Source organism: Eulemur rufifrons, chromosome 15 (genome assembly GCF_041146395.1).
Source record: "Eulemur rufifrons isolate Redbay chromosome 15, OSU_ERuf_1, whole genome shotgun sequence".
Taxonomy (NCBI): domain Eukaryota; kingdom Metazoa; phylum Chordata; class Mammalia; order Primates; family Lemuridae; genus Eulemur; species Eulemur rufifrons.
In genome coordinates this window covers 1,054,668-1,124,946 of record NC_090997.1, presented here as the reverse complement: position 1 = coordinate 1,124,946, position 70,279 = coordinate 1,054,668, and the positions used below count along the sequence as shown (strand labels likewise).

General features: G+C 48.9%; 3 protein-coding genes and 1 long non-coding RNA gene across 6 annotated transcripts; 2 read left to right on the top strand and 2 right to left on the bottom strand.

Moving 5' to 3' along the window:
* The first annotated feature begins 30,385 nt into the window (after window positions 1-30,385).
* Window positions 30,386-35,650, top strand: RNF39 (ring finger protein 39). 2 transcript variants are annotated; one of them, XM_069488185.1, is made up of 5 exons: window positions 30,552-30,929; window positions 32,607-32,629; window positions 32,849-32,940; window positions 34,359-34,648; window positions 34,847-35,039. In XM_069488185.1, exons 1-5 carry the CDS (start codon window positions 30,567-30,569, stop codon window positions 34,934-34,936), a joined length of 858 nt encoding a protein of 285 aa, XP_069344286.1. In that variant the 5' UTR covers window positions 30,552-30,566; the 3' UTR covers window positions 34,937-35,039. The 2 variants fall into 2 exon arrangements, with proteins under 2 accessions (XP_069344285.1, XP_069344286.1); XM_069488184.1 differs by having other exon boundaries at window positions 30,386-30,929; window positions 34,359-35,650.
* Window positions 35,651-35,769: 119 nt separating this feature from the next.
* PPP1R11 (protein phosphatase 1 regulatory inhibitor subunit 11) lies at window positions 35,770-38,933 on the bottom strand. The gene is given in 4 exon segments (XM_069488186.1): window positions 35,770-36,881; window positions 36,884-37,015; window positions 37,456-37,564; window positions 38,679-38,933. Coding segments are annotated over 4 exon segments (342 nt in total). The 5' UTR covers window positions 38,748-38,933; the 3' UTR covers window positions 35,770-36,849.
* Window positions 38,934-41,346: 2,413 nt separating this feature from the next.
* Window positions 41,347-45,363, bottom strand: POLR1H (RNA polymerase I subunit H). 2 transcript variants are annotated; one of them, XM_069488260.1, is made up of 5 exons: window positions 45,235-45,363; window positions 44,965-45,120; window positions 44,616-44,716; window positions 44,300-44,409; window positions 41,347-41,823 (listed from the first exon to the last, which is right to left on the bottom strand). In XM_069488260.1, exons 2-5 carry the CDS (start codon window positions 45,107-45,109, stop codon window positions 41,799-41,801), a joined length of 381 nt encoding a protein of 126 aa, XP_069344361.1. In that variant the 5' UTR covers window positions 45,110-45,120; window positions 45,235-45,363; the 3' UTR covers window positions 41,347-41,798. The 2 variants fall into 2 exon arrangements, with proteins under 2 accessions (XP_069344361.1, XP_069344362.1); XM_069488261.1 differs by lacking the exon at window positions 45,235-45,363 and adding an exon at window positions 45,199-45,219.
* A 1,346-nt stretch (window positions 45,364-46,709) lies between these two features.
* LOC138395660 (uncharacterized) lies at window positions 46,710-50,056 on the top strand. The gene is made up of 3 exons (XR_011235545.1): window positions 46,710-46,896; window positions 48,789-48,864; window positions 49,263-50,056. It is a non-coding gene; the product is annotated as an uncharacterized lncRNA (long non-coding RNA).
* The last annotated feature ends 20,223 nt before the right edge of the window (window positions 50,057-70,279 follow it).

The window sequence follows — 70,279 nt, the reverse complement described above, 5'->3', positions numbered from 1 at the left end:
TCTTGGATATGGGAAATCACAGACCACGGGAAACCGGGAAGGAGAGGGTCTCATCTTTGGGTATTGAAATGCTCCCACCCCCCCCCCCCAGTGGGGTGCTCCTCTCCACACCCGCAAACAACGACGCGCTGTGAAATTTAGCAATTCACTTCGCGGAGGAGGGCGTGGCCTGGGACTCCTCTGGGGCCCACAAAGGCCAAGACCGGGAAGAGAAAGCCTCTTTCCGGCCGTGAGGAGGCGGAGGGACCGTAGGGGGAGGCTCGGAGGAAGGGGGCTAGACGACTTGACCTGGGGCTGCCCCCTCTTTCTCCTCCTCCTCATCACACAGCCCCTGTGACCCTGGACGCAGCCTCTGCCCACCCAGTCCTCATCCTTTCCCAGGATCTAAAGGCAGTGACGCTGGTCCTCGCCGATCTCTGGGCGGCTTGGGCGAGGGGGTGGACCCGGGCGCGTCTGTCCGTACCGGGGCGTCCTGGGCTCGCCCGGCTTCTCTCCCGCCGCCCGCCCGGGAGGCGGAGCTCGGAGGCCCGGGGCGGGGCCTGCACGGTGGGCGTGGCCTCGAGGCCTGCGCGCCGGGGGCGGGGCCTGCTGGTCGCCGATCCCCGCCTGCTTCCCAGCGCTGCGAGTCGCGGGCTCTGAGTGCCCCGCGCTGGCCCCAAGCGTTCTCTGGAGGGTCTCCCGGTCCGTCCGCAGACGGCGGCGTCTGCGTGGATTGCGAGTGCGGGGAGGTGGTCGTCTACGGCGCCACCACGAGAAACCACACCTGCACCTTCTACGCTTCCTCCTTCCCGGGCAGATCTTCCGCTTTTTCTGGCTCCTGTCTTCCGCACCCGGATCACCCTGAGCCCCTGGAGCGGTTCTCGCCTTCCTCTCCGCCGCCTCCTCGCTACCCCTCGCTTCGGGATCGTGCAGCTGGCAGGGTTGAAGCTGGGCTTCCAATCGCCCTTTGGGAAGGTAACACCTTTCATTCAGGCTTCCTGACCCAGGCCTGATGTCTCTGACCGCGCTTTAAATGCTCCTTCTTTCTCTCAGTTCTTCTCCCTCCAGTACGCCCGGGTCGAAAAGAAAGGCTCGAATATACCGAAAGGCCGTGCACGAGGATATTCATCGCGCAGTTCGTAACAGGACAAGCCTGAAAACAAACGTACATCGACCGGTGGGGGTTGACGAGCATCTAGCTGCATCCGATTAAGACACAGATGCTGGGGACTGGATCGCTGCCCCGGGCTGTCTCCCCTTCTCCTCTGCCTCGTCTCCTGCAGCCCCCATGACCCAGAGCGCGGCCTCGGCCCACCCGCACCTCACCCTGAACACCGCAGCGCTGGGCTCGTCTCTCCGGGAGTCTCGGCCAGGCCTGCCCCCGCGCCTTGTATCCATTTCGCAAATAAGACTATGTATTACTACAGGACGAACTCCAACATATACTGTTAAGTGAAAAAAGCAACACGGGGAACAGTACACATAGCATGCATGATCCATTTTACCTAAGGGGAGGGGGACATAAATGTACATATTTGTTTGTTTATATATTTTTTTAAAGTGGAAGAGAAAGCAAGACCTAAAATAAGTTACCCATAGGAGGAGAGAAAACCAGGTAGAAAGGATGGAAATCGGTCTTTTCTGAATATACCTTGTTTTGTACATTTGGCTTTGATACCATGGAAATATTTTACATCATTATAAAACAAATTAAAATGAGATAAAATGAACATTTGCTGTAGTTGGCAGCTCACACACCACAGAATTATTTTAAATGACTTTAAAATGCAGTAATTCAGCTGTATATACTTTGTGGGACATAAGACAAAAAGAATTGCAGATCAACTTTTCAGTTATTATATTGATAATAATAATAATAGTATTAGTATTGTGATTCTGAGACAAAATCCCAGGACCAGATGCATCTTGCCCTGGAACCCTCACCACCACCACCCGCAAGAGAAACCTCGATCTTTTCTAGGGTTGCCATGTGAGAGATCGCAGTTAAACTAGAGGAGGACTGTCTCTGTTTCCTGGGTGACTTTCAAAAAGTAAAAGGGGCGAGAAACTTGGAAACACGGAGCCAACGGGACAAGAAGACCTACCGAGAGCAAACCCCACGACTTGCGCCAGAGTTGGAGATTACTGTGAGTTCCTTCCTCTTTGACTCGGTTCAGCCTGGCAGGGGCTGGGGAGGCGGCTTCGGGCTGCGTTCTGAGGCTTTTACAGCCGGTCGTTGGGGCTGGGAGACCGCCTTGCTACCGCAGGCGTGGGGAGTCGCCCGGCGACAGCCAAGCTGCCTGGCGCGCGTCTCTGCAGCAGGAGGCGGGCCCAGGTGTCGGGGCGCGAACGAAACGCCGCCCGGAGCGCGGATTCCAGGAGCGCGCAGTCAGCTCTGGCCCGGCTCCTCCATCCAGTTCCCCCGGTCGCCCGCGAGGCGCCGCGAATTACATAAGCAGCCAAGCGACAACGCTGGGCCGGGGACACTCAGGCCACGACACACAAGCAACTCCCCTCCGGACGTTTATTCAGAATCGCCCCGGGACAGTCCAAATTCCCTGTTTCCAGTTCTCAAAGCCCTAAGTGGCGGACTGCACATGTCTTACCAGGCCGTTTCCTTTAATTGTATACGGATTCAGCTTCCTTACTAGCGAGGGAGCTCTCTGCCAGCTGTCTCATGTTGATTTTACACTTTCTTGCTCTCCCAACCCCTGACACTTAGCACAGACCCTAGAATTGGGTAATGATTAACAGGTATTTACTAAATTGACACCATCCCTTAATTCCTCTTTCCCACAAAAGACTAATGTCTTGGAAACCCCATTCCATTTTCGAGGACCAGCTCCACCCCCCAGGCAGGGTTCCTGGCTCTCCTGTAGGAAGTGTGCACACTCCCAAAGCCACTAACAGCCAGCTCCCTCGCCCCACCCGCCACTGTAGACTGTGAAGTCTTTGAGGACAGAAGCGGGTCTTACTCCTTTTCGTTTCACTCTCCCACCTTCCTTGCCCAGGACAGGGCCTGGCTGATAGTAATGAAGGAATACTTTGTGGCGAGGTCTAAATTAGGGAAGATCTTCCAACCTGCACTTTAACCTTGAACTATGACCATCCCCTTCTTGGCCCCTGGGGGGAAAAGGGTCCCCTCTTTTAGAGCCTTTCAGAAGTTGATTTACTTAAACAGTGTTGTGGCTGGGAGGTTAAGTGGGTACTGAACCCTTACCAAGGGCCTAGATGTCCATCCCCCAGTCCTGCAGTCCCCACCCTCTGGGGCTGTGTAAGTCTGTGACCTGTTAGGAACCTGGCTGTGCATCACCACCTGAGCTTCACCCACCCCCACCCTGTCCGTGGAAAAATTGTCTTCCATGAGACTGGTCCCTGGTGCTAAGAAGATTGGGGATTGCTGCTCTAGTCCAAGGTGTTTAATGCTCTTCCACACCATTATTACAGTAGTACTACCAACATATTTACAGAGCTTAACAGGTCACTAAATGGCTTCAGAAAAATTGTTCCATTTACTCCTCAAAACCTCTAGAATTAGATATTATTATATTTCCATGTCCCGAGGATGGCACAGATGTTCAAACTTGTCTTTTAACCCAAAGCACAAATATTAATAAAAGCCATCTTGAAAAGATAAAATCCCATAAAATGTATGATAGAATGGTTATAACAAATAATAACCTTTCTATGGTACTCCCTGCCCCACCTTGACACCCTTAACTCCTATGTTAGTTTCCTAGGGCTGCTATAACATATTACCACAGACTGCATGGCTGAAAACAACAGAAACACTCTCTCACAGTTCTGGAAGTTAGAAGTCTGAAATCAAGATGTCAGTAGAGCCATCCTCTCTTGAAAGGATCTAGAAAAGAACCCTTCCTTGCCTCTTTTAGCTTCTGGCATGTGCTGGCAATCCTTGGTGCTCCTTGGCCTGTAGGTGCATCACTGCAATCTCAGTCTCCATTTTCACATTGCCCCCCCGCCCCCGCCCCGTGTCTCTGTGTCCAAATTTCCCTCTTCTTTTATAAGGATATTGGTCAAATTGGATTAGGGCCCACTGTTGTCCAGTACAACCTCATTTAAACTTGATGAAAAGACCCTATTTCCAAATAAAGACACATACACAGCTACCTGGGGCTATGACTTCAGCATATCTTTTGGGCAGACACAATTCAATCCACACCTCCATAATCTATCACCCACTGGAAAGCCAGGGTATAAAAACGTGAGAAACAATGGCACTGGAAAAGAGAGCCTAGGACAAGACTTGAGAGAGGCTAAGATGAGGAGAAAGGGAGACAGGACAGTGGGGATGGAGGAGGGATTCCCTAAGAAGAGCCAAGTTTGAGCTTCTGGGCTGGGAGACCAAAGAAAGGAGGGAGAGGGTCCTCAAAAGATAGAAGAGGGCCAGGCACAATGGCTCATGCCTGTAATCCTAGCACTCTGGGAGGCCAAGTTGGGAGAATTGCTTGAGGTCAGGAGTTTGAGACCAGCTGAGCAAGAGCCAGACCCCATCTCTACTAAAAATAGCAAAAATTAGCCAGGTGTGGTGGTGTTCTCCAGTAGTCCCAGTTACTCAGGAGGCTGAGGCAGGAAGATTGCTTGAGCCCAGGAGTTTGAGGTTGCTGTGAGCTATGATGATGCCACTGCACTCCAGCCTGTGTAACAGAGTGAGACTCTGTCTCAAAAAAATAAATAAATAAAAAAATGAAAGAAAGAAAGAAAGAAAGAAAAAAGATAGAAGAGGAAATGGGTAATGGGAGTTGAGAAGGTGCTAGGAGGGCAGAAAAGCTCCTCCCTAGCAAGGGAGAGTAAGCAAGAGCCACTCTACTCTTGAGGACGTCCAGTGAAAGCTGGGGTCAGTGTTAGGAGGAGGCCCACAGTGCTGAGACCCTTCCCTCCCCAGAGTGTCCCCCGTGAAGAGCCAGGGGTCTGCGAGCTCCCAAAGCATGTTCTCCCAGACACTGTGAGATCAAGTGATCTTGTCCCCCTTCCCAAATCTGTTCCTCCTGCCCTGTTCTCTACTCCTTGTTGCCACCCCCAAGACACCCCCAGCTGGGTGTTACCCTCAAGTCCTCCTTTTTCCTCACTGTCACCGTCCTTCAAGCCCCTTGTCCACGTTAGCTCTCACCCAGGACTCTGCCACTTTCCTCACTCCTACTGCCACTGCCTAGATGGGGCCATGGAGCCCTTATTTGGATTACGGTGATGATGAGGGCTCCTCCCTCATCTCCCTGCCTCCAGACTTATCTTGTCCAATCCACCCTCCATGACCCCCGCAAAGTCATTTTTTCCTAAAATTTTATTGAGAAAACCTTCCAATAGACAGAAGAGTTGAAAAAATTTTACAGTGACCACCTAAATACCCACCATTTAGACTTAAATAAGCATTTTACTATACTTGCTTTATCTCCATCTATCCATCCCTTCATCCATCCATCCATCTTATAAGTTTATGCATTGTAAAGTAAGTTGCACACATTCAAATGATTTTTTGAAATATAATCTGATTGCTAGACTTCCAGTAATGCCCTCTTTCTCTAAAGGATAAAGCCTGAGCTCCACTTTGTGATCGGTAAGTGCCTCCAGCCTAACCCAACCCCCACATGCTTCCTGTTTTATACTCTGTCAGGCCAAATGGCCTGAAGACCCCCTCACTGAACTGTTGGCCACCTCGCTGACCTGCTCTTACTGTTGGTCTCCAGAGCTTGTCCTCAGCCTCCAGGGCCTCTAGTGCCCTCTCCTCTCCCACACTAGTTTATACCCGCCTCCTCTGCAAGCTTACGGCAGCCGCCAGGGGCATACAGCAGCCTCCAGGGCATACAGCAGCCAGGGGCATACAGCAGCCACCAGGGCATACAGCAGCCACCAGGGGCATACAGCAGCCGCCAGGGGCATACAGCAGCCTCCAGGGCATACAGCAGCCAGGGGCATACAGCAGCCACCAGGGCATACAGCAGCCACCAGGGGCATACAGCAGCTGCCAGGGGCATACAGCAGCCTCCAGGGCATACAGCAGCCAGGGGCATACAGCAGCCACGAGGACATACAGCAGCAGCCAGGGGCATACAGCAGTCAGGGGCATACAGCAGCAGCCAGGGGCATACAGCAGTCAGGGGTATACAGCAGTCAGGGGCATACAGCAGTCAGGGGTATACAGCAGTCAGGGGCATACAGCAGCAGTCAGGGGCATACAGCAGCAGTCAGGGGTATACAGCAGTCAGGGGCATACAGCAGCCAGGGGCATACAGCAGCAGCCAGGGGGATGCAGCAGTCAGGGGCATACAGCAGTCAGGGGTATACAGCAGTCAGGGGTATACAGCAGCCAGGGGGATACAGCAGCCAGGGGCATACAGCAGCCAGGGGGATCCAGCAGTCAGGGGCATACAGCAGTCAGGGGCATACAGCAGTCAGGGGCATACAGCAGCATTCAGGGGCATACAGCAGCCAGGGGCATACAGCAGTCAGGGGCATACAGCAGCAGTCAGGGGCATACAGCAGCCAGGGGGATGCAGCAGTCAGGGGCATACAGCAGTCAGGGGCATACAGCAGTCAGGGGCATACAGCAGTCAGGGGCATACAGCAGCATTCAGGGGCATACAGCAGCCAGGGGCATACAGCAGTCAGGGGCATACAGCAGCAGCCAGGGGCATACAGCAGCATTCAGGGGCATACAGCAGCCAGGGGCATACAGCAGTCAGGGGCATACAGCAGCCAGGGGCATACAGCAGCATTCAGGGGCATACAGCAGCCAGGGGCATACAGCAGTCAGGGGCATACAGCAGTCAGGGGCATACAGCAGCCAGGGGCATACAGCAGCCAGGGGCATACAGCAGTCAGGGGCATACAGCAGCCAGGGGCATACAGCAGCATTCAGGGGCATACAGCAGCCAGGGGCATACAGCAGTCAGGGGCATACAGCAGTCAGGGGCATACAGCAGCCAGGGGCATACAGCAGCCAGGGGCATACAGCAGTCAGGGGCATACAGCAGTCAGGGGCATACAGCAGCCAGGGGCATACAGCAGCCAGGGGCATACAGCAGTCAGGGGCATACAGCAGCCAGGGGCATACAGCAGTCACGGGCATACAGCAGTCAGGGGCATACAGCAGCCAGGGGCATACAGCAGCATTCAGGGGCATACAGCAGCCAGGGGCATACAGCAGCCAGGGGCATACAGCAGCAGCCAGGGGCATACAGCAGCAGCCAGGGGCATACAGCAGCCAGGGGCATACAGCAGTCAGGGGTATACAGCAGTCAGGGGCATACAGCAGCATTCAGGGGCATACAGCAGCCAGGGGCATACAGCAGTCAGGGGTATACAGCAGTCAGGGGCATGCAGCAGTCAGGGATATACAGCAGCAGCCAGGGCGATACAGCAGTCAGGGGCATACAGCAGTCAGGGGCATACAGCAGCAGCCAGGGGCATACAGCAGCAGTCAGGGGCATACAGCAGCCAGGGGCATACAGCAGCAGCCAGGGGCATACAGCAGTCAGGGGCATACAGCAGCAGTCAGGGGCATACAGCAGCAGTCAGGGGCATACAGCAGCAGCCAGGGGCATACAGCAGCCAGGGGCATACAGCAGCAGTCAGGGGCATACAGCAGCAGCCAGGGGCATACAGCAGTCAGGGGCATACAGCAGCAGCCAGGGGCATACAGCAGTCAGGGGCATACAGCAGCAGCCAGGGGCATACAGCAGTCAGGGGCATACAGCAGCAGCCAGGGGCATACAGCAGTCAGGGGCATACAGAAGCAGCCAGGGGGATACAGCAGCTAGGTGGATACAGCAGCAGCCAGGGGCATACAGCAGCAGTCAGGGGTATACAGCAGTCAGGGGCATACAGAAGCAGCCAGGGGGATACAGCAGCAGCCAGGGGCATACAGCAGTCAGGGGCATACAGCAGCCAGGGTCATACAGCAGTCAGGGGCATACAGCAGCAGCCAGGGGCATACAGCAGCAGCCAGGGGCATACAGCAGTCAGGGGCATACAGCAGCAGCCAGGGGCATACAGCAGTCAGGGGCATACAGCAGCCAGGGGCATACAGCAGCCAGGGGCATACAGCAGCCAGGGGCATACAGCAGCCAGGGGCATACAGCAGCAGCCAGGGGGATACAGCAGCAGCCAGGGGCATACAGCAGCAGCCAGGGGCATACAGCAGTCAGGGGCATACAGCAGCCAGGGGCATACAGCAGTCAGGGGTATACAGCAGCCAGGGGCATACAGCAGCCAGGGGCATACAGCAGCCAGGGGCATACAGCAGCCAGGGGCATACAGCAGTCAGGGGCATACAGCAGCCAGGGTCATACAGCAGTCAGGGGTATACAGCAGCTAGGGGCATACAGCAGCAGCCAGGGGCATACAGCAGTCAGGGGCATACAGCAGCCAGGGGCATACAGCAGCCAGGGGCATACAGCAGTCAGGGGCATACAGCAGCCAGGGTCATACAGCAGTCAGGGGTATACAGCAGCTAGGGGCATACAGCAGCAGCCAGGGGCATACAGCAGCCAGGGGCATACAGCAGCCAGGGGCATACAGCAGCCAGGGGCATACAGCAGTCAGGGGCATACAGCAGCAGCCAGGGGCATACAGCAGCAGCCAGGGGCATGCAGCAGTCAGGGGCATACAGCAGTCAGGGGCATACAGCAGCAGCCAGGGGCATACAGCAGCAGCCAGGGGCATACAGCAGCAGCCAGGGGCATACAGCAGCAGCCAGGGGCATACAGCAGCAGCCAGGGGCATACAGCAGCAGCCAGGGGCATACAGCAGCAGCCAGGGGCATACAGCAGCAGCCAGGGGCATACAGCAGCAGTCAGGGGCATACAGCAGCAGCCAGGGGCATACAGCAGCAGCCAGGGGCATGCAGCAGTCAGGGGCATACAGCAGCAGCCAGGGGCATACAGCAGCAGCCAGGGGCATACAGCAGCAGTCAGGGGCATGCAGCAGTCAGGGGCATACAGCAGCAGCCAGGGGCATACAGCAGCAGCCAGGGGCATACAGCAGTTAGGGGTATACAGCAGTCAGGGGCATGCAGCAGTCAGGGGTATACAGCAGCAGCCAGGGGCATACAGCAGTCAGGGGCATACAGCAGCAGCCAGGGGCATACAGCAGTCAGGGGCATACAGCAGCAGCCAGGGGCATACAGCAGCAGCCAGGGGCATACAGCAGCAGCCAGGGGCATACAGCAGCAGCCAGGGGCATACAGCAGTTAGGGGTATACAGCAGTCAGGGGCATGCAGCAGTCAGGGGTATACAGCAGCAGCCAGGGGCATACAGCAGTCAGGGGCATACAGCAGCAGCCAGGGGCATACAGCAGTCAGGGGCATACTACAGCAGTCAGGGGCATACAGCAGCAGCCAGGGGCATGCAGCAGCCAGGGGCATACAGCAGCAGCCAGGGGCATACAGCAGTCAGGGGCATACAGCAGCAGCCAGGGGCATACAGCAGTCAGGGGCATACAGCAGCAGCCAGGGACATACAGCAGCAGTCAGGGGCATACAGCAGTCAGGGGCATACAGCAGCAGCCAGGGACATACAGCAGCAGCCAGGGGCATACAGCAGTCAGGGGCATACAGCAGCCAGGGGTATACAGCAGCAGCCAGGGGCATACAGCAGTCAGGTGCATACAGCAGCAGCCAGGGGCATACAGCAGTCAGGGGTATACAGCAGCAGCCAGGGGCATACAGCAGTCAGGTGCATACAGCAGCAGCCAGGGGCATACAGCAGTCAGGTGCATACAGCAGCAGCCAGGGGCATACAGCAGTTAGGGGTATACAGCAGTCAGGGGCATGCAGCAGTCAGGGGTATACAGCAGCAGCCAGGGGCATACAGCAGTCAGGGGCATACAGCAGCAGCCAGGGGCATACAGCAGTCAGGGGCATACAGCAGCAGTCAGGGGCATACAGCAGCAGTCAGGGGCATACAGCAGTCAGGGGCATACAGCAGCAGTCAGGGGTATACAGCAGTCAGGGGCATGCAGCAGTCAGGGGTATACAGCAGCAGCCAGGGGCATACAGCAGTCAGGGGCATACAGCAGCAGTCAGGGGCATACAGCAGTCAGGGGCATACAGGAGCAGCCAGGGGCATACAGCAGTTAGGGGTATACAGCAGTCAGGGGCATGCAGCAGTCAGGGGTATACAGCAGCAGCCAGGGGCATACAGCAGTCAGGGGCATACAGCAGCAGTCAGGGGCATACAGCAGTCAGGGGCATACAGCAGCAGCCAGGGGCATACAGCAGCAGCCAGGGGCATACAGCAGTCAGGGGCATACAGCAGCAGCCAGGGGCATACAGCAGCAGCCAGGGGCATACAGCAGTTAGGGGTATACAGCAGTCAGGGGCATGCAGCAGTCAGGGGTATACAGCAGCAGCCAGGGGCATACAGCAGTCAGGGGCATACAGCAGCAGCCAGGGGCATACAGCAGCAGCCAGGGGGATACAGCAGCCAGGGGCATACAGCAGCAGCCAGGGGCATACAGCAGTCAGGGGCATACAGCAGCAGCCAGGGGCATACAGCAGTCAGGGGCATACAGCAGTCAGGGGCATACAGCAGCAGCCAGGGGCATACAGCAGCAGCCAGGGGCATACAGCAGTCAGGGGCATACAGCAGCAGCCAGGGGCATACAGCAGTCAGGTGCATACAGCAGCAGCCAGGGGCATACAGCAGTTAGGGGTATACAGCAGTCAGGGGCATGCAGCAGTCAGGGGTATACAGCAGCAGCCAGGGGCATACAGCAGTCAGGGGCATACAGCAGCAGTCAGGGGCATACAGCAGCAGTCAGGGGCATACAGCAGTCAGGGGCATACAGCAGCAGCCAGGGGCATACAGCAGCAGCCAGGGGCATACAGCAGTCAGGGGCATACAGCAGCAGCCAGGGGCATACAGCAGTCAGGGGCATACAGCAGCAGCCAGGGGCATACAGCAGTCAGGGGTATACAGCAGTCAGGGGCATGCAGCAGTCAGGGGCATACAGCAGCAGCCAGGGGCATACAGCAGTTAGGGGTATACAGCAGTCAGGGGCATGCAGCAGTCAGGGGTATACAGCAGCAGCCAGGGGCATACAGCAGTCAGGTGCATACAGCAGCAGCCAGGGGCATACAGCAGCAGCCAGGGGCATACAGCAGTTAGGGGTATACGGCAGTCAGGGGCATGCAGCAGTCAGGGGTATACAGCAGCAGCCAGGGGCATACAGCAGTCAGGGGCATACAGCAGCAGCCAGGGGCATACAGCAGTCAGGGGCATACAGCAGCAGTCAGGGGCATACAGCAGCAGCCAGGGGCATACAGCAGTCAGGGGCATACAGCAGCAGTCAGGGACATACAGCAGCAGTCAGGGGGATACAGCAGTCAGGGGCATACAGCAGCAGTCAGGGGCATACAGCAGTCAGGGGTATACAGCAGTCAGGGGCATGCAGCAGTCAGGGGTATACAGCAGCAGCCAGGGGGATACAGCAGCAGCCAGGGGCATACAGCAGCAGCCAGGGGGATACAGCAGTCAGGGGCATACAGCAGCAGCCAGGGGGATACAGCAGCAGTCAGGGACATACAGCAGCAGTCAGGGGGATACAGCAGTTAGGGGTATACAGCAGTCAGGGGCATGCAGCAGTCAGGGGTATACAGCAGCAGCCAGGGGCATACAGCAGTCAGGGGCATACAGCAGCAGTCAGGGGGATACAGCAGTCAGGGGCATACAGCAGCAGTCAGGGACATACAGCAGTCAGGGGTATACAGCAGCAGCCAGGGGCATACAGCAGTCAGGGGCATACAGCAGCAGCCAGGGGCATACAGCAGCAGCCAGGGGGATACAGCAGCCAGGGGCATACAGCAGCAGCCAGGGGCATACAGCAGTCAGGGGCATACAGCAGCAGCCAGGGGCATACAGCAGTCAGGGGCATACAGCAGTCAGGGGCATACAGCAGCAGCCAGGGGCATACAGCAGCAGCCAGGGGCATACAGCAGTCAGGGGCATACAGCAGCAGCCAGGGGCATACAGCAGTCAGGTGCATACAGCAGCAGCCAGGGGCATACAGCAGTTAGGGGTATACAGCAGTCAGGGGCATGCAGCAGTCAGGGGTATACAGCAGCAGCCAGGGGCATACAGCAGTCAGGGGCATACAGCAGCAGTCAGGGGCATACAGCAGCAGTCAGGGGCATACAGCAGTCAGGGGCATACAGCAGCAGCCAGGGGCATACAGCAGCAGCCAGGGGCATACAGCAGTCAGGGGCATACAGCAGCAGCCAGGGGCATACAGCAGTCAGGGGCATACAGCAGCAGCCAGGGGCATACAGCAGTCAGGGGTATACAGCAGTCAGGGGCATGCAGCAGTCAGGGGCATACAGCAGCAGCCAGGGGCATACAGCAGTTAGGGGTATACAGCAGTCAGGGGCATGCAGCAGTCAGGGGTATACAGCAGCAGCCAGGGGCATACAGCAGTCAGGTGCATACAGCAGCAGCCAGGGGCATACAGCAGCAGCCAGGGGCATACAGCAGTTAGGGGTATACAGCAGTCAGGGGCATGCAGCAGTCAGGGGTATACAGCAGCAGCCAGGGGCATACAGCAGTCAGGGGCATACAGCAGCAGCCAGGGGCATACAGCAGTCAGGGGCATACAGCAGCAGTCAGGGGCATACAGCAGCAGCCAGGGGCATACAGCAGTCAGGGGCATACAGCAGCAGTCAGGGACATACAGCAGCAGTCAGGGGGATACAGCAGTCAGGGGCATACAGCAGCAGTCAGGGGCATACAGCAGTCAGGGGTATACAGCAGTCAGGGGCATGCAGCAGTCAGGGGTATACAGCAGCAGCCAGGGGGATACAGCAGCAGCCAGGGGCATACAGCAGCAGCCAGGGGGATACAGCAGTCAGGGGCATACAGCAGCAGCCAGGGGGATACAGCAGCAGTCAGGGACATACAGCAGCAGTCAGGGGGATACAGCAGTTAGGGGTATACAGCAGTCAGGGGCATGCAGCAGTCAGGGGTATACAGCAGCAGCCAGGGGCATACAGCAGTCAGGGGCATACAGCAGCAGTCAGGGACATACAGCAGCAGTCAGGGGGATACAGCAGTCAGGGGCATACAGCAGCAGTCAGGGACATACAGCAGCAGTCAGGGGGATACAGCAGTCAGGGGCATACAGCAGCAGTCAGGGACATACAGCAGCAGTCAGGGGGATACAGCAGTTAGGGGTATACAGCAGTCAGGGGCATGCAGCAGTCAGGGGTATACAGCAGCAGCCAGGGGCATACAGCAGTCAGGGGCATACAGCAGCAGTCAGGGACATACAGCAGCAGTCAGGGGGATACAGCAGTCAGGGGCATACAGCAGCAGTCAGGGACATACAGCAGCAGCCAGGGGCATACAGCAGTCAGGGGCATACAGCAGCAGTCAGGGACATACAGCAGCAGTCAGGGGGATACAGCAGTCAGGGGCATACAGCAGCAGCCAGGGGCATACAGCAGTCAGGGGCATACAGCAGCAGCCAGGGGGATACAGCAGCAGCCAGGGGCATACAGCAGCCAGGGGCATACAGAAGCAGCCAGGGGGATACAGCAGCTAGGTGGATACAGCAGCAGCCAGGGGCATACAGCAGCAGTCAGGGGTATACAGCAGTCAGGGGCATACAGAAGCAGCCAGGGGGATACAGCAGCAGCCAGGGGCATACAGCAGTCAGGGGCATACAGCAGCCAGGGTCATACAGCAGTCAGGGGTATACAGCAGCTAGGGGCATACAGCAGCAGCCAGGGGCATACAGCAGCAGCCAGGGGCATACAGCAGTCAGGGGCATACAGCAGCCAGGGTCATACAGCAGTCAGGGGCATACAGCAGCCAGGGGCATACAGCAGCTGCCAGGGGGATACAGCAGTCAGGGGCATACAGCAGTCAGGGGCATGCAGCAGCCAGGGGCATACAGCAGCAGCCAGGGGGATACAGCAGTCAGGGGCATACAGCAGCAGCCAGGGGCATACAGCAGTCAGGGGAATACAGCAGTCAGGGGTATACAGCAGTCAGGGGCATGCAGCAGTCAGGGGTATACAGCAGCAGCCAGGGGCATACAGCAGTCAGGGGCATACAGCAGCAGCCAGGGGCATACAGCAGTCAGGTGCATACAGCAGCAGCCAGGGGCATACAGCAGCAGCCAGGGGCATACAGCAGTTAGGGGTATACAGCAGTCAGGGGCATGCAGCAGTCAGGGGTATACAGCAGCAGCCAGGGGCATACAGCAGTCAGGTGCATACAGCAGCAGCCAGGGGCATACAGCAGCAGCCAGGGGCATACAGCAGTTAGGGGTATACAGCAGTCAGGGGCATGCAGCAGTCAGGGGTATACAGCAGCAGCCAGGGGCATACAGCAGTCAGGGGCATACAGCAGCAGCCAGGGGCATACAGCAGTCAGGGGCATACAGCAGCAGCCAGGGACATACAGCAGCCAGGGGCATACAGCAGCAGCCAGGGGCATACAGCAGTCAGGGGCATACAGCAGCAGTCAGGGGGATACAGCAGTCAGGGGCATACAGCAGCAGTCAGGGACATACAGCAGCAGTCAGGGGGATACAGCAGTCAGGGACATACAGCAGCAGTCAGGGGCATACAGCAGCCAGGGGCATACAGCAGCAGTCAGGGGCATACAGCAGTCAGGGGCATACAGCAGCAGTCAGGGACATACAGCAGCAGTCAGGGGGATACAGCAGTCAGGGGCATACAGCAGCAGTCAGGGGCATACAGCAGCCAGGGGCATACAGCAGCAGTCAGGGGGATACAGCAGTCAGGGGCATACAGCAGCAGCCAGGGGCATACAGCAGTCAGGGGCATACAGCAGCAGTCAGGGACATACAGCAGCAGTCAGGGGGATACAGCAGTCAGGGGCATACAGCAGCAGTCAGGGGCATACAGCAGCTAGGGGGATACAGCAGCAGCCAGGGGCATACAGCAGCCAGGGGCATACAGAAGCAGCCAGGGGGATACAGCAGCTAGGTGGATACAGCAGCAGCCAGGGGCATACAGCAGCAGTCAGGGGTATACAGCAGTCAGGGGCATACAGAAGCAGCCAGGGGGATACAGCAGCAGCCAGGGGCATACAGCAGTCAGGGGCATACAGCAGCCAGGGTCATACAGCAGTCAGGGGTATACAGCAGCTAGGGGCATACAGCAGCAGCCAGGGGCATACAGCAGTCAGGGGCATGCAGCAGCCAGGGGCATACAGCAGCAGCCAGGGGGATACAGCAGTCAGGGGCATACAGCAGCAGCCAGGGGGATACAGCAGTCAGGGGCATACAGCAGCAGCCAGGGGGATACAGCAGTCAGGGGCATACAGCAGCAGCCAGGGGGATACAGCAGTCAGGGGCATACAGCAGCAGCCAGGGGCATACAGCAGTCAGGGGCATACAGCAGTCAGGGGTATACAGCAGCAGCCAGGGGCATACAGCAGTCAGGGGAATACAGCAGTCAGGGGTATACAGCAGTCAGGGGCATGCAGCAGTCAGGGGTATACAGCAGCAGCCAGGGGCATACAGCAGTCAGGGGCATACAGCAGCAGCCAGGGGCATACAGCAGTCAGGGGCATACAGCAGCAGCCAGGGGTACACAGCAGTCAGGGGCATACAGCAGTCAGGGGTATACAGCAGTCAGGGGCATGCAGCAGTCAGGGGCATACAGCAGCAGCCAGGGGGATACAGCAGTCAGGGGCATACAGCAGCAGCCAGGGGCATACAGCAGCCAGGGGGATACAGCAGTCAGGGGTATACAGCAGCAGTCAGGGGCATACAGCAGTCAGGGGGATACAGCAGTCAGGGACATACAGCAGCAGTCAGGGGCATACAGCAGCCAGGGGCATACAGCAGCAGTCAGGGGCATACAGCAGTCAGGGGCATACAGCAGCAGTCAGGGGCATACAGCAGTCAGGGGAATACAGCAGTCAGGGGTATACAGCAGTCAGGGGCATGCAGCAGTCAGGGGTATACAGCAGCAGCCAGGGGCATACAGCAGTCAGGGGCATACAGCAGCAGCCAGGGGCATACAGCAGTCAGGGGCATACAGCAGCAGCCAGGGGTACACAGCAGTCAGGGGCATACAGCAGTCAGGGGTATACAGCAGTCAGGGGCATGCAGCAGTCAGGGGCATACAGCAGCAGCCAGGGGGATACAGCAGTCAGGGGCATACAGCAGCAGCCAGGGGCATACAGCAGCAGCCAGGGGCATACAGCAGCAGCCAGGGGCATACAGCAGCTAGGGGAATACAGCAGTCAGGGGCATACAGCAGTCAGGGGCATACAGCAGCAGCCAGGGGCATATAGCATTCAGGGGACATACAGCAGCAGCCAGGGGCATACAGCAGCTAGGGGAATACAGCAGTCAGGGGCATACAGCAGTCAGGGGCATACAGCAGCAGTCAGGGGCATACAGCAGCAGTCAGGGGCATACAGCAGCAGTCAGGGGCATATAGCATTCAGGGGACATACAGCAGCAGCCAGGGGCATACAGCAGCAGCCAGGGGCATACAGCAGCAGCCAGGGGCATACAGCAGCTAGGGGAATACAGCAGTCAGGGGTATACAGCAGCCAGGGGCATACAGCACCTGCCAGGGCACATCTTCATCATCACACTTCCTGCCACAAATCCTGATGATCTGTTTATGTGTCTTCCTCACCTTCACCCCCACCGAGAGCTTCCTGAAAATTCATGGTTCCTGCTTTGTTTGTCTATTGTTCTAGGCACCTAGAACAGTCTGTGGCATGTGTGGGTGCTCCATAAATATCTTCTGAGTGAATGCATGGCTGGTTTTGTCCTTGCTGACAATACCTCCTGCCTTTTACCATCTTCTCCCACACAGCATGGGTCCGGTTTTTCAACGTGCCTCCCAGAGAGGAAGAAGGAAGAAAAGGACACTGGGTGTTAACCATGTCCTGTAGCCAAAGACCCCCAGGAACACTGGTATCATTGAACAAGTGGGGTTTATTACTCGTTGCAGAGAGAGCGAATGCCCCCATGGGGCGTGTGGGACACCTCAGTAAGAGTGGGTCAGAAAGAAAGGGATTATAGCATTGGGGGTTTGGTTAGGTGGCTTGGGGGAGGGTCTAAGGAAGTCGGGGTTTGCTGTAGATTAACGCTGTCAGAAAGCAGAGCAGATGCTATTACTGAACGTCTACACACATTTTTTGTATAGGGAGGGGAGGCTAGAATGAGGAGAGAAAGGTATGATTGGTAGAGTAGTAGCAATCATTTCATTTAGCCAAGAGAAGGGGTGTTTGGTATTTTATGGGTGGCATGATGACCTTGTTTTTGTCTGTGCTCAGACAAGATCATTAAGTGGGCTTGGTTTGTCTCATTTTATCAAGATCTCGGAGTAAACTTGTCTGAGGTTGGTATTCTGTAAGATAGTTTATGCCTAATAGGAGATAACATGGTTTATCTGTGTTAGGCCGTCTTCTGAGTGTCAGAGGCTGTTTTTTTCTTTCTCAGTGTTTAGGTGGGAAACTGGGGAAAAGATGAATTAGTGGGGTTGCAGCATGTGTATATATGTGTGTAGAATCCAGTTCAATGCAAGAAACTTGTCAAATAGAGCAAGTCTCAAGTTTATCTCCCAGACGTCCAACCCCCAATCTAGCCATACAATCCTAGGTCACAGGCTGACACATTCAGCCCCCACAGTTACCGACCCCATGGCCATGGAAAGGGACAGGTGACTCTGGGCCCTGGTGCAGCTGAGTCATGAGTAGGGAGGAACCAGCTCCCTTGGGTGGCCTTGTTGGGGACCTCTCTTGGGCTTCTACCTGGACATCCTTGTTCTCCCAGGGCAGAGACTCCACAGCTTGTTTTCTTGGCTGGCTGTTTTTGTTTGTCATACTGCCTGGTGTCACAGCCTCCCAGTGACTCCCATACCTACTCATTTGAGCCCTGAGGAAAACCTATTAGATATGAATTCTTTGTGGGTTTTGTGGCAGTGGCCTCTGACCAGACGGGTTCAACTCCCAGGACCCCAAGGGCTTTGCCGTCTCTGCTCCCTGCTTTTGGAGTGATGACCTCACTCTTGCCGTCAGTTTCTGGGATCCAGTGACTCACTGTAGAGTAAATCAACGGGGTGACAGACGCCCGGCACCTGAGTTCTCTGGGGACACTCTCTTGGGATGTGGGGCATGACCTTTCGTCCTCAGTCCAGCTCTTCTGCTCGTTATTCCCCTTCCCTGATAGAGCCTTAACATTTCCTTCAAGTCAGACGGCTCTGAGGTTGCTGTCTCCTGCCCTCATATCCCTTCCTGCCCAGCCGGACCCAGTGGCTCCTGTTCCAAAAGCTCCTCCCCTCCCCCCACTCCCGGTCTTATCATATCTTCTTGTCTGGCTGTTCTCTTCCTTTAGGTTCCAGTCTGCTTCTTGCCGGATGAAGAGCCTGCTTTCTGTAAGACCTTGAACAAATTACTTAATTCTCTGGGCTTCAGTTTTTGCACCTGTAAATTGTAGATAATGATAATTACCTTTTAGTATTGTTGTGTGGATTAGTTTGTTTTTTTAACTACACAAGTAATTAATGTGTACATTCAGTTGTGAAGAATTTAAACAAGACAGGTAGAACGAAAGTCTCTTACTACCTCCCTGAATCGTGCTGTGATTGGGTGCTTCAGGACATTTTTCTTTGTATTTACATACATATTTGTGTAAATATAGAAATAAATATGTATGTGGGTGTGTTTGTGTTTTTGAAATAGCTATAGAGTGAGCATAGTGGGGATGGTGAGGGTAGTTGTTTGTGGACCAAGTGAGGTAGGTGGTTAAAAAAACAAGCTGCATCTTTCATAAAAGCAAATCAGTAGATAATGCCTAACACTGGAAGGGCGTATAGCAGTGGCGTAACCCTGGCATTTACAGATGTGCAAACACCAAAAGCAAATCAACTGAAAGAGTTGAAAGGAGTGGAGATGGGGGTGAGGGCTGCTAGAAACGTTTCTAACTAACTCATTTAATTATTTGAATTTTCATTTGCATGTATAACTGTGGTTAAAATCCTGGGGATTATCTAATTGCATTGTGTTCCTTTTTGTCCCTCCCAGCCACATCAAGGCCTGCCTCCCACTGGCCCCTCAGACCAGCTTCTCACCTTCAGACCAGCTTCTCACTCCCCAGACCAGCTTCTCCCCCTCAGACCAGCTTCTCCCCCTCAGCCCAGCTTCTCACTCCCTAGACCAGCTTCTCCCCCCTCAGCCCAGCTTCTCGCCCTGGCTCCATTCCCATGGGCCAGCCTTGCACAGCCCTCGGGGTCTCTCACCCCTAACTGGTCTCCCTCCCACCTCCAATCCACCCGCAGCCAGAACAATCTCTGTCACACGTGTCATCAGAGCATGTTTCTTCCTCACTTAAAAACTCTCTGAGACTGGGCGTAGGATGACAGGGCTGATTCTGCCCTCGGCAGGCAAGCTCCCGCCCCTCTCAGCTGCAGCCCCGCACGATGCTGGCACCACTTCTCACTGTCACCCTCAGCCCTGGACCCGCCTCCTGCGAGGCCCGCGATCTCTTGGGCCGCCCAGGCTCTGTACTCTCTGCTCCTTCTGTGTGCGTTTCTTTGATGTGGATCATAACTCAGTACACAATGTTCCGCACTCACTTCTTTTAACCATGGGTCTCCAGGGTCTTCTCACGTCAACCCAAATTGCTCTTCCTCTTTCTTTTAATCCACTACGGAATGAAGTTACCTAATGTGATGCGAAAGCCCTTTGCTCCATCTGGCATGTAGGAATGCTCAGCCAATGCTCATTTCACTGAAGTTCCTATCCCCCCAACGTAATGGAGAAACGCCCTTGTTATCCCCCAACACTGTGGCTGTAGGAGCCCTCGCAACCCTTCCCACAGCCATAGGTCGTGAATTTGCCCCACTGCGCCCCCCATTGTGTCTGTAACTTCCCCGTCCGGCCCCCTGCACAGCCCTTTTGTTCTCCTTTAACACACCCAGCTCTTCAGAGCTCCGGTGCCCTCAGCTCCTGTGCTTTTTCCTGAAAGGCCCTCTGCCACCCGCCCCCGCCATCCACTGGGGGAAAGTTTTCTTTCTTCTCAGATGTCCCCTGTAAAAGCGTCCCTAAGCTACCCTCCCCAGAGGAGCCCGGGTCCCTGGGCGGCCCCGTGTCTGGTTTGTGCCGCTCCTGTCCTCCTCAACCAGAGCTCGGCCTTTTGAACGCGGACCGTCCTGGCATCTCCAGTGCTTAGCATATCCCCTGGCAGGTAAAATGCAGGGCCCCATAAATGCTTGTTGGATGAAAATCCTCAACTTCCTAAAAGTTTAATCTCTCTTTTCTACGTAATATGCCACACACAGGAGCAGCTGTGGTATAAAGGAGAAAGTAGAGTGTTTACATTCTTACTAGCTGCGTGATTTGGGGCGACTCACTTCACCTGAGTCTCAGTTTCTTAATCTGTAAAGTGGGAGTATTAATATCTATGATGAATGAATGAGGAAATAAAAGATATGAAGATTCTCTAAAAATGCAAAAGGTATTATTATTATCCCTTCTCTAACCTCATTTCAAACTTTACAGAGCTCTGACAAAATCCTCTCCCCAGGTCCAGCCACTTCTGCAAGATCATCCCTTTCCTCCCCGTCTCTGCTCCTCCCTCCTTTCTGGTGCTGTTGTTTGGCCCTCCCATCCCCTGGCCCTAGCTCGGTGGGCCCTGCTCTCCCCGAATCCCTCCTCAGGGTCCACTCCCTGCCTTTGCCTTTCTCCTCCCAGCATTCGTGTGTCTCCACAGCTTCCTCAGAGCCGTCCCAAAGGTGCTGGTGGCTTCCTTTCCCTTCGCTGCCTTGGAGCTCCTTCCTGCTCTTCCTGACACACACGCCACCCCGGGGGCAGGAGAGCCTGGCACGGGTGTGGATAACTCCGCCGAGCCCTGGTTTCAAGGACGCTCACAAAGGTGCTCTGAGAGAGGGCAGATAAAAGGCAGATAAAAGGGTGCGAGATGCCACGCTCTGTGCAGGGCGGGGCGCGTTGAGGGGACCCGGAGAGCCCGAGGCAGGTCCCGGGCCGGTTTTCCTCCCAGAGATGCAGGGCGGGGCAGGCCGGGCCGGAGGGGTGTGTTGGGGGGAACATCTGAGGCCCAGGAGGAAGTCAGAGGGAGAGGCTCCCGAACTAATTGGCAGGCTGGGTGCCAGCAGCATGCCAGCGATGTTTTGGCGACCGGTCACCCAGAAGAGGAAGGAAGGGAGGGAGGGAGAGTCTGTCATGTGGCCAGGACCCACAGGCAGCTGGGGCGTGCTGTCAGCTCGCTCTCAGCTCCTCGGGCTTTTCTAGGTCATTCTCTCTGTGGCTGCCTCTCTCACCGGGTCCCACTGCTCTGCCTCATGCTGTCTTTCACGTCTCCAACTTGGTTTCTTTGACTCATGGTCCACGTCCCTGACACTCTTTGTGTCTGTGTCCCCGGGAGTCAGGGCTCTGACACTGTGTTGGGGGAGGAAGCACTGGGCCCCAGCCCTGGCCCTGCCCCCACGCAGACTTCGGCCTCGGGCAGGGCAGCCACTTACTCCGCATGGCCCAGTTTCCTCCCACAACTGCGATGCTGCGCGCTCTCCTGAACCGGTTAAGAGAGCGGTGAAATTTTTTAAAGATTTGAAACTTGGTAATATGAACAGTACCTGTTCCTCTTGGTTCTGCCGCTGTGCCCACCGTCACAGGCTTACGTAGGGCTGCAGGAAACTCCTCATCTCCCCACCCAGGCAGCCCTCAGTCTTCCCCACCTCAGCCACTGGCAGCTCGGTCCTCCCAGCACTGGCGCCAAATCCCTTAGAGCTTCCGACTCCCCTTCTGTTGTAACGCCCCTTCCAATCCAGCAGCAAACCCTGCCAGCTGTCCCTCAGCTCGTGCCGGGACTCAGCCTCTTCCCACACCCCCATCCCCCACCAGGCTCACCTGGACCAGCAGGAAAGAAAGTCCTTACAACGACCTGGGGGCCCCCATGGCCCACCAGTCACCGCTCTGACTTCCTACTCCTCTCCCACTGCCCCTCCACTCCAGCCACAGGGCCTTCCTGCTAAATCGCCAACACACCCGAGAGCTGCAGCCTCAGGGCCTTTGTCTCCGCCTTCCCCTTCATCTGGACCACCCTTCCCCCAGATAAGACTTGGCTAATTCTCCTGCCTTCTTTAAAGTCTTGCTCAGTACACTCTATTGACATTGTCACCCTGTCTACCTACCCAGCACTCCCTGTCTTCCATCCCAGCTTTACTTTGCTTCCTGGGGCCCATGGACATTTCATTTGTTTATTTGTTAATGATCTGGTTCCCATTTGCAGTAATTCGCAAGAGGGCAGGTTCCTGTCGGCTTTATCTCCACTGAGTCCACAGCTTCCAGCACTGTATCTGGCACAAAGGAGGCACCTAATAAATACTTGCTGAATTCATGAATGTCAACGATTTTCTTTGATCCTTAAAACAATTCTTTGATGTAAGTATAATTTTTTCCACTTTACAGTTACAAAACTAACAAGAGTTGAGTCAAATCTTGAAACCCTATCGTTTCCAAGTGGTATCAATGTTCCTTCACACTGTGCAATTTCTTATACCTAGTTTGGTCAGAATGGGCAAAGGTTTTAGCTTTTTCAACTTTCAGGTGAGCAGTGGGACTAATGGATTTCCCGTCTGCTAGAGGATGATGCCTGCTCCTCCCTCCAGCTCCTCCTGAGCTGCTTCAGTCCAGGTTCTTCTCCCTCCCCAGCCTCATCCCTTCCTGCGTCTGGGCAAGAGAGGTTAAATGGCTTACTAGGTCCACCGGGAAACTGGGGCTCACAGAATCACAGGAAACCTTTCCATTTCTAGCTTCCTACACTCCGCTCATTTCGCTGGCTGAACGTCTGATTCTGTGAGGAAATAGGATGTCTACAAAGCAAAAAGAAGAGAGAGAAACTGACGGAGGAGAAGGCAAGGAGGGAGAAGAGGGGAGAAGGGGCGGCGAGTGTGTGTTAGGGAACAGTGTGCAGAGGGGAGAGGCAGTTGTGCACCGTTGTCCGACTGAAACAAGACATCTCATCCCTTCGTCCTTACGGCCTCTCCTGATCCCATCTCAACACTCAAAGCTCGTTAAAAGGGTTTCCCATTTCAGTCATAGCACCGCATTGACACAATGTCCATTCTAGAAATCAGGAATTCAGCCTTGACTTTCCTCTCCCTCATCCCATCCCCCACCTCCCACCACCCAAGACCACGTCAACACTTTGGTCAGGTCTATACAGAAAACACACTTTAAACTGGCCCACTCATTTCCAGCTCCACTATATCCCACTGACTCAAGCCATCATCCTCTCCCACCTAAATACTGGAATAGTTTTCCATCTTCAGGTGACCACCTTGTGCAACTCTGGGGGATGCCATTAGCATGTGGTGGCCCTGGTCTCCCCCATTGCACTCTTGGCTTATTCTCTCCTTAACATGGCAGATTTCACTTCATTATTATTTTGTGCCATCTTCACCTGCAGCTCATCATGTGCCAGCTTTGCTTAAATTAGCCCAAACTGTTCTTGTCTCTGGGTCTTTGCAAAGCTGTTCTCTCTGCCTGGAATGCCCTTCCCTCCTCTCTGTGTGTGATAAGTTCATCACTCAGGTCTCCCCTTAATTGTCACCCCCTCCGGGAGATCTTCCTCAATCCCCATATAAATTAAGGACCTTCACTCAGTCTCTGTGCTGGATATTTATAGGGCTGTCAGATTCCACAAATAAAATGTAGGACACACATTTAAATCCAAATTTCAGATAAACAATGAACACTTATTTAGTATAAGTATGCCCCATAAAATATTTGGGAGATACTTATATTTTAAAAATTTATTGTTTATCTGAAGTTTACATTTAACTGGACATTCTATATTTTATTGGGCAACCCTAGATGTGTGGATCAACTTTTTTCCCCTTCTATTGGAGAGACTGGAAAGTAAAAAAACTCCATTTCTCATAATTCTTGGCAGCTAGGGCTCTGTACATGAATTAAGCCCTTCCAATTAGATGTGTTTTTATGAGATTTGAAAAGTGGAAGTGAGATGGAGATCATTTTCTGGCAGGAGAGAGGGTGAAAAAGCCCCAGTAGACCTGAGAGGTGTGTGGGGGTGGGACAGTTGGGGCAGTGGCCACTACCCTAGCAGCAGGTGCAGCATTTCTGACCTATGGTGGTTGACTTTGAAGCCAAGAGTCCAGTTAGGACCTCCTGACTTCTAATCCCCCAGCCTTTTCAATGATTTTCTTATCATCTAGTTCCCTGAATTAAATCCCCTCCTGCTTAAAATACCTAGAGTAGTTTTGCTTCCTGCCCTGGGGCCTACCTGGTACAATTCTCATTACCTGTACTTTCCCCACATCACACAGGCTGTATATGTTGGGCAGTATCTCCTAAGCTCATCACCATCCCCCAGTTTTGCTGTGCATGAACCTCTCATTTACTCGTTCTCTTTTTTGTGAAGCTGGACTTTGACTCTAAATGTATCGTGAGCGCTCAGTTAATATCTTTTAAATTGAAATAGGTGCCAAAGAGACAGGAAGGAAGCTGCTCCCACACTCCTGAGGAATAAGGATCAGAACAATTTCCCCACACCAGCTAGATCATCTCTCTGGGCATGAATTTTCTTATCTATGTTGTAAAGGTTAGACAACACATTATAAACATCCCTTTCAACCCTAATAGTCTGCAAATCCAGGATTCTTTGAACTTAGTAGAGGTGGGAGCCAGAACGAAATTAGCTGTATTTGGTGCACTTACTGGAGATCTCTGTACAAGTTAATAAATAATTTGTTTGGAAGACCTACTCTCCCTAATGGGAAGTGGACATGGGAATAGAGTGATTACCTTGAATGGGGATTAGAAAAGGAAATGGAAAGAAAGGACTACTAGGACAAAATGAGCTTCTAAATACATAAATTGGACCATGTAAATCCCCCACCTAAAGGTCTTCAGTAGCATATCACTGCTCTTAGAACAAAACCCAGCTCCTTATCCTGGGCCCTACGGTCCTGCACAGCTTGGCTCATAGCGTCTCTCCAATATCACGTCAAACCATTTCCATCATGTTTCACACTCCTTCTAGGTCTTTCCCACTTCGGGGCCTTTGCACCTGCGGTTGCCCTGCCCAGAGGGCTCCCCTCCAGCTCTCCTGCCGCTGGCTTCCTCTCAGCAGCCAGGGCTCCTCTCAAATGTCACCTCCTTGGAGGAGATTTTCCTAGCACCCTATTAGTGGTAGTCACACCTCCTCCAGTAATTCCTCTTATATTACCCACTTCATATTCTTTAAAGCACTTATCACAATCTATAATCATCTTGTTGGTTTATTTGTTTACTTGCTTATTGTTGGTCTCTCCTGATAGAATCTAAATTGCCAGAGGACAAGGGACCAGGTCTGGCTTGTTCCCCACGGTATCCCTAACTCCCAGAACAGTGCTCAGCAAACAGTAGGGGTTTAGTAAATATTAATAGCTGTTGAATAATTAGATGAATGGATGAATAAATGCACAGTTTTTAAAGGTACACCGCTAAGGGGTTGGGAACAAGAAGGTCTTGGAAACATTGAGAAGGACAAACAGTGAATGTTCAGAGGGGAATTAAAAGGATGGATAAAGCAACAGCAGTGACATGGACAAGGGGGTTGCCGGGAAGGAAAGGGAACAAATGAGCAGCCAGGACGAGCTGGAAGGAGGGGCAGCATCTCAGAGGAGCCATGAGCCCTAAGCAGAGGTTGAAAGGGGGAGAGAAGAATGAGGCTTCCAGGAGGGACAGAAATGAGAAAGCAAAGTCTCAGAAGAAAGAAATTAATGTTTATGGGAAAGAACACAGAATTTAGAGCCAGTAAATGTGGATTTAGTCCTGGCTCTGCCTCTCACCAGCTGTCTGAGCCTGGTCAAATCCTTTGCCCCACCAGAGTCCCAGTGACGCCACTGTACTATGGCTGCACTTGGCCTCACAGCTCTTGCAGGGTTAAATGAGAGAGTGGACTATGAGGTGACAATCCTGTAACATAGGTCATGCCTCTGAGATCAGGACTGATTGGATTAATCTGGCTGGATCTTCTTCCTCTATCTCTACCTCAAGCCCACCCCTCCCAACCTTGCCCTCCCCTCAGGGCATGTTTGCCCAGAGTCCTTGCAGCGGTTGCAAAGGAAAACTGCCCCGCTCTGCTAGAGCTCCAGTTATGTTAAAATACACTGCAAACTGCAGAGTCTTTTAAAAAATTAGTCATTATAGAGGCAATCGAGATGGAAGGAAATATTTTGGAAGGGCATAGTGAGTGGACATTGAGAAATAATCATGGTTTCCTTCATTCGTCCTTCTTACTTCCTGGGCCTTCTTCTCCCAAGTCCAGTTTTCCCCCTAGAGATGCTTTACATTCTCTGTTGGGCCTTTTCACCTCTCTCCCTCTCCACACAGCCTCCCCTTCCTTTACGGGTCCTTCCTGAGATCGTCCCCACTCGTCCTGTCTCTGTCAGCAGAATCCTCGCCCTCTCTTTCCCTCAGTGTCCGGCAATGGCAGATTGAGGCTGATGGCGGTTACCGTATCTGCCTTGTCACACTCCCTGATGCAGGAATGGTAGGTTTGGCTGGTGTTGCATGTACTTTACTTGCCTGATCACACTTCCCAAGGGCAGGGACCATGACTATCCTGTCATCGGTCTCCCAAACACCTCTTCATACCTACCAGAGCTCCTCTCTGGAAGCTCCTAAAGACTTGTGGAATTTTTAAAAGTCTGGGGATGTTACTGATACAGACGAGAGAGACTGGAGGATGGACAAAGGGAGAGAGGACAAAAAGGAAGAGAAAGAAAAGAAAGGAAGGGATGGCTAAGGCCTCTCCTACCTCTAACACCCCCCAGTGCCCTGCACGGGTATTGAGCTGCAACACTCCGCAACACTGCAAGCAGACATCCTGGAAGGAGCTGGGAAGGGCTGGGAACAGTTACATCGGCGGCCCCGTGTGAAGTGAGAAGACGTGGATGCTAAGCCAGAGGCAGGAGGCAGCCACGGTCAGCCACAGCAAGCCAGGCCGAGCCAGCACGCGCAAGCTCACATCCGCCCTTCCGGCTCTCCAGAGATACAGTGAAGCCAAGGCAGGATTAAAGGATCAAGTGTAGAGTTGTTAGGGTGGAGAAAGGGAAAAGGTCTTAAGGAGTGAGACGTTTCCTAGCAGGGTCTGCCTCCAAATGCCTTTCCCTTACCGGTGTGCTAGAACCGTAGGTGTGAACTCATGGTAACCAGGGCATGAAGGCCGAGTGGAGGTTTGTTAGCAGGAATCCTGATTGTCTAGTTATAGAGGGAAAACAACAACCAGTCATGAGCTTCTCCAGCCAGACCGAGCACCGTGTCCCACATGACACAAGCTTGGCCCCAGCACGGTGCCTGGCGTCTGCCGGTGAGGAATGCCTGTTGACTGAGAAGGCCTAGAAGGTCTAAGCAGAGTCAGTCAAAGGACCCTCTCACTGTGCCCGATCCGTGACGAGCAAGTCAACCACCTGGGCACAGATCACTGCAACTGTGTGCCAGGCACTGCTGCAGGTGCTGGGAATGCAGCAGCGAACACGAAGGTCAGGTTCCTCTTCCTGTGCCCCTTACCTGCTATCGGATAGGAGCAGATCACAGACAGGTAAATACACCACTGCAGACAGTAATACAAGCCGTGAAGACAGTAAATCTGGGTGGAGATAGTGAGTGCCTTTGAGGAAAACTACTTGAGACACAAGTGGCAAAAGGAGCCCTCTCTGATGACGTTACCTTTCAGTTGAGACCTGGAAGAGAAGATGGAGAAAGCCTTGTGAGGCTCTGGAGGGAGGGGGCCCAGGCAGAAGGAACACTGAGTGCAAAGCTGTATGGCCTTGGCATGTTCAAGGAACGGAAAGCATAAGGCACCACAGCTAGAGCTCCGGGAGGGCCACATGCACACTCACCATGCAAGGCCATGGTTCCCCCTCTGGCTAAACACTGGAACCTCCTGGAGAGCTTTCGACACTACTGATGCCTGAGACCCATCTCCAGAGACTCTGTTTAATTGGTCTGAGGTGTCTCCTGGGCATCAGGAGTTTAAAAGTTTTCCAGATGATTCCAATGTTCAACCAAGGCTGTGAAGCACTGACAAGACCTTGAAGGCCACGGCAGGGCACTTGGATTAGTAACAAGGTTCCCCCAAAGAGACTCAGAGACATTTCTCCAGATCCAGAAAGAACTCGCTGTCTGAGAGGCCTTGGAGGTGGGGATGGAGCCGGGAAAATGAAGTAATCCAGAGGAAAAGAGACAAAAGGGGACTGACAGGAAGGCCAAGACAGGCAGAGAATTCCAGAAAATGTGACAAATTGAAGGCACAAAAACAGACCAGTGCAGACAGAATCAGAGAGCCAGAGACTGAGGGACAGAGGGAATCATGTGTCCTAGTTTCCTATTGGCGCTGTAACAAGATACCACAAACTTAGTGGCTCCAAACAATACACATTTATTATCGTGTAGTTCAGAAGCCTGAAATGGGTGTCATTGGGTTAAATCAAGGTGTCCGCAGGGCCTGGTTCTTTCTGTCTGCTGCAGTGGAGAGTCCACTCCCTTGCCTTTGCAGCTTCTAGAGGCCCCACCTTCCTCAGCTCATGCTCCCTTCCTCAACTCCCAAAGCCAGCAACGTCAGGCCGCACACTTCTCAGCCGCTCTCTCTGGTTCTTTTCTGCTTTGGCCCTCCACTTTTAGGGACCCTTGTGATTACATTGGACCCATGTAGACAATCTGGAATAATCTCCCTACTTGAAATTCAACTGATTAGCAACCTTAATTCCACCTGCAAGTTGAATTCCCCTTTGCCAAGTAAGGTGACATGTTCACAGGGTCCAGGAAGTAGGACATGCTCATCTTTGGGGGGGCCATTATTCTACCGACTGTAGCACAGATGTACATTTTTTACAAAACAGATTTCAGTCATATCTGTAGTCTTTTGCTTGGGTATCTGTGTGTTTTATGAGCCCTGAACTGGGAGGGTTGTTCCAAGATGAATGTGCTTGTGTTTGTTCTAGTAGGTTTGTTTATCAGGGTGTCATTTTTGAGTGTCTCCCTGGTAAGTACAGGCGCAGGGAAGACAGGTGCCTAATAAAGTCCTGCTGCTCCACTACAGCCTTGCTGCTGTTGTATTGTTGTTCTTATTGACTGTAAAACTAATGACAGTGTCTCTTTGTATGTTTTCTTTGGGTATGTCCATCTGTTCTTAAATAATACTGATGTCTCTCCCAGTGATATTTAACGTGTGTGAGGCTACTGAGCTGTATCTGTGATGTCTGCATTATACGAGTGTCTCTGTCTGTAAGTTCATGCACAGTGGGGCATTTGGACATTGATGGTGCTCACACATATTTAACTGTGTGGGTGATCACAGCTGCAGATGTTTACTCACTCACAAACCCCCATGGATACCCAGACAGCAAGGCCTGGCACGGGGCAGGAGCTAGGAAGAGAAGGGAGGAAGAGATGAGAGCTGGGAGGAGGAGGGAGGAGGAGTAAAAGAGAGAGTTGGAGGCAAGGGAATAAGGGAACATCAGAAAAAAATAGGAAAGCAGGAGGGAGTTCCAGGGATCTGCAATTTAAAAAAGAGGCAGGGTTGGGTCACAGCAAGGGGACAAGTCAGAAGAAGATCTAGCTACCGCTCCACTTCTGGTCATTCCCTTGCTGTGTGACCTTGGCAATTCCAGCTCTCTGGGCCTCAGTGAATGATGACAGTTGAAATAGTATTTCTTGGGTACACTCTCAAGAAGGAGGAGGGAAAGAGAAAAATGGAAATAAAAAACACACACGGGGAAAAGAGAGGGAAAGAACCAGAAAGAGAAGGAAGAAAGTAACAAGAGGCCCTGGGAGCTAGCCAGAGGGAGGGCTTCGAGAGCCCTCCCGACTCCTGGAGGCAGGAACGTGGGCGCCTGCTCCCCGCCCCTTACCCCAGAGCTTCAGAGTGTTCTTAAGCCCTTAATAGGTAAGGAGGGAAGATGGAAAGGCGAGAGGCGCGCGCGGGAATGACAGCCACACACCGACACTCAGAGGCTTGCCAAAGCCGCACAGACCAGGATCCGTGCTTCCGGCCCGGCCCTCAGATGTAGGTGTGCCAGCCACCTGGAGTGACTCACACCCCGGCGATGTGGACACGCATGCCAAGAGCCAGCCTGGGCACTCTGCCCGCCTGCACACCACAGGCCGAGGGGAAGGTGAAACCCAGGCTCTGGAGGCGGGTAACAGGGGGTACCCTCCCCACACAGGGCTACCTTGCCCCCAGAGCGCCCCTAGTGACCACCTCCCAGGCACCAGGACCCAAGTGTCCTCTTGTCCCCACCTCCTTCCCCAAGCCTTACTCGGGAAGCGGGAGAACCAGGTGAGGTGTTACGCAAGGCCTGATGTTTACCTCCCGCAGGAGCCTCCACCCTCCCTATAAAGCCTGATGTGGTGGGAGACTCGCGCATACACCGAGACTCCGGTTGAAGGCAGAGGCAGTCCCAGGAGGGGGCAGAAAAGCGGCGAAACTTAATGCGGGAGACGCAGAGCGGGGCACCGACTCCGCAAGCAGCAGGGCCGACCCGCCATCTGCGCGCCGGAAGGCGGTTGCGGAGGTCGAGGAAGGGGCGGCGTTCAGACCCCAGCTCCCCATGGATGCGCCGGAGCTGGGCCCGGGGCTGGTGGAGCGTCTGGAGCAGCTGGCGACGTGTCCGCTGTGCGGGGGCCCCTTCGAGGACCCGGTGCTCCTGGCGTGCGAGCACAGCTTCTGCCGCGCGTGTCTGGCCGGCTGCTGGGGGACCCCGCCGGCGGCGGGCACCGAGGCTTCCCCCACCGCCTGTCCCTGCTGCGGCCTGCCGTGTCCCCGCCGCTGCCTGAGGTCTAACGTGCGGCTGGCGGTGGAGGTGCGGATCAGCCGCGGGCTGCGGGAGAAGCTGGCCGAGCCTGGGGCCCGCGCGGGGAGACGCCGAGGGGGCCGCATCCCCACCATGGGCTGCCTGGACCCGCACACAGAGGTGAAGCTGGGGTGCGCGTCGCGGGTCCGCAGCTGTTGGTGGAAGGGGGAGCTTCATGGGTCCCCCGGGGGAGCCTGTGGAAGTTTAGGCAATGGAGCTGGGGGAGAAAAAGCAAAGGATGAGGGGTGGGGTGACCCCGGGTCCTCAAGGTGAGAGGTGCCCGGAAGGACGATGAGGAGTTGACACTTGGCCCAGAGGGGAGGGGGCCAATCGGGTGCTGAGTCTAGTGAGAGGAGCTGGAGAGAAGGGATTTGGGAGGCAGACAAGGGTTGGGGTACTAGACCGAACGCGAGAGCCCGGAGCCCCGCGAAGAGCGCGGGAACTGCGGGAGTCCGGGCGGGGCAGCCCGGGCGCGCGGGACAGGACAGCGGCGGAGGGGAGGGAGCCGGCAGGCGGGAGCGGGGCCGAGCAGGGGGCCCAGGAGGACGGTGGGGGAGGTGGGAACTGGCGGGGGGACTGGGAGCCATGGGGTAGGGGGCGAGTGCGGAGAAAAAGCTGGCGTGCCGGGGCGGAGAAGGGAGGGAGGATGGAGGAAGGGAGTGGGGAGCAGATCCAAACGCCCCTGCAGTGTCGTGGGGTCTGTCCCTGGACTCGGGCTCTAGCCTAGCTGCGTGTCGTTTGTTATTGTCATTCTCGGCTCGTACGAGGGCCCCAGGGAGGGGCGGCGACAGACGGAGGCGAGGTCGGGAGAACAGCCTTTGGGGCCTCCGGCTGCTCTCCGCAGCCCAGCCTTGGCACCCCCCTTCCCCGCGCCTCGGCTGGGCCCGACTCCTTGGCCGCCAACCAACTCCAATCCCTTGCCCGACCCCCAGGCGTCTTGGACGCCCGACTTGCTTCTCCCCAGCAGCCAAGCCGGGCTCGGGTCTTGCTTCCGCCCTTGAAGTCTTCGCAGACCTAATTGGCCCAGGCGTAACTGGCACACTTAGGGAAATTGTCTTTCCTCTCTCTCGCTCACCACCGTCCCAGCCGGCAGCCCTGGGCAGCGAAGTGGAGGGGTCAGGGATCCCACACCCGGAGGGGGGGGGGATATCTAGCGCCCTCTCCTGGGTCCCATGGCACATTGCGGGTCTGTTGGGCCTCTTGGGACACATCCAAGCCCAGCTGCCTCCCTGGCCTGGGTACAGAGACACAAAACAAAAGGCCCAATAAACGCCATGGGGCTTTTATGGCAAGAGGGAAGCAGCTTTATTGTAAGGCTTTTATATGCCAACTCCTAGCCCAAGGGCTCCGGGTGTGTGTTTGGTCTGTGTGATGGGGGTGGGAAGACGGACTTTTGTCTGGGATACACTCAGGAAGGCGATAAGGATGGGGCCTTTGAAAGACACTGAGAATGGGGCTGAGGAGGCAGCAGAGGGAGGCAAGGAATGGGGCAAGACACAGGCATGGATGAGGCTGGGGAAGGGGAGGACAGTGGGGCTGGAGCGCGGAGGACAGTGGGGCTGAAGTTAGGAGGATGAGGAAAAGTGGTGGTGGAGAGAGAGGAAGGATCCTCATGACAGGGGAAGGGACAGAACGAGAGGAGAAAGGGGCACAAGGGATGAGGAAGTGAGATCACTCTGAGAGGGGGGAAGGAACATCACCAACTCAGCGGGAGCTCACCTGAGGAGGTGGATGGGGGGAGGGCGCCCCACAGTATGAAGCCCAGAGCTCATATCCATGTTTTTTCTGCCCAACCAGGATATAATGAAGACGTGGAGACGGTGAGTCCACTTTTACTGTTCCTTTTCACTGCCAGCTGCCACAGCCATCACTTTCCCACTGGGGCCACATCTTTGTCCCCAATCACAGGCAGGTTTTCTGGGGTGTGGCCTCACCCCTTCATCTTCCAGAGATGTGAGTGGGGTAGGGGTGGGGACGTTAGCATCAGAGGGTAGAGGTTATCTACTGATTTCCTGACCCTTCCCCTCATCTTTCCCCAGATTTGATGTCCCAACACCCAAGTCATCTAACCCAGAGGATGATCTCCCTGAAGATTATCCAGTGGTCAAGAACATGCTTCATAGACTGACCGGTAAGGGGGGCAGAGGGGAAGGAACTGAATCAGAATCTGTGTTAGGCTTGCTCCCTTTTAGCTCTCAAAAATGATCAAGTCCTTTTTAATGTCTGTATTAGTTTCTTAAGAATGCTTGCTGTGTAACAAAGGACCACAAAGTAGGTGGCTTCAGCAACAGACATTTATCATCTCAAAGTTCTGGAGGCCGAAGTCTGAAATCAATGTGTCAGCAGTGAGGTTCCTTCTGAGGGCCATGCGAGAATTTGTTCCAGGCCTCTCTCCTAGCTTCTGGGTCTCACATGTCCCTTGGGTTATAGATGGTCTGCACATTGTCTTCCTTTTGTACGCACTTGGCTCTGTCCAAATTTCTCTTTTACAAGTCAGTAATCATATTGGACTGGGCCTAATGACCTCATTTGAACTTGATTACCTCTGTAAAGATCCTATTTCCAAATAAGGTCACATTCAGAGGTACTCCGGGGTCTTCAACATATCATTTTTTGTGGGGGGATACAACTCAACTTCTAACAACGTCTATCCTCATATCCTAGCCATTTTCTCTCTTCCTTTTTCATGCAAACAACAGACTCCCGGAGGTCAGCTGCCTCTCAGGAATCTCTGCTTCCACCACCTGTCATCATTCCTCTCCAGAAGGGATCCCGGACCTCAGCCTCTCCCTGCCCCTTCCTTCCTTGCTCACTCCCCAAAAGAAGGATGCCCTCTACCCTTCTTTAAACTGCCTAGAGAAGATGGTCTACCCTCTTGGTCACCCACCATCCCACCCAATCCGGATTGCTTCTAGCACTCCTAATCCAGAACTCTTTCCTCAAAGCACCCCATACATATAGAGCCAATGGTTCTTTTTCCTCCTCTTCCCTACACCACCTATAGAAACAGGCCTGTCCACACCCACTAATTTCTGTGGGTGGGCTGGTTTCTCAGGATACCTTGGAGTCCTCCCTCCGCCCCTTCCCTCTGTCACTTGGGGTTCCAGTAGCAGGTGTCAGTCTTTCTCTTTAGATCCACCTTCCCAGCCTGCTGACCCAGCTCCCGCGCCCCACCCCAGATGCTGCAGATTGAGGTATCAATCCTCACGCCTCCCCAGAAGTTGGATCAGCCTCACACTTCCTCCCCCAATCCCACAAACCAGACCACCTTTCCTTTGGTCTCTCTGCTGTGCCCTCTGCCCTGAGCTTTCCCAAGTCCAATTCTACAGAAGTGGCGCGTTGATGCACAGTTTCCATACTGCCCAGGCCTACTCTTCACATGCCTGCCTCCTTTCCGGTCCGGCAGCCGCATTTTCAACTGCTGAGAGCTCACGCCCTGGCACTTTTAGTCCTTGGGTGCCCGCCCTCGGTTGCCCATTCTTCACCCTACCCTGCCTCTGATTCAGAAACCCCTCTCAGGCAGTCCTCTCCCTGTCTCCTCCTCTCCAGCTGACCTGACCCTGGACCCTGGCACCGCACACCGCCACCTGCTCATCTCTGCCGACCGCCGCAGCGTCCAGGTGGCCCCACCAGGGACGCCCGCGCCCCCTGACGGCCCTAGGCGCTTTGACCAGCTCCCAGCCGTGCTGGGCGCACAGGGCTTCGCAGCTGGCCGCCACTGCTGGGAGGTGGAGACCGCGGGCGCCGCCTCCTGCACAGACTCTTCTGGGGAGGACGAGGACGGGGAGAGCCGCTACGCCGTGGGCGCGGCAGGGGAGTCGGTGCAACGCAAGGGTCGCGTGAGGCTGTGCCCCGCGGGAGCCGTGTGGGCCGTGGAGGGCCGCGGCGGCCGTCTCTGGGCCCTCACGGCACCGGAGCCCACCCTGCTGGGCGGCGCCGGGCCCCCGCCGCGGCGCATTCGCGTGGACTTGGACTGGGAGCGGGGCCGCGTGGCCTTCTACGACGGCCGCTCGCTGGACCTGCTCTTCGCCTTCCAGGCGCCCGGGCCCCTGGGGGAGCGCATCTTCCCGCTGTTCTGCACCCGGGACCCCCGCGCCCCGCTGCGCATCGTGCCAGCGGAAGGCTGAGTCTCGTCCCCAGCCCCCACCCCGCAGTCACCGGCCGCCACGAAGCTGCTTCCTCTTGGGCTCGGAATTCCCCGCTCATTGCAGGGATCATGTCCGCATGCCCATGGCAGGAGTATTAAGCACCCCACGCCAAACCGCATCACCTATTTTCTGTCTTATTATTTTCCCCCCAAATAATAAGGCCTCAGCTGGCTCTACGTTTCCACATCCATGCTATGCCCAAAGCCAAGTCTGTTCCTCCTCCCCTGCCCCCTAATCTTTCCTTTCCCACCGCTACCCCGGCACTTCCCACCTACTTTCTCCCCTTCCACACTATTCCAGGCCTGAACTGGGGAACAGGCCCTGCCCTGCCAGTCCTGGTAAACTGCACGTTTACTACACAGAGGCCCTGCTAGTCAAATATTTACCTCCCACTCTTGCCCGTACCAGCTCCAAAGAAGGGCTCAGGGCCTTTTCCGCGGCTCTAAGGCTTGGGCTTCCCTGTCCTGTCCACTCTGAAGTTTCTCAAGAGAAACAAGAGACTCCTCCTAAAACAAGTGGCTTGACCCTGGCCTGGGCCCTATGGCCCTCTAGGTAGCTTAATACCCCTTTTTTGTGGGAGGCAGGGAGGGACAAGCCAGTTCCACTCTACCCTCCTTCTGTGACTTTTTATGCTCATGGCATTTTCCCATAAATCCGCCCCCTGCATGTACTCATAGAAAGGAACCAATGGTGCTACCTCTCCTCTCCTCAACCTGGGAATGGCCTGGACATCCCCAAACTCATCCTTGTACATAGTCTCATAGCTTTCCCCATGTGTATAAATGGGCCCATATTTAACACATTTTGTGATGTTGGGTTATTTATTTTGTGCATCTGTGGCAATAAATGAGATCTCAGTGGTGGTATGGATTTGACTGATCTCTGCAACTGTGCATGGGAAGAGGACTGGAAAACACCCACCAGATCCCCGTGAGGGGTGGGGAGGGCTGAGAGCTGAACATCTTGGCTGCAGAGACAGCAAAGCTTAGGAAGGGAGGGGTAAGAGTGCAGTGCAGGGGGCACCCCCATCCCTTTGCTCCCTCCCTCTTCCTTTCTCTCTCAGGGACCCAGGCCCCTGGGACTATGCTGGATCTGTCTGTGAAGCTGAAAGACCAAATTTGAGGAGATAGTTGGCTCTAAGTGATCTGTCTCAAGCCAGTTTTGTCATAAATCCTAGATAACGTGAGAAGGATAGGGAGAGAGACATGACTACTTCTTGTTCCATTTTCCATTAGAGGTGAGAATGATAAAGACCCCTCTCTCCTAACTCCTCTTGAAGGCATAAGGGGGGTAGGCAGGAGGAGAAGAAGTGGGAACCCTGGGTCTCTGGTAAGACCTCATAGTCCACAGGCAAGGTCTAAGAATTAGGATTACATAAATACCTCAGTGGAAGAGCTCTAAACCAGGATTAACAAGCATAGCTGGGGCGAGATTGCCTGGAATCTGACTGGGACCCTGGCAGTGAAAGCTGGGACTATTGAAAACCCAATTTAAGTGTTTGCTACTTTAGTTGAGAGTTCAGGGGGCCAAGATAACTAGATCCCAGGACAGGCAGTTTGGCAGTGAGAACAAAAGCAAGAGACTGGGACCAAGATGCTTGGATCCCAGAGAGAGAAGGGTGGGTATTGGCAGGAGAAATGAGGACTAGGGGAACCCAGGAGCCTGGGTTCTAGAATAGCAGCAAGTCAGAATTCCAGGATCTCTGTCCACACTCCTCTTCTTCTTCCCTCTATCTGGCAGAGGAGAAGGAAGGAGGGGGTGGGTGAAGGGATCAAACCAGAGGTTTAGTCCCCAAGTAGCCACATGGACACATTCAGGGCCAGACAGACACAGGAATGGTGGGGGAGGGAGGAATTTAGTGCTGCATTGGCCCTGGAGGGGGCTGGGAGGGGTCAGGAGGCTGGGGAGGGGTGGTAGGGGTTGGTCCAAGGGTTGCACGACGCTGTCCTTTGCGGTGGCCCCGTACACAGTGTGTATGACCACAGCCCTCCTCTTCCTCCTCATCACTCTCCGTGGAGCTCTCACCAAAGGCCCGAGGTTTCTCATAAATACAGCAGCCTGGATTTGGAAGGAGGAGCTCAGTTAAAACGGAGGAAGAGTAAGATGTATTGTCAGCTCCATTCCCCCTCAATCTCAGTGAAAATTCCAACTTTCACCATTGTCTCCTCCTACCTTCCAGGATCCAGCTTCCCCAGGCCCACCCCCTGGGACTCAGGCACCCAATTCCCTTGTTCATTTAGAGAGCCAAGAATCCACAGCCCCACTTCTCCCACCTCTGACACCTCCTGCCATCAGACCTTGGCACAGTGCACTTCTAGCCCCTCCTTACCTCTTTCCCTCTAACCTTAACCTCCTTCCCCCGATGCCAGAGATCCACCAAGAAAGTGACAAAACATGAGCATCCTGGGGCTTCTGGGAGGCCGGTGGCTGTGGTAAGGTAGAAGATCTGCGGGAGGGAGCCAGCACTGCAGGGCTACTGCGAGGCAACAGTTACTCACATTTCGATGAGCGGCGCCCCATGTGTTCATTGTCCACAGTGTCACTCGTCCATTCCACCTTTTTCTCTGGCTTCCGTTTCCGGAGTTTGATGGTTAAGCTCCGGTTCTCCTAGAAGGTTAAGAGGGATGGGCATGCCTGTCTAGTCCCATCCTACTGACCTTTCCCACTCCCTCCCGGGGGACCTTCTCTCTTCTCTTCCCCAGCTCAATCAGTACATAGCACCAGAGGAGCTGAGTGCTGAGAAAAGATAAAATAGAACAGGTCTTTGACCTCAGGAAATCCCTTGAGGAGTATTATTTCCTGTTCTTGATAAACACCAGTATACAGAGAAGACACAATTCCTAACCTATAGAAAGTCCCAGCACATCTTCAAAGGAAAACATAATCTTCGCTGTTTCTCCGTCTTCCTCCCCAAATCATCCTTGGTAGTATTAATACATGAAAATTATTTTTTCAGTCTCCAGTGCCTAACCTTTGATCTCCTTTTCTTTTTCCAGGTCTCTATTCTTTTTTTCCCCATTAAAAAAAGACCTCCATTCTTATCGCTCTCAAGTCCAGCCCTTCCCTACCTTTTAGCCATTCATTCTCTGGCATCCTGATATCTCTTGTAACAACTATTACTAAACTACTAATTACTAAACTCCCTTAATCCAGAGGTTATTAAGCCCCATGCAACCTTTTCCCTTTGAAAGCAACTTAACCCTTTTTTGCAAAATGCTACTTGTTTCTCCATTACATCTCCCCTCTCTGATTTTTCAAAATAGTATCTTCATCTCCTTTTTTTGTTTCCTCATTCCCTCCACTTCCTTTTACATTCATCCTTTCAACAAATATTTACTGGTAAGTATTGATATTTATTGATAAGCTGGCCTCCAATCATATCTTCTTACATGGCCTTGCATTTCCTCCTGGCACTTTTCTTGCTCCTTAATCCCCGATTTCCCATTCGTTCATTACATATACGCACCACCTCCCCAAGTAGCAATATCTATGTCCTAACTGTAACTCCCTGTTACATGTCCCTTGGCCAGTCACCTGCACCGTCACCACCACCTAAATTGCTCCAATACCTTGAGATTCTCCCAGCCCCAGATATTCAACACCACACCTCCCATATTCCCAGGCCCAGCCGCCCCAGCAACTCTCCTAAGCCCCGTCCCCTCCCTCTCGGCATCTCCCAGACCCCTAAGCAGCACTGCCCCCCCACCCCCGCCTTTCTCACGGGCTCGGTTGTCACGGTAACCGTTGTCTCAGTGACGGTCTCACTCAGCCCGGCCCCTGCCTCGGCCATGGCTAAGGCTGAGGAGAGGGAGGAGGGGAGGAAGAGGACGAGACCTCCTTCCCTTTTCCTGTGTCTCTGAGGTCTAAGAGAAGCGGTATAGGATTCAGAGTAGTAGCCAGGATCCTCTGCCTTCTTTTTCCCCCTCCTCCTGGGCCTCCGCTTCCCCACCCCTGGGGATAACCTGTCCAACCCCACTTCCGGCTCTCCGCTTCCGGGTGTGACGCATTCTGCAGTGCCCCTTTTCCCTTCTCCCGGCACCAAATGCGTCAAAGCGCAGGCGTCGCCGGATTAGTTCCGCCGTAATATGACAGCGCGCAGGCGCTGCAAGAAGGAGACTCAAATTTAGCGGAAGAGGCGTCACTGCGGGTGTGGGGCGGTGCGAGGGGCGCGGGCCCGGGCGCGTGCACAGCGGAGACCTGCAGGAGGGGGTGCGCGGAAGGGTAGGGCGCCGCCGGCGGTGCACAGCGGTGCGGCGAGGGTGCGGGTGTGTGCATCGAGTTGAGAGGTCCTGTGCTGAGTCCATCTCCGCTCTCTGGGCGGTGGAAGGGCGCGGGAAACTTAAGGAGCAATAGTAATGACCCGACCCGGGCTATTTTCGTTTCTTTATTGTTTGGTCTGGTTTCTCTGGAGAGAAACGGGACCTGGGAGCAGTTGGAAATAAGATTAAGATGCACGCGTTCTGGGTTCTGGTCCTCGCCCTGTGCTTGTAGGTGTTTGAGCACTTAGTGCACCTCAGCTTGGGTTTTTCCAGTCACTGTGCGAGGCCTTGAACATGGAGGCATATGAGACACTCAGACCCTACCGTTTAGCTCCCAGTCTAATGGGAAAGACGGGCATGCTCAGAACTAACAAAAGTAAAAGACACTGGGGGCATAAACGTGGAACTAAGTCTGATCTGTGAAACTGAATTTAGTTACACTACCAACATACTCTCTCCGGGGTGATGAGTAGGACTAAGCAGAGAAATGGTCATAAATTACAATGTAGGCCATTAAGTGAAAGTATGTACACGTTTCTTAGAGGGCAAAAGAAAGTGGGAAGACAAGAACCAGAAAGGCAGATAAATGTTTTTTTAAGGTAGAGAGCAGCTTGCAGTCGTAGGTGTGTGCACTGAAAGAAATGGAGTTTTGTACTGCTACGCTCTAAGGGGAGGGCCAGATGGGGCTGGCAGGTAGGCGGTAGTTATATGGAAAGCCCTAGGATGGTTTGGTACGAAGTTTAGACTTGATCCAGTCAGTGTTATGGGCCAGAGAAAGGCTTAAAGAGGATAGAAACAAGATTTGTTTCAGATTTCAGGAGTGGGTCAGGAAAGTCAACTTCTAGAACAGTTTAAATGTAAAGTGGGGAAGACAGCTCTGCTCATTCTTCAAGTTGCTGTGAGCGTCAAACAAGATAATGTAAGCTTAAGAGCTCCAAATATATAAAGGACCACACAATTACAAGATAATCATTTTTACTCTAACCCCCTGATCACCATTTAAGCCAAGGATGCAGGAATACTAATTTCCAGAATCAAAATTTGAATATTTTATATTGTGCCTGGACTATATATTTGTTTCCCTTGAAAGTTTTTGGTTCAAACTGAAGAAAGCAAGATACAATTCAGCATGTATAGCATAGACCATTTAAAAAACCAAATATAGGCCAGGCATTTTGGGAGGTTGTGGTGGGAGGACTGCTTGAGGCCAGGAGTTTGAGACCAGCCTAGGCAACGTAGCAAGACCCTGTCTCTAAAAAAAATTTTAAAAATTAGATGCATGTGGTGGCACTCGCCTGAAATCCCAGCTACTTGGGAGGCTGAGACAGGAGGATTGCTTGAGCCCAGGAGTTTGAGTTGAGGTTGCAGTAAGCCATGATGATACCACTGCGCTATAGCCCAGGTGACAGAGTGAGACCCTGTCTCAAAAAATACTCAGCCAAAACATTTATACACACACACAAACATATAGCCACACATACATACACCAGTACAAATATACAGTATAATTTGGTTGTCTCAGTGGAGTGGTATTCCTTGTGACTTTTACTTTTTTCTTTTAACCTTTCTATATGAGAATCTATTACAATCATTACAATGAACCCTTGAAGGATGCAGGAGTTAGGGGCACTGACCCCCCAGCACAATAAAAAATCTATGTATAACTTTGGACTCCCCCAAAACTTAACTACTAATAGCCTACTATTGACCAGAAGCCTTACCAATAATATAACTAGTTGACTAACATGTATTTTGTGTATTATGCATTATATACTGTATTCTTACAATAAAATGAGCTACAGACGTTATTAAGAAAATCATAAAAAATACATTTACTATTCATTAAGTGAAGTGGATTATCATAAAGGTCTTTATTTTCATTGTCTTCAAGTTGAGTAGGCTCAGGAGGAGGAAGAGGAGAGGTTGGTCTTGCTATCTTATGGGTGGTAGAGGTAGAAGAAAATCCAAGTGGGACCTGAGCTGTTCAAATCCATGTTGTTCAAGGATCAACTGTATGTTATATTGATCTCAAGAGTCATAAGTACCCCTATAGTAATTATACACTGATATCCCTTAATATCAGATTTTTTGTTGTCCAAATTTATAGGCCAAATAGACCTGGTTAAAATTTCTGTTGAATCTCTCACTATCCGTATTCCTACTACTTTTCGTTTCCCTAAAGTCAGAAACGAAACAGATTCAGATAGTGTGGGAATACTTATAAATGCTTTTTTATATTAGCCTTATTTCTGGCTCCATTTTTTTGTTCTTTTTTCCCCCCAGTTTTCTTTTTCATACAAATATATCTGTAAGCTCATTTAAATTCCTTTTGGAACAAGACAGATTATAAGTAACACATATGTCAGGGTCTTATAGAAAAATACAACTTTAATAAGGAAACTCAACTAGGGGTATCTCACTCCAGGGACAATGGTAATCCCCATATGATGATTTGATTCCCCTCTGGGAGCAAAATATTGCAACTAGAAGGGATGCATAAGGCATCCCTTGTCCAAAAGCTCAGTATCCTTCACCTTCCAAGGAAGAGAAAGGATGGACTGTGGAGTTGCCCAGGAAAAACATCAAGAATCTTCCTTCTCCTGGAACCTATGAGGAAAGAAAGGACTTGTTATATAGTCAACCAAAAGAAGAGTTTCTAGCAGTACAAGATGAGATACCTAATTAAATAATCAAGGAAGGACTTCTAGGAGGACTAGCTCCCCTGAACAATTCTCCAACTCGACTTTAAGACAACTAAAAATGTTGGGATCAGGCCGGGCGCGGTGGCTCACGCCTGTAATCCTAGCACTCTGGGAGGCCGAGGTGGGCGGATCGTTTGAGCTCAGGAGTTCGAGACCAGCCTGAGCAAGAGCGAGACCCCACCTCTACTAAAAATAGAAAGAAATTATATGGACAGCTAAAAATATATATAGAAAAAATTAGCCGGGCATGGTGGCGCATGCCTGTAGTCCCAGCTACTCGGGAGGCTGAGACAGGAGGATCGCTTGAGCTCAGGAGTTTGAGGTTGCTGTGAGCTAGGCTGACGCCACGGCACTCACTCTAGCCTGGGCAACAGAGTGAGACTCTGTCTCAAAAAAAAAAAAAAAAAAAAAAAAAGTTGGGATTAAAAACATATCTAATGAATTATAACCTTGAATTTCTTAGGACACAAAAAACACTGGCCATTAAAGAGGAAAAAGGATAAACTAGACCTCTTAAGAATTAAAAACTTGTCACCTAAAAAAAAAAAGTTAAATAAACAAGCCACAGGCTGGAGAAAAAAATACCCTTAAGCTATATACCTGGGCTGGGCATAGTGGCTCACGCCTATAATCCCAGCACTTTGGGAGGCAGGAGGATTGCTTGACCAGGAGTTCAAGGCTCCAGTGAGCTATGACCGTGCCACTGCACTTCAGCTTGGGTGACAGAAAGAGACTATGTACCTATGTATGTATGTATAAATAAAGAAAGAAATATATATTTGAGTATGAATATTTTTAATCCATTGATGAGATGGCAAGAAACTAAAGGCAACCTTCACGCTGGTTAAAAGTGATGTGAAACCGGAAATCTAGACAGTTAAAACTGAAGCCCCTGCTAGGATAGTGCCCTTAGTATTGTTTTTAAAGCCACAGGCAGCATAAGAAACCAGAGGAAAAAAACCTATAATGTCTGATAGATCCCCTGCATAAATTTGGGACCCCCAAAGGGCTACTCTTATTTGTAAAATAGAATAACAACAAAAAAAATTCAACTCTGTAGAAGGGGAATTTGTCTCAATAGATAGAGGGAGAGAAAAACCTCCCCTGAGAATTTTTAACCATAATCTGGCCCTTACATGGATTTGCAGCTGAAATTCATACTATGTGTCTGCTCCAAAAAAACCTGAAGCCAAGAATTTATTTAAAGTAATTCCAACTTGACAGTGCCTCAAGACATCTGAAAAAAACAAACAAACAACAACAAAAAAACCCCACAAATGCCAGGAATATAGCATTCACTCCAGGCCTCAAAGAATTCCCATAGTTCGAGTTTTAAAAAACCCTCACTTACAGTCAAAAATCACAATACAAGAGAGAATCAGCAGAAATAAAAGACAGCAAGAGTCCACTTGCTCAAGGTTTCTTGGTCGTGGCTCCAGGTAAAAAAAAAAAAAGGACAGCAGCATCAGACATACAAGATCTGTGGATATAAGAATTATCAGGCATAGAATAACCATGTTTAATATTTTTAATATTCATTTAAAGAATAATAGGAATACTTTTCCTTTAAATTGAAGAACTGAGAATTATTAAAAATGATTTAAATTTGAAAAATAATTAGGTAGAACTCAAAATAATAACAATAATGATAAATAATAATAGAAACTGAAGAAGAATTAGTGATCTGGAAGACAGACCTGAATAAATTACCTAGAAGGCAGCAAAAGAGAAAAGAAATGGAAAATATGAAAGACAGGGTGAGACAACTGGATGATAGAAGAGAACGTGTAATAACTAATTAGAGCTCCAGAATGTGGGAAATGAGACCATGGAGGAAAGGCAATATTAAATGAGATAATGGCTGATGAATTCCCAAGGTTGATTGAAAAAAAGGTCTATTCTCACTTTCAGAAAGTCCAACAAATCCCAAACAGAATAAATAAAAGAAAGCCACATTTTGATATACTGTAATGGAACTGCACAACACCACACACAAAAGAGGTGGCCTTAAAACCATTCAGTGTGCCCGTGGTCTCTAAATCATGCATGACTAATTCTCACCAAGGTAAAGCTACCTTTGAGTGCAGTTTGAAGACTCTAGCATAAAACGCTGACCACAAAGCAATCCCTGCCTTCTCTGTTTTTTAATTTCCTTTTAAATATCTTAAAAGGTTTACTTCACTGGCTACAAAAAAAAAAAAAAAAAAGATGTCATTTTTAAAAATAAAAAACGACCACAAAATCTCCCTATTACCAGAACTGCATTGAAATGAGGGACAGGATGGAAGGAAACAACTGTCTAGTATGAAAAATAAGTCACTGGATTTGCGTAGTTAGCGAACGGGCTGAGACGGGGCAGAGGGAGGAGAAAGGACACCCACTTGCAGCTGGTACAGGTGTAGAAGACGGTCTGCCCTTCATCGGCTGAACGCATCTGCCTGGTGTGGTATGCCATTCCCTCATGACCACAGCGAGAGCAGCGCCTGTCAACCTGGGGAGAAGCTGGTGGGTTAGGGAGGCCTTGTCATGTCCCCCGACTTCTCGCAGGAATCAGGCTATCATACTTCCTCAGATACTGATGCTTCACACTTCTCTTCCTTCTTGGAATGGGGAAAAAACCTCTCCAGATCTCTGCAATCACTCCTCCATTTCTTTCCATCCACCTTATGGAGCCAGTCCTTGATCTCATTCACGTACCACAGGTCCCTGGAACTCGGGCCCTTCCTCCACCGACACAGGCATGGCGGTCCCCAGTTTGTGGAACACAGCTGAAGTCTTCACAACCTTCCCCTCGAAGTCTGTGCAGGCACGTAAGAACCGCTTGGAGACGAGCGTAGGGAGCCGACGCCCGAAATGCCCCCTCTCCCTCCCGTTTAGGCCAGGAGGCCCTCCCAACCTCCTTCCCTTCGGGTTTCGTCCCCAGACCGAATATACGAGTGCCTGACCGCCTGCTCCAGGCCCCCCCGCCCCAGTCCAACTGATCTTGAGGTCCCCCGGCCTCCGACCCTGGGCCCTCCGCCAGGACCACTGCGTAGGAGCCCCTCACCCCGAACGTTGATGGAGAAGCCGCAGCGAGTACAGGTGACCGCATCCTGAGCCCCGGGTAGAGGCAGGACCGAGCCGCAATCTGGACAGAAATCCAAGTCCGAGTGAAAGCTGGTGCAGGTGCTGGCGAGGTCCATGACCGACATGCAGCAGAGAGCTAGAAAGGGAAGAAGTTCATTAACGAAAGAGAGAGGAACCTCCCTCCCCACTCAGTGGTCACACTCCGTCCCAGGACCTAGGCGCAAATAACCCGAGCCCTCCTCCCACGCACGCCTCCTGCCTCTGCGACCAAGAAACCGAAACGTCCGGAATTCCCAGCCCGCTTCCTAATCGACTGGGAATCCGGGGGCCGGCGAGCGGGGCGAGCCAACTTCGCGGGATAGAGCGCCGGCTCTGCGCAGGCGGCGGGGCAGCGAGAGCTTGGCGGGCTAGAGCGTCGACGCATTCGGGGCTGACGCGTGGCTATGACGTCATAATTAATCGCGAGCCTCATCTCTAGAGCCTTTGAAGTGGAGCCGAACCTCCAAGGGAGATTGTGGCGCTACCTTGACCCTGTGTCGTCGGGTAAGAAAACCGGTAACCAGTGCTGCACATCTGGCTAATTTTCCTACCAGCACCCAATCCTGGGATATTTATTTTCTTTGTCTCACATCCTTCAGAGACCCAGTTGCAGGGGAGGGGGGGTCTTTCTGAAAACTGTACTAACTTTGCCGAATACTGATTTCTTTGGATTAGAGAACTACAACTCCCGCCGTTCCTGAGCCGGTATTTCCCTTTTGCAGCTGTGCAGTGGTTAAAAACAAAAGCTAAGCATTCTGGGATTTAGAGTTCTAGTGACCCTTAGGGTCCGCTGGCCGAGCGCGAGCTCTCTGCAGCGCCCCACCTGCGTTTTATGCTTTGGGGCAGTTCGGCGCACTTGGAAGGAATCAGTGGGCTTCTTCTTCTTCTTTTTTTTTTTTTTTGAGACAGAGTCTTACTCCGTTGCCCAGACTACAGTGCAGTGGTGTCACCATAGCTCACTGCACGCTCAAACTCCTGGGCTCAAGCGATCTTCCTGCCTCAGCCTCCCGAGTAGCTGGGACTGTCACCGCGCCTGGCTATTTTTTTCTGTTTTTTGGTAGAGACGGGGTCTCTCTCTTGCTCCGGCTGGTCTTGAACTCCTGAGCGCAAGCCATCCTCCCGCCTCGGCCTCCCAGAGTGCTAAGATTACAGGCCTGAGCCACCGCGTCCAGCCCTGTGAGTGGGCTTCTTAAGGGACAGGAAGTGGGGAGGGTGAAGTCCGGAGGAATACTTAGTCCACAGGAGAGGAAGCAGGGATGACACTTGGGAAGGGGCCCAGGACTTTGGAGGTAGTGGAACAGAGGAGCCTGGGGCTCCTCACTCCTTCGGCTCCTGCCATATGAGGGATGCTGACAGTAGTCAAGGGAACTCCTTAGGTAGGACTTCATAAGACTTAGGTCGTTTGAATTTCAGTCGCAGACTGCCTACCACCTCTTTTCCACCTCCTGTCTGTCCAACTCTAAATCATCGTGGTCATCCATTAACTGATTGGGTGACATTTCCCTAATCTTTTATAAAACATGAAGATAAGTATCTTTAGAAAATCTTGCTGTTTTCATTCATCTGTGACCTACAATCTAAGTAGAAACTTGTCCTGAAGGGGGAGCTTCTAGTTGAGTTTTCTCCCAGCCTTCTCAGAACCACCTACCCTGATAGCCATCATTATTTTCTTCTCTGAAGGACACAAGCTGTGGTCTTTCCTTGGGAGAGGCTCCCATCTGCCTTCTTCTACAGTAATGGAGAGAACACCATAGTGAAGGGGCAAAAACTCTCAGCAAGCTGTGGAAGAGTGACAAACTCCATCATTTTGCATAGCTGTGAAATTGCCTGTCATTTTGACTGTCTTACAAAGGGAGATCTGTTGCTGATAATGGTAGGCAGTTTTTATTCTCACTTATTTGTGTCTTTCTCCTTTGAAAACGGAAATTGAAATTAGCTCTCCACCCTCCCTGGTTTTGACACACATTTAGCAAATATCCATCATGAGTTGAATAACTATGCAGTAAAGGAACAAAGCATTAAAAGGCGTGGATCTTTCCCAACACAAGTTCACAATCTGTTCAATAAAGTATTTATCGAATACATATGCGATCCCAGACTGGGGCAAAGTTGAGGTCTGTGTTCCCTGACCTCAAGGAACACAAATGAATAATTAGAATACAATAAAAGTACACTAGTAGGTAACAAAATGTGAGAGCCAAGGATATGCATACGAAACAAATATATCTGTAAACTTCAAGGAAGACTGGTAAATGCTTTAATAAAACGATATAATGCTATGGCAACTATAAGAAAAAGATGTTCAGATATTATGTGGTAAGGATCATAATCAAAAAATCATTAATATTGAGAACTTGGGATCACAGACTCTAACATTGAGTACTGTGCTGGATGCTATGTACACAGAAATAAAAGCAAGATGGTCATAATTTTAAAATCTCAAAATAGATATATACGGCAAATAAGAATATACCTAAGAGGTGAAATATGGAATATTTGATATCAGGTCCTCTCTGATAATATAGAGCCATCATTAAATTTTAGATATAAATTACAGTTCCTACCTTTTATGAGCCTGTTTCAGCATTAAATGTTAAAAGTGATACATGAATACAGATATCACAATGTAAACCATGATTAATTTTCAAATGAGTTGTAGAATTAAAAAATGTAAAGTGTTGAAGGCAAAATCACTGTGATGGAGTAGACCAGAAAGACTTCATAGACAGGGTCTTGTCTTGTGAAGGATAGATAGCTACCATTTATTGAGAATTTACCAAGTTCTTTACATCTAATTCATACTTGTTCTTTATAACCCTGAAAGGCAGATTTTTTGTCTTATATCTCCATTTTATAGATGAGGAAACTTACATAGAGAGAAGTTAAGTTACTTGCCCTGAGTCACATACCTAGAAAATGGTAGAATTAGGATTCAAATATAGTTCTGGCAGTCTCCAATGCCCATGTTTTTAGCCATAAATGGTATAAAAGGCACAGAGATGAAATGCCAGGCATGCTCAGTGGCTTGAATACGACCTCACAGTAAACTCAGATTAGACCAGAGATGACACATAAAAGTTGGTGGTCTTCGTTTATGTTGCCATCAGCCTGGCCTATAAGTAACTAAAAGAGTAACTAAAAATTCCCATCCTGAAGGGTTCAGTCTCATAATGTATTCAGGGTGAAGGATGGTTGGCAGTATAAGGCAAGTGAGCAGAGGGTTGGGCAGTCAAATGAGAACAGAATTTTATAACAAAAGATTAGAAGGCGGAGATGCTGTATGTGCTGATAGAGGCAGAGAGGGCTCGGATCAAGCAACTGCAGAAAGAGGATGAACTGGTAAAACGGAAGATGAGAATTATCTCAGAAGACAGAGAAGACTCAAGGACTGAGGGATCTGACATAGATGTACTCAGGCAACACCTCGCCAAGGAGCCTGTCTCTTCCTACTCACAACCCTGGGTACAAGATTTAGAATGGTTCCTGCTGAGTCCACAGGAGAAGTATGCTTGTAGTTCATATGAAAGGAGAGATTCGCTTTTTATTAAAAGAACATTCATTATTCTCCACCATAGGAATGCAGTGGTTTCCCTTGAGGGAAATGGCCCTGCTGTAGCCCTGCCCATTAGCAGATTTTTTTCTTTGTAAGGGATATATCCTTGGTCTTAGCCAAAACAATTGTGTTCCTTTACTCAGACAATATGTGAGCAGATGTGTTCTGACACCTCCCACGTTCTGATCTACCTTTGCTTTTTTATCTTCCAGATTGGCCTGGGCTAAATCATCTAAGGATCCTCGGATTGCTGCAGGTCAGCAGTCCCCACTGGAGAAAAAGATCTTGGTAAATAATTATCTTCATATCAGACAGTTTGGAACTACTTGGAGAAACAATGTTAGATTAAAATCCTTCTGCGTAAGTGACATCTTCAGGTAGTATGTCTACACTGGCAAATGTTTGCCAGTTATAGCCATAGTTACAAAACAAAGTATCATTTTGAAAACTCCCAACATTATATATTTTTAAAACTAGTTGTTGATTTGTGGTGGTGAGTACTTCGTACTTTGAGAGGTCACAGGCTTACCTGGGAGTGATGGAAGTACAATCACAATTATTACATTAAAGTAAATAAAAGAGCATATAGCTTTTCTTGGTGTCAATAGGGAGGGTAGGATTCTGTTTAAATGTGTTCAAAGAAAGAAGATCATCACATGATAAAGTTCTGAACCTCACTTTGACAGAATCTAGGTGGCGTGCATACAACAGCAGCAAGACAGTTGATAACTCAGAGATACCAAGAGGAGTATGAAACACTCTGCAGGGAGCAAACCCTTTCTCTTGACTACTGGCTTGCCAAAGCCGAGTCTTACTATAATAAAAGAATAGTGGAAATGATGAAAGAAGAAGAGACAGCTAATGAAATCAAGAAGAAAATGGAGGGGAAAACAACCCAAAGCATCGAAGGACTAAAACGGTACTATTTGGTACATGAGAGAGAGAAGAAACACATAGAGAGGCATATACATCGAACAGGACAGGCCAGAGAACTTACGAACAAAACATTTAAACAAGTACTACGACCTCTCAGTGAAACAACATTACCAAAAATTATGCCAGAAGAGCACGGCATCCACAACACACAGAGAAGAAAACAGGCAAATGAGAGGGAACAGATGCAAATTAAAGATCATCAGGAACGCATGATTCGAGGGAGAGAACTTACGGAGCAAAGACGCAAAGAAAGAATCTTGAGAAAAAGCCAGAGTCAGCTACCTACACGTGAGAAGCGTGAAAGAGTAAAGAAAGAGATAAAAGAGTTTGAAAGAGTTATTGCATATCCACTTTTCCAACCACTCAGAAGAAGTCGGATTAAAGTAAATATTCTTATGGAAAAGTCTCAGAATGGAGAAGAAGCAAATACAATTATAAAACCATACCAGAGAAGATTCTTGGCTGTGCCACCCTTTTTGAGAAGTCAAATAGGAAAAATAAAAGATTAGCAAAGTTTCAGTGCTTTTATGATAAAATCATATTTCTTATGTGAACCTTCTTTTAAAAATGCTAGTTCTTATATTTCTCCAGGGTTCAGTGAATATTCCCATTTGTGTCAAATACAGATACATAAGATAGTTTTGGACTTGAAAACTAGCTTTTCTGTTTTTAGTTGCCTTGCATTTGTTCAAGTTGCTTATCCTCTCTGATGTTCAGTTTCCTCATCTGTAAAATGGGAATAATGGAAGGATTATGAGTTTTATGAAGCATTAATTTGTATTAGTTTCATAAATATTAGTTTCCCCACTTGAGAAGCCCTGAGTTGGGCAATGGTGAATAAGGAATTGTTCTAATCTGCCTCTCATCTCTGCCTGCTCCCAACTCACGGAGGTTATTTCGATGAGATTGCTATAGTTCAGTATATATCTGGCCTTTAATTTCCTGTTCCTGCCCTCATTAAAGAACTACTAACCAGGCCCTAAGAGTAGAACTTGCACCATACAATTTATTTGTAGGAGAAAGTTAATTTTGAGAACCTCCCATGTGCTAGGCACTGTGTTAGTTACTGAGGGTGAATAAGGAGACGTCTGTGGTCTTGAGTAGTTCACAGCTAATGGCAAAGCTCACTCTGTAAACAGGTAATGTGGCAAAGGTCCTGATAGAGGGGACAGGGTGCTGTACAAGGGAAGGATTCTAACCTGGCCTCAGTGAGCAGGGTGACAAGGAGGAAGAAGGAGGTCAGAGAGGAAGGGTTGTAGTCTGTCCTGTTTCTTCCAGCTCTTTTCATCACTTTCTGTCACACACTTAAGCAAGACCCTTCTCAGTGTTTGGATCCACTTGGGTAATCAAACTCAGCCTCTTTCAAATTCATGCCTCCAATACTCATTTATAAATCAGAAAGCAAATTTATGAATTTAATGAGAATTTTAACTGCCAAGCAGAATGAACTTTATTATTTTCCAGTCAGTTCATTTTCTTCCCAAATACCAGAAAGCTGGGAAAGCAGAGATTCAGAGTTGGTGAGCAGAGAAGTGGGAACTGGATATCCTAAGGAATATTATGCTTAAATTGTGACAGTCCTGATACCCACCCTTCTAACTAGCAGAACATCCTTTACCCTGGATACAGCTAGGTCAGCGCTGTTGAACAGAACTTTCAGCTATGATGGAAATGTTCTGTGTCTCTGTCTGTGCTCTTCAATACAGTAGCCACTTGCTACCTGTGGCTGTTGAGGCATTTAAAATGTGATGAATGAAGCTGAGGAATGGAATTTTAAATTTAATTTAATTTTAATTAATTTAAATTTAAATTGCCACCTCTGGCATGTGACTGCCCTATTATACAATGCAGCACTGGACAAACATAACTCCTGTTATGGATCTATGTCTAGATTCCAGCCCTACCATTAGCTTTCTGTCTTTGACAGTGTTGCTGCTAGGATAGATCACTGCTCGTCTTACATTAGTGTCTGTTTAGTTTCCTTTCTATTTCAGAGGCCCCCTAATGCCTTAAAGAGACTAAAAAGGCAATGTAGAAAACTTTGTGGAAATGAGATGGCTGAATTTGCTTAAATTGGGTTTAGGAACTGGCCCTCTCTTTGCTAGTTCTGGAATTTAGCCGGGATGCACACCAAAATGTCATTCCTGCCCACCTTACTTGCCTCATACAAACTTCTGTTCTCTGGTCTTCTAAAACTGTGTTCCAGCTTTAGATTCTATATCTCGCATAGAAATGGATCATCAGAAAGCAACAGAAAGAAGACTTAGAAATCCAAATCAATAGAATAATATCAAACCTAATACATAACCTATTAGTAATTGTTTACCATGAAGATTTTCAATGCTAGACACATAAATTGCTGAGTTCAACTGCCCTCTTTCTCCTCCAAATCTAGCCTAAAATAACCAGTGATCTTAGAGCAATTTCACACCTAACATGGCTAAGAATAGAAATCTGTGGTTAAAGAGTTTGTCTAAACCTGAACCCATCACGTCCGTCTCACAACTTATATTCACCTTTTCATTTCCTGGTACTGGGTGTGAGTGATACTCCCAAGCACCCTTGCTCAAATCCTGAGTCACACTTAATGCCTTTTTTGGTCCAATTTCCTTTTTTATTTTCAATTGGAAATATACAACTGAAAATATTATATATGTATAGTTGGAAGAACAGCGATAAATGTCCAGTGCCCTTTGCTCGGGCTGAGGAATGGAATGTTACCAAACCTTAGGAGATCTGTGTGCTCTCTCCATTCATATCCCTGCCCCTTGCTCCTGGAGGACTTCTGTCCTGAATTTTGTGTAATTGTCATCTAGCTTTTATAGATTTCACCAACTGTGTAGATAACCCTAAGTGATATAATTTTTTATAGTGACTTGTTTATAGTCTTTATGTAAGTGGAATTATACTATATATGACTTACTTTAGCTCATTTTTATTTCTAGATTCATCCATGTTGATGTGTGGCCCTGTAGTTCATTTCCATGACATGAATGTGCCACAACTTAATTTTATATTCTACTGTTGATGTCATCGGGGTTATTTCCAGTTTTTGTCCTGTTTTGTTTTATACATGATACTTGTGTAAACATTCTTTTAACATATTCATGCCTGTGTGCAAGAGTTTCTCCCAGACATATAAGTTGTGGCACATTCCTATGACAGGCCTGATCCTGGAGCTTGTTAGATTTCTATTCCATTTTGGTTTTATACTTGTCAGCCTGTTCTGTGGAGTCAGGCACGTATTAGACTCAAATATTTGTTGAAAGAAAGAAACATTTGTTGTCCTTTAGCCAGGACTAAAACACAAAAACACTGATAACAGACCATTTTACCTCCTTACATCCTGTCCGTGCCCAAGCATAGCCAACCTTTGTTCTTATATTTCAGTTGAGATCCTAAAATATTTGTTTACTTATCATAACTGGTTTTTAATATTCTTCCAAGAAATTCAAGATTTGTTTCTCTCTCTATCCCCTTTTCAGAGCTTTCTGTCCACTGCTTTCTAGATAAGGTCACCCACAGCCCTCTCCCCAAAGCAGCTGGCAGCATTTTAAAGTTTCATTAAATTGTGAACAAAGGGGTCCCAGAGAAGGAGACAGAGTCTCCTTTTAGTACCAGGTTGCTGGAGTACCTAGAGGGCCAAGGGCTATGTGACGGTTCCTTCTTGTCTGCTGGAGAAAAGTCCAAGGTTCTCAGCCATTAAGTACCCTGTGACTTAGCCTTGATAAAGTACCAAATTCAAAGTGGCAGAGTTGGGACCCAAAGCAAATCTCCCAATTCCAAACTCAGTTTTATCTGATTTTTCAAATGAAATAAAAATGCTAAGGTGCTTTATAGCCATAAAATACCGTATAATATCATGATTTTTTATTGTCCTATTGTTTTTCTTCATCTACTGTCAGATACATGGTTTGAAAATATTTTCTGCAATGTTTCTGTGGGTTGTCTTCATTCTGTTGATTGTTTCCTTGGCTGTACAGAAGCCTTTTAGTTTGATGCAATTTCATTTGTCTGTTTTTGCTTTTGTTGCATGTGCTTTTGGGCTCATAGCCAAAAAAATCATCCGCCCAGTTCAATTTCAGGAAGCTACTTCCCCGTGCTTTCTTCTAGTGGTTTTACAGTTTCGGGCCTTACATCTAAGTCCTTAACCCATTTGGAGTTTATTTTTGTATATAGTGTGAGATAAAGGTCCAATTTCATTCTTCTGCATGTGGATATTCAGTTTTCCCAATGCCATTTATTGAAAAGACTGTTCTTTCCCCATTTTTGGCTGAGCTGCCAACAGGAGGGTATACGAGCCAGGCCAGCCTGGGGTTGCTCATAGGGGAAAGAAAGAAGCATGCTGGCCAGGGATTTCCAAAACAGGGCTAAATATAGGTCCTAAATAGGTCTCCCCACTCATTCACCCTGATTACACTTCACTCATTTCACCCCACTCATTATCCCCTGATTTTGGGGATAGCAGCATCCAGTGACCAAACTGCCTTACTAAGGTGTGAGCCAGGAGGAGGTGAAGGAGAAAGAGCATGAAATCTTTTTGGTTGACTATTGAGAGAGCTGTTTCGGCTCGTGAATGGTGGTAGGCAGCATGGAAGGCCCATTGCCTTGACTGTCAGCTCACTGTTGAGTAGCTTTGCAATAAAAGATACACTATTGTCAGACTAAATGGTCTAGAAAGCTGAAAATATGACCTAGATTAGTATCCAAGGCCACATTTTATATAGGCTACATTTTGACCCATGTTTCAGCCAACCAACCAAACAAACTGTTGCAGGCCTTTCTAACTCTTTGAACTGCAAGATTAAATTAACCCATATTAATAAATTTGGCTTGATTCAACTTTATGTTTCTTCCACCATTATCCCACACCTTTAATATCCATTCCCACACATATTTCTTAGAATTCTGTATCAATTAGAAAAATCATCTAGTTCTTTTGGAGTGTTGGATACTTCCTAATGGGTCACACTTTGTATCTCACCCAGGCCTGCTGGGACTTGAGTCCAGTTATAGGTCTAGAAGGAAAAGGGGGTCCTGGCAGTGGGTCTGAGGAGAACCAGCAGGATCTTTTAAGGCATCTACCTCAGGGGAGCCCAATACACAGTTTCCTCAAGCAAACTAGGGCTACTCTCATCAGACCTGGAATGGTTGCTTCCATTGGCAAAAAGACTCATAAGAATGAAGGGGCTCAGTGTTTCTAGTTTCATCACAGTCTGCCATATGTCCCCATTTCAGTTTTCAGGATTGCGTTCCTTTTCAACCAATGCCCCCACTTCAATAGCAGACACCCTGCAAGGTTGGAAATTCAATTTGCATTGTAATTCACCCACTTGCAGGATGAGGCTCTGACTTTGGTTTTCAGCACTCTCATCTGCAGCTGTAGGAGATAAGGATTTCTTTCCAGTCAGAAACAGAAACTTTCAGGTCATTTATGTGGCCCTCTGGCAGATTATCTGAATCTCTATGCTTTTCCTTTTCTTTCCTCCTTTTTGTGCAGGGCCGTTAGGAACAAACAGCCAATCCCATTATATCCATTAGTTTGACATAAGGTATCAAACCTAGTCACCCAGAACCTTGCCTCCTGTATTTGACTGAATTGGACTGGTGGTATTTTGCTTATCTCTATTGCCACATCATGCCACACCGTGGACTATTAGTGCTCTCTTTACTACTGTAAATAGAGTCATTAGTATCTTTGAATTGAATTGGATTAGAGAACCATTCCAGAAACCCCAGAACCAATTCAAAAACTGATCTGTAAGATTCTGTTCTTCTAGAACTACCCTCAGTACGAAAATCTCTATTTGTCAGTTTTCTCCAGAAAATCAGTAGGGTGTGTGTATACAAATTCTCTCCCCTCTCATCTATGTATGTATATATGCAAATTACCTCTCTCATGTATGTATGTAGATATATCATATATATTATGTATATCATAGATAGATGAGAGAGAGGGAAATTTGTTTCAAGGAATTGGCTCATGTGATTGCAGAGGTTGGCAAGTGTGACTGCAGGGCAAACAAGCAGACGGGAGATCTGGGGAAAAGCTGATAGTTTAGTCTTGAGTCCAAAGGTCGTTCGGGGTCAGAATTCCCTCTTCCTTAGGGCACCTCAGTCTTTTTCTCTTAAGACCTTCACTGATTGAATGAAACACCTGAAATGTGGCCTTACTAATAACCTGTCTAACAGAGGAAAATAAACTATCAAACAGAAAGTAAGAGAAATAAACTCACAACACAACTATTTTTTTTTTTTTTTTGAAGACAGAGTCTCGCTCTGTAGCCTGGGCTAGAGTGCCGTGGCATCAGCCTAGCTCACAACAACGTCAAACTCCTGGGCTCAAGCAATCCTTCTGCCTCAGCCTCCCGAGTAGCTGGGACTACAGGCATGTGCCACCATGCCGGCTAATTTTTTTTCTATATATTTTTAGTTGTCTGGATAATTTCTTTCTATTTTTAGTAGAGACAGGGTCTCGCTCTTGCTCAGGCTGGTCTTGAACTCCTGACCTCTAGAGATTCTCCCACCCTGGCCTCCCAGAGTGCTAGGATTATAGGTGTGAGCCACCACGCCCGGCCATAGTGTCCTGATTTAAACGTTAATCACATGTAAAAAAATACCTTCACAGCAACATTCAGACTGCTGTTTGACCAAACATCTGGACACCACAGCCTAGCGAACATGACACATAAAATCAATCAGCACACCTTCCCTCTGGTAGCTGTGGGTTTAGTTTGCTCTTATTTTTTATGTGTTTCAAGGTAGAAGGTATATTATTGATTTGAGATTCTTTTCTTAATGTAGGCATTTGTAGCTCTAAATTTCTCTGTAAGTGCTATAGTAGCATCCATATTTTTTTGTATATTTTGTTTTCATTTGCATTTATCTCAATATATATTTTAATTTCTATTTTGATTTCCTGTTTGACCCATTGATTATTTAGGAATTTGCTCTTTATTTCCACTTACAATCATCCCTAAGTGTCCAAGGGGGAATGGGTTCCAGGACCTTCCACAGTTACGAAATCTGCAAATGGTCAAGTCCTTTATATAAAACAATGTACAGTTGGACCTCTGTCTCTGCAAGTTCTAGATTCATGGGTATGGAGGGCTGACTATATTTGTGAGTTTCCCAAATTTCTTTCTGTTATTATTTCTAATGTCATTCCATTTTGGTCAGAGTGAGGGGAGTTAGCTATGCTCCCAGCAAAAATCAAGTCCCTTTGGCAGGGGTCATCAGAAGGGATATGGAAATAATAGGAATAGAAAATAGAAAATATGGAAATAAAAAAAGACACAGAGATGAAAATATAGTTTTAAAAGATGGGGGGTCAGGGGGTCGTCCAGCATTCCCATGAGCTGTGAGGCCACGAGTGAAGTCCTGCATCAGTATTTATTGGTACAGCGATCAGTTGCCAGTGGTAACAGATTTACATAATAACAGGTAGTTCGTTTAGGTATAAAGTCTCCCCAAAAGCTTCTGGAGATTCCTTAATTAACTCTATCTATGTGAGCAAAGGGTTACAAAATCTTTCTGAGACAAACTTCTAAGTCCTAAGATAAAATTATCACTTAGCAGAAAGGCTAAACAGAAATATAGTGGCTCTATACTTCTTTTTCTAGTTTTTTGTTGATTGAGACAGGTAGTCAGGAGTGAAACAGGAACTGTCCCTTAGGCCAATTGTTTCTAGCTGCAGGTGTCTGTCAGGCGGGCACTCTTTGATCAGTTCTCAACCTGTAGCCCCATCCCGAGCCTTGTCCTACAGAAGTGTCAGGTGCAAACTGACAGGTCTGAGACAGCATCGCCATGGAAATCGCTACTGATCTGTGAGATGCCCTACTGAGACGAGGCAGCTTTTGATGTGTGAACTAACACATTCACAAATTCTTTCAGGGCAAAGCCCTGCAAAACTGAAATCTTTTATGTCTCTTTATATAGGCCAACACAGAGAACACACTTTTTATGATTTTAATCCTTTTAAATTTATTGAGACTTTTTTAATGACCTACCATATGGTTTATCCTGGAAAATGTTCCATGTGAAATTGAAAAGAACACATATTCCACTGTTGTTTGGTGGACTGTACTATACATAGATGTCTGTTATATCTATTTATAGTGTTGTTCAAGTCTGTTTCCTTGTTGAACTGCCTAGTTTTGTCCTCTATTGTGAGTGGAGTATTGTTGAATTCTCTATTTCTCTCTTTAATTCTATCAGTTTTTTCTTCATGTATAGTGGGACTCTATTAGGTGTATGTATATTTATAATTGTTATATCTTTCTGATGGATTGACCCTCTTATTGTTGTAAAATGTTTCTGTATATCTTTACTAGCATTTTTGTTTTGTTTTAAAGTATATGGTATTTTTTGGCTGGGCACAGTGGCTCACACCTGTAATCCTAGCACTCTAGGAGGCCGAGGCGGGAGGACTACTTGAGGTCAGGAGTTTGAGACCAGCCTGAGCAAGAGTGAGACCCCGTCTCTACTCAAACTAGAAAAAAAATTAGTCAGTCAACTGAAAATAGAAACAAAAAATTAGCCAGGCGTGGTGGCTTGTGCCTGTAGTCCTGGCTACTCAGGAGGCTGAGGCAGGAGGATCACTTGAGCCTAGGAGTTTGAGGTTGCTGTGAGCTAGGCTGACGCCATGGCACTCACTCTAGTCCAGGCAACAAAGCGAGACTCTGTCTCAAAAGAAAAAATAAAAAAAGTATGTGGTATTTTGTCTCATGTTAGTGTAGCCATTTCATCTTTCTTATGGTTGCTATTTCCATGAAATATCTTTTCCATAATTTCTTCTCTTCTCTTTTCTTCTTCTTTTTTTTTTCTTTTTGAGACAGAGTATCTTTCTGGTCACCCTGGTTAGAGTGCAGTGGTGTCATCATAGCTCACAGCAACCTCAAACTCCTGGGCTCAAGCGATCTTCTTGCCTCAGCCTCCCAAGTTGCTGAGACTACAGGCATGTGCTACCATGCCTGGCTAATTTTTATTATTTTTTGGTAGAGATGGGGTCTCACTCTTGCTCAGGCTCCTGACCTCAAGAGATCCTCCCACCTTGGCCTCCCAGAGTGGTAGGATTATAGGCATGAGCAACCTCACCTGGCCAAGGATCTTTATGTATTCTAAAATAAGTCCCTTGTTAAATACATGATTTGCAAATATTTTCTCCCTTACTGTGGGTTATTTTTCATTTTCTTTTTTTATTATTTTAATTGTAATTTTTAATTGACAAATAATAATTATATATGGGATACAGTGTGGTGTTTCGACAGATGTATATATTGTGAATCACTTTCTTGATAGTGTCCTTTGAAGCACTAAATTTTTTTTTTTTTTTTTTGAGACAGAGTCTCACTCTGTTGCCCGGGCTAGAGTGCCGTGGCATCAGCCTAGCTCACAGCCACCTCAAACTCCTGGGCTTAAGCAATCCTTCTGCCTCAGCCTCCTGAGTAGCTGGCACTACAGGCATGCACCACCATGCCCGGCTAATTTTTCTATATATATATTTTTAGCTGTCCGTATAATTTCTTTTATTTTTAGTAGAGACAGGATCTCGCTCTTGCTCGGGCTGGAAAAACTTTTAATTTTGATGAAGTTCAATATATCAATATTTTCTTTTGTTGCTTATGCTTTTGGTATAATATCTAATACTTCATTGCCCAACCTAAGTTCATAAAGATTTACCCCCTATGTTTTCTCCTGAGTTTTATAATTTTAGCACATTCATTTAGGTCTTTGTTCCATTTAGAGTTCATTTTTGTATATGGTGTGAGATAAAGGTCTGTATTAGTTTCCTGGAACTGCTGTAACACATTGCCACAAATTTGATGGCTTAAAACAACAGAAATTTATTCTTTCAAAGTTCTGGAGAGAAGTTTGAAATCATATCCTGTGTTGGTGGGATTGATTCTGAGAGAAAATCCATTCCATGGTTCTTTTCTAGCCTCTGGTAGCTATTGGCAGTTGTTGGTGTTCCTTGGCTTGTACATCACTGCAATCTCTGTCTTCAACTTCACATAGCCTTCTTCTCTGTTTCTCTTCTCTGTGTCTATGTCAAATCTTCCTCTCCTGGCTGAGCACGGTGGCTCACCCCTGTAATCCTAGCACTCTGGGAGGCTGAGGCGGGTGGATCGTTTGAGCTCAGGAGTTGGAGACCAGCCTGAGCAAGAGCGAGACCCCGTCTTTACTAAAAATGGAAAGAAATTATATGGACAACTAAAAATATATATAGAAAAAATTAGCCAGGCATGGTGGCGCATGCCTGTAGTCCCAGCTACTTGGGAGACTGAGGCAGGAGGATCGCGTGAGCCCAGGAGTTTGAGGTTGCTGTGAGCTAGGCTGACACCACAGCACTCTAGCCCAGGCAACAGAGTGAGACTCTGTCTCAAAAAAAAAAAAATTTCCCTCTCCTTATTAGGGTACCAGTCATTAGATTTAGGTTTCAACCAAAATCCAGGATGATCTCTTCGTGGGAACCTTAACTGAATGACATCTGTAAAGACATTATTTCCAAAGAAGGTCACATTCGTAGGTACTGGTGGTTAGGTTTTAGACATACCTTTTGGAATACGTGGTTCAACCACCATAGGGTCCCCCTTAATTCTTTGTATGTGGCTGTCCAGTTGTCCCAGCACATTTGTTGAAAAGACTATTCTTTTCCTATTGAATAGTTTTGGCACCCTTGTTGAAGATCAGCTGATCATACCCACATGGTTTTATTTCTGAATATCAATTCCATTCTACTGATTGCCTGTCTATCCTTATGCACGTACCACACTGTCTTGATTACGGTTAGTTTATGGAATATTTTGAAATTGGTAAGTGTGAATCCTCCCACTTTTTCCTTTTTTGTAAGATTGTTTGCATATTCTATGTCTCTTGAATTTTCATATGAATTTAGGATCAGTTTGTAAATTTCTACAAAGAAGTCATTTAGGAATCTGATGGGGATTTTGTTGAATCTATAGTTCAATTTGGGAACACAGCCATTTAACAATATTAAGTCCTCTAATCCATGAACATTTCTATATTTATTTAGATCTTTAATTTCTTTCACTAAAGTTTTATAGTTTTTAGAGTATAAGGTTTGCATTCCTCTTGTTAAATTTATTTTAAGTATTTTATTCCTTTTAAAGCTACTGCAAATGAAATTGTTTTCTTAATTTCATTTTTGGATTGATCATTGCATGAATATAGAAATATAATTGATTTTTGTATATTGACTTTATATCCTGCGTTTTTGCTGAACTTGTTTGTAAGTTCTAATCACTTTGTAGTAGATTCCTTTTCTAGCATTTTCTATGTAGAAAAATTGTATCATCTGTAAATATAGTTTTACATCTTCCTTTCCAATCTGAATGTACGTTATTTCTTTTTCTTTTTCTAATTGCTGGCCAGAACCTTTAGTAATGTTGAATAGAGACAGTGAGGGTGCACATTCTTGTCTTATTGCTCATCTCAGGAGGAAAGCAACCAATCTTTCACCATTAAATGTAATGTTAACTGTGGGTTTTTCATGGGTGCTCTTTATCAGGTTGAGGAAGTTCCTCTTTATTCTTATCTCATTGACTTTTTTTTATCATGAAATGGTATCAAATTAGGTCAAATGCTTCTTCATCTATTGAGATTATCATGTGGATTTATCAGAATATACTTATTAGAATATATTCCATATTTATACTAACTTAATTTCAATAAGATGTAGAAATATTCCTCTCTATAGGTCCATTTCCTTTTCTTCAGTTTTTGTGCTATTATTTTATATATATTATATCTAAATATGTTACAAACTCAAGAATGCATTGTAATAACTATTACTGTATGTAATTTTAGAAAGCTGCTATTGCTGTGTCTACAAGGTCATTGATATTTTCTTCTATAGTATCAAATCTACCATTAATCTGATTTCACATCCAGTGTATTTTTCATCTCAAACACTTTCATTTCTGGAAATCTGATTTTGGTCTTTTATTTACCTTTCATGTCTTACATAATGTTTTAAACTATGGGCATGGTGGCATGCAGTTAGAATAACTGTTGGCATGGAATACAGTTATAAACTGTTTTAATATAATTATCTGCCAATTCTAACATCTATGTCAGTCCCGGGTTAGTTTGGATTGGTTGTTTTTCCTCTGCCTTCTGGGTCATATTTTCTTATTTTCTTTGTAAGCCTGGTTATTTTTTTATCTGTTATAAGACATGATGATTTTACCTTGTCAGATGCTAGATATTTTTGCCTTTCCTAAATATTCTTGAGCTTTTATTTTTGGGACACAATAAATTATTTGAAGGCTGTTTGATCCTTTTTGGGTCCTGTTAGGCAAAATTAGACAGTGTTTGGTCTAGGGCTAATTATTCCCCAATACTGACAAAAGACCATTCTGCATACCCAATGCCTAGCAAATTAAGTTTCCCAGTCTGGCTGGAGAGGACAGGCATTATTCCCAGCCCGTGTATCACTAGGTGCTATTCTCTGTATTCCTTTTGGATTATTCTTTCTCCGTCCTTGGGTAGTTTCCTTACTTGTGTGCACTGATGAGCTGAAGGCTTGAGGGGAACCCTTTGCAGATTCCAGTGCTTTTCCTGTTCAGCTATCTTCCGTGTAGGTCTTTCCCTTGCATACTCGGGGTGTCCTGGCCTCCCCAACTTACAGCTCTGTTCTGTCAACTTAGTGAGATTGCTGGGCTGTCTCAGCACTCCTCCTCCTTGCACCGTGTCCTGGAAACTCTCCAGGATGGAAGCTGGACAATTGCAGGCCTCACCTCTTTTGTTTCCCTTCTCACAGGGATCACAAACGTCTTGCCTGTTGCATAATGCCCGAATACTATTATTTCATATATTTGCCTGAATTTGTAGTTAAGGCAGGAGAGTAAATCTGGTCCTTGTTGCTCCTCATGGTTATTATAGGCTGAATTGTATCCCCCTAAAATTTATATCAATATGTTAAATCCCTAACCTCCAATGTGATTGTATTTGGAGAACGGGCCTTTAAAGAGGTAGTTAAGGTTAATTGAGGTCCTAAGGGTGGAACTCTGATCCTATATGACTGGTGTCCATGTAAGAAGAGGGGGAGACACCAGGGATACACATGCCCAGAGGAAAGGTCACATGAAGACAGAGAGAAAGCGGTGACCTGCAAACCAAGGAGAGAGGAGAAACTAAATCCCCTGACACCTTGATCTTGGACTTCTAATCTTGAGAACTATGAGGAAATAAATTTCTGTTTAATCCACCAAATCTGTGTTATTTTGTTATGGCAGGTTTAGCAGACTACTACACCAGCCCAAAACAAAAGTCCATCAACTAAGTTTTTAATTCAAATTTTAAAATTTCAATTTCTAAAAACTGTATTTTCCACAGGTGGGTCATTGTCAGTTTCCTATGTTCTTCAGGCATCTTCAAGTATGTCATGTTTTCTTTAAACATAATTATCTTGTTGTGTTATATTCTATGTTTCATAATTCCGGTATTGAAGTTTTATGAGCTTCTTTTTACTCTCGTTTCTTCTAGTTCTTAATCATATTATCTTTTTCTTTCCTTTTGTTCTTATACATTTCTTCTTCTGAGATGCTCTCTTTCCTTGTATAATTACTTATGTAAATTCTTTTACACGTAGGTTAAATGTGGATTTCTCTAGAGAATTTTGCTTTCTTCTTCTAATTTTTGAGTTACCACCAATCCAGGAGAATTATAACTAAAATCATGGCTTGTGGTTATTGTGACCCACAATAGTAAAGGAAATTTAGACAACAAATCTACAGGCGTGCTGGCTGGTAGTTACGGATTTTCAGAAAGTTGTTTGCTCCTTTTTTTTTCTTTCTGCTGACCCAAAGGCTAATTTCCTTGGAATACTCTTATATTTGGGGATGAAGCAGATTTTGTTTTGTTTCACCCTTTTAGGGTTTGAACCTTTGGTTTCCGATATTCTGGGGTAGCGAAGTGTCTCCTCTTATACTCCCTACATGAATAAACACTGTGCATCATCTTCTGTCTGTCACAGCTTGTGAGCTGTAAGAAGGAGCTTGTGAGCCTGAGAAAATCAAATCTTTCTCCAGATTTGTCAAATGCACTCAGGATAAAAGCAACTTTTCTGTTTGGATTCCTGCCCACATTTATATTTTGGCCTAAATAATTATTCTTTTGTTTGTTCTTCTATGCTTTTGGATGCCCTGTGTGTGTGTGTGTGTGTGTGTGTGTGTGTGTGTGTATTTGTCTAAAGTTCACTGAAGCCTCAAACTCCTAGGCTCAAGTGATCCTCCTGCCTCAGCCTCCCTAGTAGCTGGGACTGCAGGTGCCTGCCACCATGCCCAGCTAATTTTTTAATTTTTTTGCAGAGATGGGGTCTCATTATGTTACTCAAGCTGGTCTCAAGTGATTCTGCTTCTTTGGCCTTCCAAAATGCTGGGATTACAAGTTTCAACCACCATGCCCAGCCGCTGCTTTTTGTATTTTACCTATTATCTTGAGTTGTTTTCAGTGGAAGAGACAACCTTAAAATCTAGCCCACCATATTACTAGAAATGGCATCTCCATTAACTACTCATTAATTCCTGTTATTTACCTGACACCACGTTAGACACTGGAATACAATCCATTTGGAACAATGCTAATCAAAGTGTGGTCTTTGAACCAGTGCTGGTCTCTGAACTGTTTGGTACCAGCCCAAAATGAGATGCATACAAAAAATGAGAGTGAGAGTGAGAGTAAGAAGTAAATGTCTATGATCTTGTCCTGAACTAATAACAGCTAAGCAAAAGATGAGCAGTTATGTCATGTTCCTTTTTTTTTTTTTTTTTTTTGACAGAATCTTGCTCTGTTGCCCAGGCTAGAGTGCTGTGGCATCAGCCTAGCTCACAGCAACCTCAGACTCCTGGGGTCAAATGATCCTCCCACCTCAGCCTCTCAAGCAGCTGGGACTACAGGCATGCACCACCATGCCTGGCTAATTTATTCTATATATTTTTAGTTGCCCAGCTAATTTCTTTCTATTTTTAGTAGAGATGGGGTCTCGCTCTTGCTCAGGCTGGTCTCGAACTCCTGAGCTCAAGTGATCCTCCTGCCTCGGCCTCCCAGAGTGCTAGGATTATAAGCATGTGCCACCATGCCAGGCCTATATCATGTCCTTGGGTCTGCTTAAAACAGTTTAATTATCAGCTATTCATACACTAGACTTTGAGTAACATGGTGATAATTTTTACTTTTGTGGATGCTATAGACTGAATGTTTATGCCCCCTTCATCTCTGCCCAAATTCATGCTTAAAATTGATCCCCACTGTGAAGGTATTTAGAGGTGGGGCCTTTGGGAGGTGATTGGTCATGAGTGTGGGGCCCCTGTGACTGAGATGACTGCCCATACAAAAAAGACCCCAAACAGTTCCCTCAGCTCTCCTGCCACGAGAGGCCACTCTGTAAGAAAACAGCAGCCTATGAAATAGGAATTAGGCCAGTGCCAGACACCAAGTCTGCCAACGTCTTGATCTTGGACTTCCCAGCCTCCAGAACTGTGAGAAATAAATTTCTGTTGTTTATAAGCCACCCAGTCTATAGTATTCTGTTATAGAAGCATGAATGGACTAAGACAGTGGGGGTCTCATAAAAACTGATAAGTATTATAGTTACTCTACCCAGAAAATTTTAATATAAAATTTTAGTGTATACATGGGTCCCCTGAAGTCTTAGAGATCTGGACTTTTTAATTCTAAAAGGAGAGAAGTGGTATTTGTTTTATTTTGTTTTTCAGAGACAGTCTGTCACCCAGATGGGAGTGCATGGTGCTCAAGAGATCTTCCTGCCTCAGCCTCCTGACTAGCTAGGACTATAGGCATGTGCCACCACACCTGGCTAATTTTTTAAATTTTTTGTAGAGATGGGATCTTGCTATGTTCCCAGCTGGTCTTGACCCCCTGGCCTGAAACGATCCTCCTGCCTCAGCCTCCCAGGGTGCTGGGATTACAGGTCTGAGCCACCATGCCTGGCTGTGAGAGAAGTTTTGAGTAATCATCCCACCATCCCATAATGGCACTCCACTTATCTGAGAGTATAAACTGGAACATACAAAAACTGCACCTCATAACAGACTATCAAGGGAACAAGTAGAAAGATGTAATTTATTAGTCACTTGTTCATGCAACCGAACCCAAGTGCATGCAAAATGCCAGATAAAATTCTAGTCTCAGATCACTGCACCAGGAACTGATTTTTTTCATTCTTTTCCCACCCTATCACCCCCATGTCCCAGCACCTTAACTCTCTTTCCATGCTAGAATTCCACACTTGAAGAGTCTTGGTGGAAAGCGGAGACCACTCCTCCCATAAAGCGAAAAACTCACTTTCCAAATATTCTTGCATCTGGATATAGCATGAGGCTTAGGCTCCACCAGCCAGATGACCACAGGCTGGATTCTCACTCAGGGCACGGTGCCATGGGCAGACTGTCACGGTGCATATACATTTTGGCAAGTGTGGAGTGAGGGGCAGCAGCGATGTCCAATTGCCTGAAGCCGCAGTGAGAGCAGCTCTATCTGCAGGATCCAGTCCAGCATCAGGGTGTAAATGGTGTGAGCAGTGACGTCTGTGCCCAGCAGCAGGGGCCGTGATTCCTATGTGGGACCCAACCCAGGGTGGGATTATGGATTCTATTCCTGGCTGTGTAGCTTCAAGCCTTCCCAAAATAAAACAAACACCATTTCTTTCTTTCTTTTTTTTTTTTTTTTTGAGACAGAGTCTCACTTTGTTGCCCAGGCTAGAGTGAGTGCCATGGCATCAGCCTAGCTCACAGCAACCTCAAACTCCTGAGCTCAAGGGATCCTCCTGTCTCAGCCTCCCGAGTAGTTGGGACTACAGGCATGCACCACCATGCCCGGCTAATTTTTTCTATATATATTTTTAGCTGTCCATATAATTTCTTTCTATTTTTAGTAGAGATGGGGTCTCGCTCTTGCTCAGGCTGGTCTCGAACTCCTGAGCTCAAACGATCCGCCCACCTCGGCCTCCCAGAGTGCTAGGATTACAGGCGTGAGCCACCGCGCCCGGCCCAAACACCATTTCTTATGTGAATTTAAACATCAGCAAAAAATAACATTTAAATGTGGACTTACTCAGGATATGGAAGAATTTGCTAAAAAAAAAACAAAAACAAAAACAAAAAAAACAATTAAAAGAATATGGACTTAAGACCCCTCCCAGCCTGGTCTCTTCTCTGATCAGTGGCCCCAGTGGTTTCCAGTCGGTCAAGCACTAGGCTTGCCTATAGGCTTGTTACAAAATACTCGGGCCTTTCCCTAGACCCATCATCTCAGAATGTGGAGCAGGGATCTCAGGAATCACTTATTTAACAAGCTACAGGTGAGGGTGATGCACACTCATGTGGGAATCCTGGTCTATGTTCTTGCTATTAAAAATGTGATCTGAAAACCAGTAGCATTTGCTTCAACTTTTTTTTTTTTGAAAGGGGTAAGCAACGAGGCTTTATTTGAGTGCTCCTGGGTGAAGGTAACGGGTCCCAACAGAGGGGCCCGGGCGAGGTTCACAGGTCCTGGGAGAGAGGGGCCTGAGAAGTCACTTCAACTTTTTTTTATACACACCAAATCTGAATATCTACTTTGGACCATCTGAATCTTAGCTAGATGTACTGGTGATTCCTATGCATGCTAAAATTTGGGATTCCCAGATTTATGTGCCTTCTAGACGTGGTGTCAGAACTGTGTAGTCTGCTCTGGGCGTGTGGCCTGATAAGATCACTTAGCCCTGGAGGTTCAGGATTCAGTCCTTGTCCCTGTCTCTTTTACAGCCAATCACTCCCTTGGTGCCCTCATCCATGCTCAAGGCTTTAAATACCATTTATATGGTGTCACCTCCCAAATCTATTTCTGCAGCCCAGACATTTCTCCTAAACTCTAGACTCATATATCCAACTGCCAACACAACAACCTCACTTGAGTGTCTAATAGACATCTCAGATTCAACATTTCCCGAATTAAATGCCTGTGGTGCCCCCTCCTCAAACATGCTCCTTTCAGAATCTACCCCATCTCTGCTAACAGCAACTTCATCTTCCAACTTATATGGTCTGAAACTTTTTGTTTCCTCTTTCTCATATCCCAGATTATCTATTAGGAAATGCTATAAAGTCCATGTTCAAAATATACCCAGAACCCAATCACTTCCCACTCTTTTCTTTGCTTGTTCCCTAGGCAAAGTCACCAGTGTCTCTAGCCTTCCTGCAGTTTCCCTGCTTTCCCGCCAGCCCCTCACTTCTTGATTTTGTTTTAGCATAGCAGTCAGCGATCCTTTTCAAAGATAAGAGGTACTAGCTCTATATTCTGCTGAGAATGGTTCTACAACTCCCCGTCTCATTCAGAGCAAAGGTGAAACCCTTCCCGTGTCTTCAAGCCTACGTGATCTGCCCTCATCTCTGGCCTCATCTCGGTGACACTCTGCTGCCGCCACCTCAGCCTCCTTAACTCTTCCCAGAACACAGATCCCCGCCTGGAAGGAACCTGCCCAGACATCCTCGTGGATGATTCCTCGTGGACATCATCTTTCCTCAAAAGTCACCTTCCCAGTGAGACCTATGCTGACTACGCTAGTAAAACAGCCACCTTCCCTGTTCCCACATCCACACTCTGGATCACCTTCTCCACTGCGCTTACCGCCTTCTAACACAAACGCTTTCCTTGTTTGCTCCACTTGTAGTACAGTCTGTCTCTTCCCACTAGAACATATGCTCTGTAAGGACAGCAACTTTTGCCTATTTTTAGTTTCCAGATGTAAAAATAGCATGCCATACAGCCAGCACTCAACAAATATTGGCTAAATAGATGATCAGTGTAGAGAACCTCCCTATTCTAGAGACAGTATCTTTATTAATGCAGCCAAAGGCTGTTTTGTGGCAGCTACAGCAAAGCAACCACTCACACTGACATTGATGCCACCTGTACTTTTCTAACAAATGCTGTTCTCCCCTCCCTCCCGTGCCAACTCTCTTACGCACTATGGCACACCATTACATTTCCCTTTCCAGAAAAAATGATCCTAGGTTTATGGACTCTATTTTCCAACCAACTGTGAGTCAAACTAGACTGTTTTACGAATCCAGGAGTTTGGATTGGAGCCAGCCAGCACTAGAATTACTAGAGCTAAGGGCAGGGAGCAGGGTAGGTGGGCAGACAAGACAGAAAACTAACAGGAATTTACCTAAGATGAGAAGCTATGAGATTTGCTCTTTAATTCCAGAATCTGATTCCCTTAGGAAAGGAGGGAAAAGAAGGAAAGAATGATTCAAGAAACAGCCCTGGAAGGAAGACAAGTGCTGGATAGGTCTGAAACATTCATCTCTTGATACCACGGAGACTCCGGTGTTCAGGGGCTGCCCTGGGCCTTGTGGGGACAATGACAGAAAAAAATGACTCCTGCTGCCGTCAGAGATGGGGGACACCCAGAGGGGAAAGAGACCAGAACTGAGACAAGAACAAGAACAGGCACAGTCCTCTATTGAAACAAACAAACAAAACACACAAACACACACAGGGTGAGGGCTGAGGGCTGGATGCCAGCCTGAGCCTCGGCCCACCTGGCTGCAAAATGCCTCTGCCCACAGTCCTGGGGACAGGACAAGACCTGGGCCAGTTCCAGGTTCATATGATCACAGTTCCTCGTGGGACAAGGTTCTCCTGATGGGACAAGGACAAAGATGCCCCAACCAAGAAGTGACCACGTCAAAGCCCAGAATGACCTCAGCACTGACTGGACAGAGGCCTCATCTACACTCGGCTCCTCACAGCCTTCTCCTGCTCCCACCTGCAACAGGCACAGCACCACAAACGTGGATTCTGGAAGGTTCTCAGGTCTTCTATTTGTTTCCTCTTTCCCCTTTTAAGAATCTTCCTCTCCTTTAATTAACCCATCAACCCCACCTCCTAGCAAGAATGTGAAAAACAAAGTTCGTATCCAGGTTCTTGTTTTCAGTAGGAAAGTAAGAGGTTGAAGCTCAGTGCCACATGGAGTTAAGACAGGAGTGGTGTCCCCGCCCCACCACTGCTGGAACAGCAACGCCATGCATGGGAAGAGGGGGACAAAGGTCAGTGTGAGGAGGTGTCTTGGTGGGCAGGGTGGGCTGTTCCCCCACATCCTGACATTATCCTAACAGGAGTGCAGACACATTCCAATGCCTGGTTCAGAAAGAAAAATCACAGTCTTTGAAGTCACAGATTGGGGCTGTGAACAAATCTTGCATCACTCAGTTCCATACTAGGCAGCTGTCTCACACTATAGAACAAAATAATCATGAACAAACTCCTTTCAGTCACTGTAAATGGTGACTCTCTGAACATCCCACCACACACTCAAAGTGTCCAAATCCAGAGAACCCCCACAGGCCAGCTGTGTCCCCCCTGCCCCACCGCCTCCCACTTCAGGCCCCAGGCTCTCACACTTACAAGCCAAAGACACATCTGAGCCCTGGGCACTGTCGCTGCCTGGGGTAGAACAAAATGAGGACCTGGTCAGAACCCACAGGAGATGCAGCTACAGGAGGATTATGGGGTGGGGGAGCTCCCACATGGGCTCCTGTCCACACTATCCCAAAGGTCTCTGAGCCAGACCCCTGACCTAACTTACAGGCAGCCTGAGTGTGGCTCCTGCCCTTTCCCCCTATGGGAAGAACAAGTCCAGTGAGAAGCCAGGGAGGAGGCAAGACCATGAAGTCCTAGAGGAATTGGATAGTTGTGGACCCCAGGATTTCCAAAACAGGCTGCAGACTCAGGATAG

Excerpts from the sequence above, each read along its gene's own strand:
- RNF39 (XM_069488184.1), top strand. The coding sequence starts at position 30,567 with ATGGATGCGCCGGAGCTGGGCCCGGGGCTGGTGGAGCGTCTGGAGCAG. Across the intron at positions 30,930-32,606 it reads GCCTGGACCCGCACACAGAG|GATATAATGAAGACGTGGAG; the intron begins GTGAAGCTGGGG and ends CTGCCCAACCAG. Across the intron at positions 32,630-32,848 it reads ATAATGAAGACGTGGAGACG|ATTTGATGTCCCAACACCCA; the intron begins GTGAGTCCACTT and ends ATCTTTCCCCAG.
- POLR1H (XM_069488260.1), bottom strand. The coding sequence starts at position 45,109 with ATGTCGGTCATGGACCTCGCCAGCACCTGCACCAGCTTTCACTCGGAC. Across the intron at positions 44,717-44,964 it reads CTTCTCCATCAACGTTCGGG|ACTTCGAGGGGAAGGTTGTG; the intron begins GTGAGGGGCTCC and ends GTGCCTGCACAG. Across the intron at positions 44,410-44,615 it reads CCGAGTTCCAGGGACCTGTG|GTTGACAGGCGCTGCTCTCG; the intron begins GTACGTGAATGA and ends GCTTCTCCCCAG.